At 35.5% G+C, this 72089-nt stretch overlaps 8 protein-coding genes across 11 annotated transcripts; 3 read left to right on the top strand and 5 right to left on the bottom strand.

Moving 5' to 3' along the window:
• The first annotated feature begins 11326 nt into the window (after positions 1–11326).
• Positions 11327–12266, top strand: LOC132599302 (glycine-rich protein 2-like). Its single transcript, XM_060312608.1, has one exon. It carries the CDS (start codon positions 11402–11404, stop codon positions 12038–12040), a length of 639 nt encoding a protein of 212 aa, XP_060168591.1. The 5' UTR covers positions 11327–11401; the 3' UTR covers positions 12041–12266.
• A 1150-nt stretch (positions 12267–13416) lies between these two features.
• LOC132599301 (uncharacterized) lies at positions 13417–17841 on the bottom strand. 3 transcript variants are annotated; one of them, XR_009566803.1, is made up of 4 exons: positions 15682–17841; positions 14555–15165; positions 13698–13876; positions 13417–13608 (listed from the first exon to the last, which is right to left on the bottom strand). XR_009566803.1 is itself a non-coding variant. In XM_060312607.1 (3 exons), the coding sequence occupies exons 1-2, from the start codon at positions 17063–17065 to the stop codon at positions 14600–14602; spliced, it is 1950 nt and encodes a 649-aa protein (XP_060168590.1). In that variant the 5' UTR covers positions 17066–17841; the 3' UTR covers positions 13417–13876; positions 14555–14599. The 3 variants fall into 3 exon arrangements, 1 of the variants encoding a protein (XP_060168590.1); XR_009566804.1 differs by having other exon boundaries at positions 13727–13876; XM_060312607.1 differs by having other exon boundaries at positions 13417–13876.
• Positions 17842–35273: 17432 nt separating this feature from the next.
• Positions 35274–35552, bottom strand: LOC132644739 (chaperone protein dnaJ 11, chloroplastic-like). Its single transcript, XM_060361346.1, has one exon. It carries the CDS (start codon positions 35550–35552, stop codon positions 35274–35276), a length of 279 nt encoding a protein of 92 aa, XP_060217329.1.
• Positions 35553–37662: 2110 nt separating this feature from the next.
• On the top strand, positions 37663–41642 carry LOC132599299 (uncharacterized). Of its 2 annotated transcripts, none has more exons than XM_060312606.1 (3): positions 37663–38020; positions 40628–40729; positions 41150–41642. In XM_060312606.1, exons 1-3 carry the CDS (start codon positions 37786–37788, stop codon positions 41182–41184), a joined length of 372 nt encoding a protein of 123 aa, XP_060168589.1. In that variant the 5' UTR covers positions 37663–37785; the 3' UTR covers positions 41185–41642. The 2 variants fall into 2 exon arrangements, 1 of the variants encoding a protein (XP_060168589.1); XR_009566802.1 differs by having other exon boundaries at positions 37789–38020; positions 40554–40729.
• A 1638-nt stretch (positions 41643–43280) lies between these two features.
• On the bottom strand, positions 43281–44780 carry LOC132599298 (uncharacterized). The gene is made up of 2 exons (XM_060312605.1): positions 44334–44780; positions 43281–44240 (listed from the first exon to the last, which is right to left on the bottom strand). The coding sequence occupies exons 1-2, from the start codon at positions 44613–44615 to the stop codon at positions 43566–43568; spliced, it is 957 nt and encodes a 318-aa protein (XP_060168588.1). The 5' UTR covers positions 44616–44780; the 3' UTR covers positions 43281–43565.
• Positions 44781–49653: 4873 nt separating this feature from the next.
• Positions 49654–56796, top strand: LOC132599297 (translocase of chloroplast 120, chloroplastic-like). The gene is made up of 3 exons (XM_060312604.1): positions 49654–49864; positions 51071–55264; positions 56476–56796. The coding sequence occupies exon 2, from the start codon at positions 51093–51095 to the stop codon at positions 55188–55190; it is 4098 nt and encodes a 1365-aa protein (XP_060168587.1). The 5' UTR covers positions 49654–49864; positions 51071–51092; the 3' UTR covers positions 55191–55264; positions 56476–56796.
• An 8820-nt stretch (positions 56797–65616) lies between these two features.
• Positions 65617–66313, bottom strand: LOC132600277 (dirigent protein 1-like). The gene has a single exon (XM_060313349.1). The coding sequence runs from the start codon at positions 66283–66285 to the stop codon at positions 65719–65721; it is 567 nt and encodes a 188-aa protein (XP_060169332.1). The 5' UTR covers positions 66286–66313; the 3' UTR covers positions 65617–65718.
• Positions 66314–67868: 1555 nt separating this feature from the next.
• LOC132600276 (dirigent protein 23-like) lies at positions 67869–68813 on the bottom strand. Its single transcript, XM_060313348.1, has one exon. It carries the CDS (start codon positions 68562–68564, stop codon positions 68007–68009), a length of 558 nt encoding a protein of 185 aa, XP_060169331.1. The 5' UTR covers positions 68565–68813; the 3' UTR covers positions 67869–68006.
• Positions 68814–72089: the final 3276 nt, after the last annotated feature.

Here is a 72089-nt window from a genome sequence, read left to right as displayed (position 1 = left end):
GTGGTGAGGGGGCAGGTATACGCGTACATGGGTCTGTGGAGTATGATGTGCCATGTCCGCCTATTCTGATCTGATCTGTATGGCCATTTTGATATGACATTATATGATACGGGGCCACGCCCCTTTTTCTGATTCCTCTGTATAGTGGCACCAGCGTCGGGAGGGTGGCCACATTCTGTCTGCCGAGTCCCGTGTCAGGGACCGGATATGATATGATATGACATATGTTTTTGTACGCATTCTGTCTGTTTTGGAAATATGCATTTGACACTCTGGATTCTGTACTCATTTTCTGTAACCAATATGATTTGACTTATGTGATTCCGCTTTACATATTCAGTACATATTTCGTACTGACCCCCTTTCTTCGGGGGCTGCGTTTTCATGCCGCGCAGGTACTGACGACAGGTTCGCTGATCCACACGTTTAGGATCCTATTTCTGCTATTTGGGGCGCTCTCTTCTACAGAGCCCATCTTTTGGTACAGTCTGTCACTGCTATCTGGATATGTACTTTGTTCAGGGTATGACGGGGCCCTGTCCCGTCTTATGATTATGATATGTTCTGTAGAGGTCTGTGGATACATCTGTGTGGGTTCTGTACATATGTTTGGGATATTCTGTTCTGTGATGGCCTTATCGGCCTATGTGTGCCAAGTCTGCTTTTCTGCTAAGTTCTGTAGCGACCACTAATATTATTATTATATTATTATTCTGTTAATATGCTAATTTGGGGTATCGGGTACGTATAGGTGCCCAGCTCGGGCACTGGTCGCGGCCCACGGGGTTGGGTCGTGACAAGAATATCATACAACTATCACTTCTTTCCTCAGAATATACAACAACAACAACAACATTCCCAGTCAAATCCCACAAGGTGGGGTCTGGGAAGGGGAAAGTGTACGCAAACCTTACCCCTATCTCAGAAGATAGGGAGATTGTTTCCGGAAGACTCTCAGCTCAAGAGAAAACACGACGAGAAAAGGACAGATAAGCACAAGCAGTTCAAAGCAAAATGAAAATGAAACTAAAGAAAGCGAAAAAGTCATGATAGAGCAGTCTGAGAAAAGGAAGCAGTAGCTACCATGAATAAATAAGATAATCGAAGTACAAGAAACAACCTATAGTAGCAAGAATCAAAGGACAATAGACTATAGATCAAAATTGCGACTACTTACTAGACTTCTACCCTAATCTGAGTCCTCCATAACATCCTATCTAAAGTCATGTCTTCGGTAAGCTGGAACCGCGCCACGTCCTCTCTAAGCACCTCTCTCTCATACTTCTTCGGCCTACCTCAACCTCTTCTGAAACCATCCATAGCTAACCTCTCACACCTCTGCATTGGGGAATCTGTGTCTCTCCTCCTCACATGCCCAAACCATCTCAGTCTCGCTTCCCGCATCTTGTCCTCCACTGATGCCACTCCCATCTTATCTCGAATATCTTCATTCCTAATCCTATCTCGCATGGTGTGCCCACACATCCATCGCAACATTCTCATTTTCGCAATTTTCATCTTTTGGACGTGAGAGTTCTTGACTGCCCAACACTCTGCCCCGTACAACAAAGTCGGTCTCACAACCACTTTGTAGAACCTGCCTTTAAGTTTTGGTGACACCTTCTTATCATACAGCACTCCTGAAGCGAGCCTCCGTTTCATCCACCCTGCACCAATACGAAGTCAGACATGACCGTTAATATCCCTATTTTCTTGTATAATAGACCCAAGATATCTGAAACTTCCTTTCTTTTGGATGACCTGGGTACCAAGCCTCACTTCCACACCAGCCTCACTGGTCACGTCATTGAACTTACACTCCATGTACTTTGTCTTGGTCCTGCTCAACTTGAATCCTTTAGACTCCAGAGTTTGTCTCCAAACTTCCAGCTTAGCATTCACTTCGCTGCGTGTCTCGTCAATCAAGACTATACCATCCGCCTCAGAATACAATAAATACACAAAACCCTCCTTCCCTCCTAGTTGGCATGCCATGTCATATCAAAATTCTAATTTTTTAATACTAAATTTGATTAACTCATCAAATTCATTTAACTCAACTCAAACACATTTAACCAACCAACTCATATCTTATACTCATTTAAATCGGTTGGAAAACATCAAAGAAGCATAACTTTGATACCCGATTTTCAATTTTTTGCATACTTACCCTTTCAAAAATTGTGCTTTATAGTTAATTGATTGTCTCTGATTAGTGTCGACAATGTCACACTGATGTTGATTGCTGATCGAACTATAATTCCCACTTAGTTTGGGAGGGTGAAACACTACCTTAGGGCAATCAACATGTTCGACACCTTGTTTATGCGTTGGTGAAGTATGAGATTAGGTGTTAATTAGGAGCATGCGTAGGCTTGAGAGTGTTTTTGGTTGGGAAAAGTTACACAAATACAAGCTTTTGAAAAGTAATTTAAAAGCATTACAATTAGGGAAAATACATAAAACCCCTCCAACGTATACTCGGATTAATTATGACGCACCTAACCTTTGTGGGCGACCTATTACCCCCTGGCCTTATTTTTTCTGTATTTTTGTACCATTTTGACTGACGTGGCAAAAAAAAATTGAAGCCTAGTTGCACAGTGGAGAGTGTTGCACACTTTCCGCCACATTGCTGCCACGTCACTGCCACGTTTCCTTTTTTTTCATTTGATTTTTCTTTTATTAATTATATTTACACTAATTAACCATTAAACCATTAATTTTGTCTTTTTCATCACTAAACCCTTCTTCTTCATCACTAAACCCTTCTTCTTCTTCTTCTTCATTTCAAGAAATCCATTAACTCATTTTCTTTCTCCATTAGCACACACACATTTAACCCATTTTCTTCCTCCATTAATACACACACACACACGCACATTTAACCCATTTTATTCCTCCATTAACAACATACATTCAACCCATTTTCTTCCTCCATTAACACACACATTCAATTTAATCATCAATCATAAACAACTTATTTTCAAAAAAACATTCAACCCATTTTCTTCAACCCATTTTCTTCCTCCATTAACACACACACATTCAACTCATTTTCTTCCTCCATTAACGCACACATTCATTTGAAGGCAAATCAAACACCAAAATATCTCTTCCACCGAAATGGCATTATGTTTTAATGGGTCAGAACCATTTTCATATTGGTGTTGTTGCTGCTGCTGTTGCGGTGTTGCTGTTGTGGTGTTGCTGCTGCGGTGTGGCGGCGGTGGTGTGGCGACGGCGGTGGTTGAGGAGAAAGAAGAATAAAGAGAAAAATAAATTGCATTTAACAATTGAAATGTGGAAGAAAGGGAGGGTGGGGGTGGCTGAGAGGATAAAATATAAATTAATTTTTATTAAAATATAAAAAATATTTTTACTGCTTTCACTCGCCATATTTTTTTTTTGTCACGTCAATCGAAAATGGTACAAAAATACAGAAAAAATAAGTCGGGGGGTAATAGGTCGCCCGCAAAGGTTGGGTGCATCATAATTAATCCGAGTATACGTTTGGGGGGGGGGGGGGGTTATGTATTTTCCCATTACAATTACTTTAAAAAAATTACACAAATACAATTTACTTCAATTTATTTACATTGTTTGCAACTTTTTAGATTCTAATGCATATTTTGAAAAGATATACTTTTATTTTTAGAAGTTACTACGACTATGCATATAATTTTTGCTTTCTCTTTCTTTCCAATATGGAGAGTCACATGAGAGAGAATTAATGTAACTTTTCAAATAAAATAAAATTAGATAACACTTTTTTTAATAAACCTTTAAACCCGACATCTATCATTTTGAAAAGATTCTTTTTGCTTTCCTTCTTTTTTTTTTTTTTTTCCTTTTACTTTTTACTTGATGCAATTATTTTTTATGACTAAAAGAAATTATTTAAATTTATTAATATTAATAAAAGTACATGAATATACTGTAATTATTATCCGCGCTTTAGCATAAAAATAGTTCTTACAACTTTTTCTATTGTACATATGTGTGTGTGTTTATGTATGTATTTTATTTTATTAAAACAGTTGATATACCAATGTTAAATGTTGGATATGATATGCTTAATATTATATAAAGTATACAATAGCACAATAATTAATATTATGCCAATGTTATATGGTGTGTATGGTATACTCAATATTATATAATGTATACAATACCACGATATACTTGATATTATATACCTTATATAATATTGCAATATAGTTGATATATTATTTTTGGTGATATAAAAGTTACAGGAATAATTTTCATGTTGAAGTGCGAATAATAGTTACGAATTAATATGTATATTCATGCACTCTCTTAATATATTTACAGTCAAATAATTCCAACAATTTCTGATACCTTAGTACAAATATAAAAGTGAAAATTAGTTATATATATGTATATTAAGTATCCTATGCTATATGTATAAACTATATTTACGATATATTATTCGAAGAGTAAATTATATATTATGTATTATATCAAGAATATACCATTTAATTATGTATTATATCAAGAATATACCGGCTACTGTGCTTATTCATGCATTCAGCGTATGATTTTGAATTTTTCGCTCAACTTAAGTTTAAAAGTGAATTAAGGGTACATAATGCAAAAAATTCATAATCGGATATGAAAGTTACACTTCTTTGATGTTTTCTAACAGGGTTAAATGTGTATACGATATAATTTGATTGGTTTAATGAGTTTGGGTTTAGTTAAGTGGGTTTGACGAGTTAATTAAATTTAGTATCAAAAAATTAGAATCTTATATGACATCGCATGCCAACTAGGAGGAAATGGGGGTTTTGTGTGTTTTGTATATCCGAGGAGAATAGCGATAGTATGGTGATACTGTAATCCTAAAAGAAATAAAGGTGATATTTGTAGGCAATTCTCAATACATGGATGATCTTTTAGGGAATTTACTCATTAATTGCTCCTGATATCAGTAAACCAATGAGCGAAAGTTAATTAATTTTTGTTATTTAACAGAATTCTTATTTTATTGATGCAAATATATGGCCAAATTATTAGTCAAAATACGCTCCAAGTACTGTATCAAACAAATCAATGGGCCCAAATTGAGAACAATGTCACCAACAGAATGCAGAATTATAAAAACAAACAGAAAGTGCTTAACTGAAAATTAGTAGAAGATAAGAATTCTACTGATATTGTTGATCCCGTTATTTGAGTTATTCTCTACCTTCATATTTATATAGATGAATACAATTTCTGTCATCCATTTATTAATTCTTTTTAGGTGCTAACAGTGTTATTTACGGAATTTGACATATGATTTACATGAGAATTTTTGGGGGATCCTAAGCATTGAACGTTAGACATTTTAGAACGCACAACATAGGATGCATGAAGTATTAGCCTCACAAAACAAAACCTCACACACGAATCTCAAGGCGTTTTGTAGGTATTTCGGGTGAGTACTGACTGAGTCCCGTAATAGCTTCTTAAAACACTGAATTCTATTGTAAACTTAGTGTCCTTTTGGCCATGGGAATTATTCACTTTTTTGAGGAAAAAATCACTTATTTGAGAATCAGCGTTTGGTCATAAGAATTCCGGATACAATTTCATATTTGAAAATAGTTAATAATGGGTAGGGTTTAGAAAATATATTTTTTTAATCTTTTTTGAAATATTAGTTTTACTCAAAAAAAAAAATTTATATTATTATGGGTTCAAATGACACATGTCATAATTTAATTTATCATTTTGTCATGTCATCGATGTTGCACACACATTACATATTTGGCTGATTCAATGAAAAATATCTAAATGGCACACTCAAATTCTTTCCTATGTATCTAAATGGAACAAAGCTCAATTAAAATGACTAAATGAAAGACTTAGACCATCACAAAGGACTGCTAGCCAAAATCCAAAAACATATGGTGTGCTTTCATGTAAATGGAAAACCCAATTTTATTCGTTTGACGAGGCTTTTACATTTATAAATTAGTTCATTGATAGAAACGATGAGTTATTATTTTATTTATTACTATAATAAATGAGATTGGAAGAGGTCGTTGGATAAGGATTTAAATTGAATTTCTCACTAGAATCTATGCTCTACATTACAGGTCTCTTTAATTTGAGAGACAACTCTTAGACTGTTATGCTGATGTAACAACAACCTTTTATGCGTGAATCTCACTTTACTCCCTACTCTTTCCGTCCCATAATAAAGTCATGTTTAGACATGATTTTAAATCATGATTTGAAACCTGATTTTAAATTATGTTTGGACAAACAATTTGGATATTTTAAGTTGTATTTTTTCTCATAGACATAAAAACCCCACAAATTGTGAAAATTATCAAAATATTCTCAATTCTTATACAATCCTATCAAATGAGCAAATCATAGTTTATAACAAAATTAGTACACTACTAGATGGCTTTTCTAAAAAATACAACATCAATTAATCAAACTTTACTTCAATAAAATCGAAAATTTAATATGAATAGTAATGTAACTACTATTTAATATAATCTTCCCACATAAATTAAAGGTTGGTAGACATAAATAAAGCTTGGTGAAAGTTAATAAGATTGGTAAATGATTGATGAGGGTAATTGTTAAAAATATTTACCAACTTATGAGATTTTTTTACAAAATATTAACTTATGAGTTAAATTTTGTATTTAAAAAAGTTGAAATCATGGTTTCAAACCCCAAATCATGCTTTTTGGATGATTTGGGTTCAAACCATGGTTTCAAACCAGGTTTCAAACCATGATTGAAAATTGATAACCAAAAGCTGGTTTGAAAATTGATGGCCAAACGCCTACTAAGTATCACCTTAACCAAAAAAAATTATCCCATAATAAGAGTCATCTTAGGAAACCAAACCATAAATTTACTCGTTTTTTCCAATTCTACCCTTAGACAATAAAGTAACATCTAAATGATGATTGGAAAAGTCACACAGTAACTTAGTATTGTTGGATTCCCAATGTCAAAAGGTTTATTTCTCATGCATGCTCTAATCAAAAGGTAAAAGTAATTTATTTTTATTATATAGGGGCGATTTAGTAAACTTCACATTGCATTATTGATTTCTTAATATGCGTGTTTTTGGCTAAGGTGACACTTATTATGGGACGGAGGGAGTAACATTTAAGGATTGAGAAACGATACCCCTCACATATTGAATGGGAACAATAAGCCCTCTATCCAATATTATGCGATGAGAATAAGTAATTAATTCCAAAAAAATAATAAAAAGTCACTAAACTAGCCATTGAAAAACGAGATTTAATCTTTGTTAAATCTTACTTATATTTTTCTCTATATGTCCAAGTTTTTGGATTTCGTCTATATATATATATAGATAGATATATCAACAATTAAAATAGGTCTGCATACACTCTACCCTCCCCAGACCCCACGTTGTGGGATTTCACTGGGTTGTTGTTGTTGTTGTAAAATTAAAATACAAAATTTGGTGGATTGGAAACAAAAGAGAAGATAATTTAATTGCTTATGTAAAATAGTGCTAAATAGTAATTATTAAATTTATCAGTATTGTTTACCCCGAATTTAGATAATCAATTGAATTTGTAAGTGGGTATAGGATATGTGCTTGGATCTCAATATATCGTAGGGAAATGGGGTATATGAACGTTTTGTAGCAAAGCAGTTGATGAAGTGTATTAGTGTTGCTAAATGACATGCAATACTTGTTTGAAGAAGCACAATGGAAATGAAAATAATTGTTATGGACCGAGTCCGATATTTGAGAGAGATTGCATATATGTTTTTCTATTACAAGTGTTCTTGGAAAATGAAGAAGGCAACCCTCTCAAAGGAGGGGGATGAGCTCTATTTATAGTGTTGCCTCTACGGGCCTCATACAATTCAAATCATTAAAAGGTACGGAGAAAGACAACTCTGAGCGGATTAGGTAAGTCGTACTGACACACGCATGGTTGGTGGTTGACCATGGCAGGACGCTATCGACGCGTGGCTCACGCGCAACGGCTCTACCGGACCAATGACCACGGATAATCGGACTAACGGCCTCGACCGGCTTGGTGGTGAAGAAACCGGACCAAATGGTGCCTCTGCTTAGCTCCGGTCCAAGCGTTCCTCCGGTTTGGAATACAAGTCTTCATGTATGCTCTCGTCCTCTTCTTCCTTCGGTTCCTCGTCTCACCGGTTTGACTCATATCCGGTTTTACCGTATACAAGTATATCTTACGACAAGTAACGAGAGAAAGTTCCTATTTATATTTTGGACAAATTCAAAATCACGACTAATATCATTTATGATATTATTTTGATTAAACGTAAGATACTAAATGAATAAAAATAGTTAAATTATCATAGTAAGAATAACTGAATGAGAAAAGGTTTAGAGAAATGTGTGTGTGTATATATATATATATTCATTATGAATTAAATCTAAAGATCAACTCAAATAATATTTAAAAAGATTAATTTGTTTCCTTAATTTCACAGAAATATCATTAATTAGAGTGTATTATATCGAAAAATTAGATGATACTTGACATTTCATTAAAACAATATGATATAATGTACTCAAACAAGCGATATCACAATTCAACATGATTAGTGTCTTTTAATATCGTCTGCGCATCGAGCGGACACTAATATTAGACTGTATTTAGACTGTATAATAATTAAGATCTTGACCCTCTTGTCACAAAGAAAAAAGAAAAAATGAATGCCACGTAGCTTGAAATTTATCAACAGATTTTTCAAGTAGTTGTTATAAATAATTTTCGGCGGAATAGGTGAATTGGACAATAATAAGAGATATATATTTTTGTATTTAAATCTAGAAAGAAAACGAAAAATGATCTTTATGAAAAATAAAAGATTCTCACCGGAAAATATTGGATAGAGGGGTTATCGTTGCCATTCAATATGTGAGGGGGTATCGTTTCCCAACCCTTAAATGTTAGGAGGATAAAGTGGGATTCACTCTTAAGAAAAGGGAAATGTTCAAATGACTATACAATCCCTAGAAACAAACACGGTATTCCCATTCGTTCATTGACAAGGAGGATAAAATCGACGAATTATATGAAATTTGACCTTAAGATCCTGACCATCATTTCGGTAGACACTCAGCATAGAACCAACAATTTAAAGCAGTATAAAAGGCATTTAGTGTCTACCTTCTAAAATAATGCTCTTACGTGAGTGTCCATCTTGAACAACCGTAACGGAAGAGGGTATATTTGAGTTACTTGAATAACGTTAAAGCTAATTTTGAACGAATAATATAAAGAGGAGTATATTACTCTTTTTCTCATCGTAAAGGGAGAAGTACATCTTAATGTTGAGCGCAAGTAATTAAGTTCTTGAGTTAACTAATTAGCAAAAATTCAATTTAATTATTTTTAAATTTATTATATATTATTTTTCAAGTTGAAAAGGGCTTAGCTTACATGAGTTTATTTCCGTGAGAAGAGAATGGATGGTGAAAATAAATTTGAAAAAGAAAAAGCAAAAAAAGGACCAAAATCGATCACAGTAAGTATTACTGTATAACATTAGCAATCAAGTCGGCAAAAATGTAATATTGAGCAATAAGGACTAAACCAAAAAAAGACAAAACACATTATAAATGAGTAGTCATTAATTATTTTTCTTTTCTTTTACTTGTATTATCTCAACATTAGTTGTTTTACACAACATTATAATTTACTTAATAGAGTTAACCTCTTTATTCCAAAAAATTTGAACAACCAAATCATTACTTGAGCCAATGGCCTATCAGAAACAATCTCTCTATTTTCTTAAGGTAGGAGTAAGACTCGCACACACCACCTTTTCGATACTTCACTTGTAAAATTACATTAGATATATTGTTGGTTTGCTGTTATAATAAAACAATTTTGTTATTTGGACCTTTTTTAATAATAGATAAAAGAAATAACAAGTTTTATAACATATTCCTATATAAGTTCTCAAAAAGGCATCTCTTCTTGAGACGAGAATCTATCAGAAACAACTTTTCTATCCTCACAAGGTAGGAGTATGGTCTACGACTCTTTACACTCTCCAAACCTCAGCTGGTGAAATTATATTGGTGCGTTGTTGTTGAAGTTCTTAAAAATTCAATAATGCACTTAAAGACTTCTATAAGGTAAAAAGCAATAAATTCTACTTTTATTAAGTTTGTTAATCAATACTCATCCATCATCATTTTTAGTAATTTACACGTTTTTTAAAATTTTATTTTATAACTTAACTATAATATACCCATAAGGGTTGACTGAGTTGGTTAGGTGAGTGATTTCCCACATGAGAGATCTAAGATTGATTTTCATTACCAGCAGCAGCCTTCTCAGTCAGAGCTCGTCACATCAGTCTTGCCTAGTGTGATTTACGTCTCATGTGTGATTTGCCAGCTATTGCATAGTGAGCAGGTTACCTAGTGCGCACCCAAATGGTAGTTATTGCAGGATTCCTTGAGATTTCAAAAACAAAAAAATCTTAATCGTAGCTCCCGTTTGGCCATAGATTTTGGGAGCATATTTTGAAGATTTGTTTTCAAATCTTTGTTTGGCCATAAAATTTTAACAGATTTTGAAAATAAATCTTCAAATTCTCAAATTCAGACTCAAACCTGTTTTTGGGCCAATATCTATATTTTGCCTTTTCAAAACTTCTAAAAACTACCTCAAACTTTTGTATTTTATTAGAATATTCCTTTTATTTATGACCCAATTAAATCTAACTACCAAGTTCCTCCATTAAAGCCGTATCTATCATGTTTCCATAATTAAAACAGTTTTTTCTATAAAGTGAAGATTGTTCGTGCAATGTGAAAATATTATATTAAAGAATAGTTAGTTATTGTTTTTTTTTCTTACACAGATGGATTTTTGTATTGCAATTTGAATTGTAGTAGTTAGTAAGTGTGTTATTAGCAATCGTAATTAAAATATCATGTTCTGCATAAGTTGGGATTAACAAGTTTGTATATTTTGTATGATTGAGTATTCTTGATAGTTTTTAAAACTTATGGGTATAAGTAATATTTCTTGATTTTCAAAATAAAAAACAAAATATATTTTGAAAAATTATGATCAAAGACATTTTCAAAAGTTGAAATACTTTACCCAAATTTTTTTTTTTTTGAAAATCTATAGCCAAACGCTAGCTTATTATCTAGTAATAAAATTTAATTTTAAAATTATGTACTCACCCTTATCGAGATAGGAATCATAGCCTGGCCCACTATGTCCTGGGCCCAGCAAATTCACCCAGAAAACGTGGCACTCAGCGAGTCAGCTTCACTATATAACAAACCCATTCCTTGGCGAAAAAAATCAGGGTGACAATTCCAAAGGGAACACAAAAGGGTTTTTAGGGTTTCTATTTGTGAGAGAAAAAAATGGCGGAAGAGAGCGGACAGAGGGCTAAGGGAACCGTGAAGTGGTTCAGTGACCAAAAGGGGTTCGGCTTCATCACACCTGATGATGGTGGTGAGGATCTGTTCGTTCACCAGTCAGGTATCAAATCTGAGGGTTTCCGTAGCCTATCTGAAGGTGAAGCCGTTGAGTTTGAGGTTGAATCTGGTAGTGACGGAAGAACCAAGGCTGTTGACGTCACCGGACCTGACGGTGCTGCTGTATCCGGTGGTGGAGGTCGCGGCGGCGGAGGTGGTCGTGGTGGTGGTGGTTACGGCGGCGGCGGCGGTGGTTACGGCGGTGGTCGTGGTGGAAGCCGCGGATATGGTGACGGTGGGTACGGTGGTGGTGGATATGGAGGAGGTAGGAGTTACGGTGGTGGTGGAGGTGGATATGGTGGTGGGGGTGGTTACGGCGGCGGTGGCGGCGGAGGAGATGGCTGCTTCAAGTGTGGTGAGAGTGGTCATTTTGCTAGGGACTGTGGCCAGGGTGGAGGCGGCGGCGGATATGGTGGTAGCGGCGGCGGAGGCGGCGGTTATTCCCGTGGTGGTGGCGGCGGTGGCTGCTACAAGTGTGGAGAAGATGGTCATTTTGCCCGTGAATGCACCAGTGGTGGTCGTTGATTAACCCTTTCTATGCTTTGGTATTTTATAAGTTGTTATGTTTCTCTAGTGTTTTCTCGGATATTGTTGCTTTTACTCTTATCTTTACTTTCTGCACTTTAGTAGTATCGTTTTGAAGCTTTTTTAGTAATGGGGAGTCCTATTTTTGTTGGGTGCTTGCAATGAATACTCTCTGTACATGTATACATACATGTTTTCGAAGCAATATCAATTAATCAGCTGCTAATATCTGTTGCCCTTTAATGTCTGTGTTATATAGTATATCGTTTTATTAACATGTTTCGAAGCAAATCAGTGGCTAAAATCTCTAGCCCTTTAATTTATGTATGACATTTTGCATATTTAGCTCTATTTGTTTCTTACTCATTAAGAATGTTAGATTAATTGAGTTGTGTATTGATGAAGGGGAGCCTTTGCGTGTAATTTTCACCTTTGAGTTATGGCTTTTTGTGTGTAGAGTGGGAGTGTGGGACAATGGGGTATTCGATTTAAGGGAAAAAGTTGGAAATGACCGGTTCTCTGTTCGTGTTATTTGGTTTGGTTACACTTTAATTTAAAGTTGATAGCAATGGGTTTTAGATTCGTACAATTGTTATATGCTTTATTCGCTTAATATTAATGGAGTGGTTGAGTCTCCTCCTCGTGACTAGTGAAGGGGTATTCGATTATGATGCTTTTTCCCCAATTGATTAGGTTGAAACCTTGAAGCTTCCATTGTGAACTGTTTGGATCAGTGGATGTTTGATTGCCAGCCCAATGAGAAGCAATAACTATAATCCAATAACCATTAGGCCGAAACAGTGTGAGCCATAGTAGCATGTTCTTCGCTATTTCGGGGCGGAATGTACGTGTTTTTGCTATGGAACAACCCATACCTCTGCCTTTCTCCATCTGGGTCATCCTAAAATTTACCAAAACCAACAGAGATCCACTAATCTAGTAATGAAACCCACAAATGAATCTAAAATATCAAACAATTTAACACAAAAAAATAATCTATCTTTCCTTGTGGAAAATGTCCTCCAAGCACTATATATGCAGTATATAACCTTCAAAAAACTCAATCTGGGTTCTTATAGAACTGAGTTCCGATTACATTCTTCAATAAACTTCACCAACAATTACCAACCACAATCAAGAAAATAAAAAATTATTCATACAACAGGTAACTCACATTCATCTACGATTGTGAACGCTGTTTTCACTACAAATGAAGCCTGTGATGCAAAGTTAGGCCCTAATTACATGGTTTAGCGGAAATCTATTTTTCAAAAAGTACAGTAACAGTGTGAGCCATAGTAGCATGTTCTTCACTATTTCGGGGCTGAATGTACATGTGTTAACTATAGAACAAGCGAAATATACAGGATGCTAGAGAAGGTTAAACGCGGAATGGTGATATTTTCATCAACTCTTACTGTACATGTTTTCCGTAATTCATAACACATTGCGAGTTACAAAGTGGGAATGAATTTTAGAGCAAGTCTAAAGTAATCTGAGGAAACAGTTCAGTAATCAAGAGGTCACAACTCAACCCATCCTGGCCATTGCTCCAACTCCAAAGTAAACTATATGGGAAGAAAAAGGTACAAAAAAAAAACACAAATCAAATAAAGATTTGACTGTGTAGCAAACTGACTTCAGAACCAAGACCTACCAGTTTTATTCAATTTGTGACTTGATTACCTATCTCTACCAGTCTCTTGGACTGCGCCAAGAATTCTATACTGTATCTGTATCGCCATTTGCCTTTCGATTTGAGAGGTGGTGGCCTTGTTCTGTTCCACATTGATATCAAAACTTTGGTCCAAGATGAAGAGGGCCTCGAATTTCAACCTAAACCATGATAACACTTTGCATAATTGAATCTAACTCGAGGTAAATCCAAAAAGCATACTGCATCATGCAAAATAAGAACCGTAGAATTTAAAAGAGATGATAACACTTTGCCTAATTGAATCTAACTCAAGGTAATCCAAAAAGCATACTGCATCATGCAAAATAAGAACCATAGAATTTGGAAGTGATGCTTCAAACTTTAACCAACCTAGATGATATTAGATACTTCGCGCTCACCGATTTTGAAAATAACAGGAACAGCAACGACAACACTTCCTCAATCCCAAGTAAATTGGGGTCGGCTATATAAATAAATAACGCACTGATCATATCGCTCCATTAAGCATATGGATGCTAAGTGCATGTCTAGGTTACTTCTCTCAACGACATATCTGTATTCTGAGGATTTTTAATGGATTGATGTTTTATGCTGGTTGACACCCTACCACAATCCTCCTCCTCTATCCGTGCTTAGGACATACGACTAAGCAAGCTAACACAGGCAGAGGTTTCCAGCATTAGAAACATATATGATGCACTAATTCTAGGGTGAAGGCTACATAATTACTAATAGCCAATGATGATGGCTTGAACATGCTAGTCAATGAAGCAAATCTGATATACACACATAACTAGGAAAGATATATATATTGAAAGAAGGAACACTTGAAATACCTAAAATTCGGACGTACTGAGGAAGTATTATGCAAGATGATAGGTTCACAGCCGTGAGCCTCTGGACTGATAAAGTTCCATGCTATCTCTGCCTTTGTTCACTAGTTCTTCAACAGTAGGATCTTGCATTAAGTGCCCTTGCTTCGTAGCCCACTCCAACACAATATGTGCATTGTCATCAGCTAATGCCTCACTATCAGGAACATGTGTTGCTATGTAACTCAAAAGAATCAAACAAGGAATCTGAACCATTTGTTCACCAAAGTAAACGTGTGGAACTAGGTGTTTGGTTCCTCCTGCCTGAATTATGGCCTTGCAGTGATTGACTTTGAGGAAATTATCAGAGGAAGCAAATTTGTTGAGTGCAATTGCAGCCTCTCTAGTTACTTCTGGTTCCCTATCTTCTAACAGAGCCACCAATGGACTAATGAATCTCGTCTCCGTTGCTCGAAAGGTCCTGGCCAGATGCCCTATAGATTTGATGCTTGGAATAAGCAATTCCGAATCTCCCTGATTGATAATTCTCAAGAATTGATCAACCACGGCTTTGGCAGCAGGTGCAGTCGGCTTGAAAGCAGAGCGCCTCAAGTCTGAATTTTGCTCAGCAACTCCTGTGAATTTAGAAGTGTCAAATGAGCGGGTTGAGCTAAATCCAAATAGGTTAAAATGGATTTAATCAATAAACATGATTAGGTTATAACTTGTCTAAAATTTGTTTGGGTCAAGATGGATGGGTCAAATTGTGTTGGGTCATAGTCCGATCTGCCTTCTTTTCATTAATTTATCAAGAGTATATTAAATCAGACAATCCTAAAGACATATTTGTCTAAATTATGATGATTACATAAGCTGCACAAATTGGCCTAAGCTTTTGAAGGGGCTAGCTTGGGTTACATGCCTAATAAACGCATCAATTACGCGGGTCATACCTCCCTATAACAGTCATCCTTTATAAAAACATTTCAGTATAACGGCAAGTTCTTTGGAGCCAACTTTTCATGTTACATTATATTATATGTTTTCTATAGCAACGTTTTGCTATAGCAGCCAAAAAATATCCGAACAAACAACGCTATTATAGAGAGGTTTGACTGTATATATTTATGAGCTAAATGTGATGCACTTACCTGTGATCTCCATGAGTGCCATGGCTGAATAATATTGTACTTCTTCAGGGCCTTTCTCTAGCAAAACTGCAAAGCACAAAAGAGCTCGGGATTCTGTAATATTGCTACAAATGCTAATATTTCCTGCACAAAGATGCCCAAGTGCTCTGGCAGCCATTGCTTTCATTTCAGCTTTTGTAGCAGGATCTTCATATTCCCTTCCTTTAATACTAGTCCCAGTTAGTCCAACATGGTGGGGCCTCTGCTGATTCGCCTGTTGTTGTCGCTGCTGCTGCTGCTGCTGATTTGGACTTGTTATATTGGGCTGATTCTGTGCCTGAGTTTTCACGGCCATTGCGCTTGTAACCAAACTGTGCATTTGGTTAGTTGTTTGATTATCCATAGGGTGAGGAATTTTACTCTGACTTTTATTTTCATCATCATTTTCACTGAATTTGCCAGTACTAGAAGAATTTGAATGGGCCATCGAAGCAGCAGCATGTATCGACATGTTTTGATGTTTGGTAACAATAGCATACTTACTATGTTCTTGAATTGTTTCAAAAGCAAGATGACTAACCAATAACCTAATAGTATTCACCTGAGCAAAATGATCTTGACATTTGTGGTGATTTGCAGCCAATTCTGAAATAGCCCAAGCTACCACAATCTGAACTTTCATAGGCCCATCTTTTAAAATCTTAGCAAAAACAGAACAAACACCAGCATTCACAATTTGTTCAACGCTTTCAGGGTCGCGACCAAGAAGGCCAATCGCCCTTGACGCGTTCTCCTGACCCTCCATTCGTCCTTCTTTAGCCAATTTCAACAACGGTACAACCCCGCCTTCTTCTATAATCAACTTTCCATAACGCTCATTGTCCCGAGCCAATGACACAAGCGAAGCCGCTGCATCAGAACGTTCGTCTAACGAACCCGTACATAAAATAGCAATCTGTTCCCATATAAGACACAAAATAGGCTCATTAGCCGCAATGGGAGGAAGCCCAAGGTACTCGTCATCACGATCATCCGCTGGAGTTGAGACACGTAACAACCATTGAACATCACCACATGAATTCTCAAGCTGTTGAGCGGTTTTTTTCAGTGCAGCATTTGGAATGATCGTAAAAACACGACTCAATCCTCGTGCACAACATTTGAATACGAGGGTGAGTGCCTTGTCTAACACTTGTTCCGTGTCATCGATGATTCGACGTGTTGGACGTTCGTACAAGTCGTTGCTGGCACGGGCAGCTTGTCGAAGGAGTGCGGCGAGACGTTCTGTTTTGGCTTTGATCTCAAGACAATCTGCCTTGAAATTGCAAACCTCGTCAGCCGCTTTTGTTACCTGGTCTGCCAATTGTATTGGCCGTGCTAGAATTTGTTTCACTATGTCCGCCATCCTAATAGCGGACTATTAATTTTTCTCCCTTAAACACCGTAAAATACAATGCAATTGGCTTTAAATTTTGTATCAAAATGAGACGAAAACAAGAAATGGGACAAAGAAAGAATAATAAATATGTAACCTTTTGATTGTTTTTTTTTTTTTTTTGCCTAAGGGGGGTTTAGGGAAATGATGAAATTGGCCATAAACGGAGGACGGAGGAGGAGGGTTGCGATAAGGTGACGGCGGGGGTGGGATGATGCAGTATGGGTTTTGCAATGGTCAAACGTAAATGTCTCTTTAGCTTTCCATGAAAATGGAAAACAAATACGCATGGCCGTTACAACCTTATTTATAGGGAATGTACTTGTAGTAGCCGAAGAAATTGAGTCAGCATATGAATTTCATAAAAAGCCATTTTAGCCTCACCAAGTATACTATAAACCATTGGATATCATATCATGTCAATTATCAGTTAAGTGAATGGGAATGTCAAAGGTTGGCTACAATGGCAAGTAACGGGGTAGCCAATTATTGCCACCGCCATAGCTCTACTTCTCCATTTTTTATTTTTTATTTTTGCGCTTAGGATAAATACATCGATAAATTTAGACAATCAAATTATGTCATGTTTCGGTTGATCACCTAAACATACAATAAAATATTTCTACTCGATATTTTTTACTCAAAATTTGAAAAAGTTTTTGTGTCTCTTTTCAAACATCATTACGTAGATAAGTTAACTACTTAAAATACACCATTTCCTATAATTATATGCATTGGTCTCAATAAGCCGTAAGACCACGTGTTTCAATTGAGGTTGATGTGTATAATTAAGGAAAGTGACATATTTATTTTTATTTTCTTTATAATCATACGGGCTCGACTAACCTAAATTCACGTCGCGAAAAACCTACTAGAGGAGAAGAAATTTCTTGCTAGAGTTTTTTTGTTTTATTTCCGGGACTCGAATTCGAGATACCGAATAAAAATGAATGTATCTTATTCTTACAAAATTAGCTTCCATAGCGTATGAAAATGGCGTTTCTTTTAATGCAACTAAGGTTTATATGTATAAACTTATTGATTGTGTTGTTTTTTTTTAATCTAACAACTGTTTCTAACAAACACCGAATCTTATACATAAGTGTAACAATAGTAATTAAACCATTTTACTCCCAAATTGGTATTGCCAGCTTCTTATAATCTTTCTGTCACCTGATTTTAAGTATACCTTGTCAAATAACCAAAAGTTAAAACGTAATTCAAAAGTGATATATCTTGCAAGATAAATTGTACTTGTATCTCGATACTTAATGATAAATTGAGTATTGGATTAATAATTAAACGAATAAACAAAAAATAAAAAAGAAGCCGTCTAGCTAGCACATTTTTCTCCTAAGTATCCAAAATATAAACGTGTGAAACAGCCGTACGTACGTGCACTCCAATCTATATCTATATAAAATATAAAGTTGGGCATAGACAAAGTGATGTGGTACCTCTCTATGGCCTAGAACACCATTTATCGTTTTTCTTCTTTTTTTGACCTTTTCTTTAATTATAAAATGACAAAAAAATATTTCATTTCTTTTTCCACTTTCCATATTTAATGTCTTTACAAGAATTAATTCCTCATTAGTTATTGTGCATTATAGTGGAGAAATGAAAAGCATCACCAGCTTTCAATTGCTAATTAACGTGTCTTCCTTCTCCATCATCAATGTTAACACACTAAATCTGCCATATTTGAAGTGGAATTGAAAGATGGGAAAACCCTAACTATGAACAAAAGGAGAAAGGATATTTTCATTTCAGATGGTGTTCCAAAATCGTGTGTCTAGAATGTTCTCACTGCCTTATATATTTACAGAATTAAAACCAAAATGAAAATGCTAAAATGAAAGTGGCCGGGTTATCTGCATTGACCTCATTGACCCAAAGCTTAGGTGATGTCCACTGCACTGTGTTGGGCCTCCGTCTCTTGGGCTTGTGTTGAGGCCTTTATTCTAACATCCCCCTCAAGTTGGAAGGGGAGTACACTGCTAACTTGGATAATAGATGATGATGAACAGCGGAAGACAAAGACTCTGTGAGAATATCAGCCAACTGTGAATTAGACAAAACAAAATGTAGAGAAATAAGACCATCACACAAACAGTCCCGAACAAAATGACTGTCAATCTCGATATGTTTGGTGCGCTCGTGAAAAACTGTATTCTTGGCAATATGAAGTGCTGCCTGATTATCACAAAGTATGGGAATAGGGGCTGAAATAAACAACCCAAGATCAGCAAGCAGCCTTTTAAGCCAACATAATTCAGCAACTACTTTGCGCAAGGCCCGGTATTCAGCCTCAGCAGAGGACAATGAGATGGTAGGTTGCTTCTTACTTTTACAAGAAATAAGACTGCCACCTAGCGTAATGTAAAATCTAGTAACAGACTTGCGAGAGTTAGCACAAGCAGCCCAATCAGAATCGGAGTAGGCCAAAAGAGAGAAATCAGCTGAACTGGACAGCAATACACCCTGAGCAGGGTCATTCATGAGATACCGAAGGACATGTAGACCAGCCAAGAAATGAGACACTTGGGGATGCTGTAAAAATTGATTCAGATGTTGTACAGAGAAGGCAATGTCCGGACGGGTGTGTTGCAAAAAATTTAACTTTTCAACAAGTCTCCTATAGAGACTGGCATCAGCAAGAGGAGCATCCATATCAACTAAAAGCTTAACAGAGGGATCCAAAGGAGTGGCAATAGGAGAAAAATTATTGCATTTGAACTCAGTAAGCAGATCAGAAGTATACTTGTTCTGACTCATGATGTACCCTTCAGGAATAATAGAAACCTCAAGCCCCAAAAAATAGTGGATTGTCCCCAAATCCTTGATTTTAACTGGTCATCTAGGAACTGTTTTAGATCATTTACTTCATAAATATCATCTCCAGCTAGGAGAATATCATTAACATAAACAGCCAAAACAGAAAGCAGCCCATCAGAGGTATTAGTGAACAAAGAATAGTCATTCTTGCTAGAAAAGTAACCCCTAGATAGAAGAGCCTCGGATAATCGGGAAAACCATTGTCTTGAAGCCTGTTTTAGGCGATATAATGACTTCTTAAGTTTGCACACCGAGGTAGAAGAAGAAGGGGCTGAAACTACAAGGCCCAGAGGAAGTTTTATGTAAACCTCCTCATTGAGAGAGCCATGGAGGACGGCATTGTTGACATCGAGTTGAAAAATAGTCCACCCCCTTTTTACAGCCAATGAAAGTAGACATTTTATTGTGGTGAGATTAATAACAAGAGAAAACATCTCAGTATAGTCAATGCCCTCTTTTTGAGTATCCCCCCTCACCACCAACCTAGCCTTATATCTTTCTACAGTACCCTCTGATCTTTGCATAATTTTATAGACCCATTTACAAGGAATAACCTTTTTATGAGGTGGGAGAGGGACAATATCCCAAGTTTGGTTGGCCTCAAGAGCCTGAAATTCAAGTAACATAGCCTGCTGCCATGCAGGGTTAGAAACTGCCTGCTGGTAATATTGTGGTTCATGCATGTGTATCTCAGCATGTGAAACTTTGGAGTTGACAGAAGGCTGGGCAGGAAGGACAGTTTTACATAGAAAATCAGAAAGGTAGGAAGGTTTGGTCCTAACTCTAGAAGAATGTCTCGTGGGAATGGAAATAAGAGCAGGAGCTAGTATGAGAGCAGCTTGGACAGGCATAGGAGGGGACACATGTATAGGACCTGCATGGGATGAAGTGGAATGAGGGGTTGAGGGAGAAGAAGAATGATTGGTAGAGATAGAAGAAGGGCTGGGAGGAACAGGTGAAGGTAGAATGTCAACAAAAGGGGAAGTTGGAATGGAAGATAATGGTGCAGGTGAAGGTTTTTGATACGGAAAGGTGTGTTCATGGAAAGTAACATCTCTAGAATAAAATATGCATGATGTAGATAAACTGAGCGTTTATAGGCCTTTTTGCCACAAGGGTAGCCAATGAATACAACAGGAATGGACCTGGATTGGAATTTATCCCTTCTAGGCTTAGGAGAAGCTGCATAACAGAGGCAGCCAAAGGATCTTAAGTGAGAATAAGTAAAGGGACTGCCATGTAGTTTCTCATAGGGAGATATATTATGAATAACAGTAGAGTGATGTCTATTTATAAGATAGGTGGCAGTGAGCACACATTCACCCCAGTACTTAAGTGGAAGGTGTGATTGAAAAAGAAGAGCCCTTGAAACCTCCAAAAGATATTTGTGTTTTCTTTCAACTACTCCATTTTGTTGAGGAGTATGAGGAATGGAAGTTTGATGTAGAATTCCATTATCATTAAAAAAAAACTTACACTCAGAACTACCCCCCAATTCTAAAGCATTATCAAACCTAAGTGTTTGAATAGTAGAATGAAAGTGTGATTTAACCATGGACTGAAAAGCTTTTAGAACAGAAAGAACATTGCCCTTACATGACAAAAGGTGAGTCCAAGTAACTCTAGAGTAATCATCTACAATGGTGAGAAAATACCTAAATCCATTGTAAGTTCTGGTATTATATGGTCCCCATATGTCAATGTGTACAAGTTGAAAAGGTGTATTTGTGTGAGTAGAACTATCAGGAAAATCGAGCATATAAAGTCCTGTTTTAGTGATATTTTATCAGGCAAGTCAGAAATGTATATCATCCTATGGAAAGGGACATGCCCAAGTCTTTGATGCCAAACAATATCAGTATTACTCATATCAGCAAACAAAACATTACAAGAGGTACTATGGTTTACAGAGGGTAAGGCAGGGGTGAGGAAACACAATGTGGAGCAGATTTGCTAGTAGATATGGAAACAATACTAGATGAACTAGGTGAAGCAGAACTTATAATAGGAAATGAAAAATTACACACATCAGGATAAGGAGTTGATGTAGGGAGATCATCTTGATGTAGAAAATAGAGACCATGAGCAGCTTTACCAATTGCCAGTGGCCTCTTCAGAGAAGGGCCCTGTAAAAAACAAGCATGAATGGTAAGGATTGCATGACACTGAAGTTGAACAAGTAGTTTATGAATAGAAATTAAGTTGAAATTAAAAGAAGGAACAAGGAGCACATTGTGCAGGACTATGACAGGCCTGAACTGCAAAGACCCAGTTGACACTACCTTTACTTTGTATCCGTTGGGTAATGTGATTAAAGAAGGTTTGGATAGGAGTTGAAGGTTGTGAAGTAAATGTTTGTGGGGTGTCATGTGGTTAGTAGCACCAGAATCTAAGATCCAAGTGGTGTCATTTAATTGAGATGCAGCACACACATAAAGCTCAACATTATTAACAACAGAGCTGCTGAACAAACCTGCAAAGGCAGTAAAAACAGTGTTTTCACCAGTAGAAAAATCAGGGTTGAGGTGTGTTTGGTTGAATAAACTCATGATGTGTTGATACTGGTCCAGGGTGAAACCATGAGTGTTGAGAGTGGGAGATGAACCATTTGAACTATTTGGTGGTGTGTCCGAAGACTGAACACAAAAAACAGACATCTTCTTATTCTTGGTGGACTTGCCATCTTGTGGGTATCCATGTAACCTGTGGCATTTGTCAATAACATGTCCACTCCTTTTACAGTATTTGTAGAAAAGCCCTGACTGAGGAAACCTATTCTGATCAAATTGAACCCTCTGATTGTATGGCTTACTAGTAGAAGCTGACCCAAACGATCTAGATGGTGGAGCATGATAGGGTCTGGAGTTGTATGTTGAACCAGATGTAGAGTTATGAAAAAAAGGTCTAGCAGTAGATGTTGAACCAGATGCATTATTATGATGATAATAAGGTCTAGCATTAAAAGTAGATGCAGAAAAAACAGTTGACTCAGCAGAGAAACTGTGTGTATGATTCTGTTCTCTTTGATGCTCATCATATTGGAGCATGGAGTAGGCCTTGCTCAAGGCAGGGTATGGTGACATCATTAAAATGTTGGTTTTGCAGGAAGAATAGGACTCATTCAAACCACCTAAAAACTGAAATAATTGTTGTTCCTCCAACAGTTTAGGTAAGGCACCACAAGTACATGTTGGACCTACATATGTTGTATGTAATTCATCCCATTAGGTTCTCACTTTAGTGAAGTATGTTGCCATATCAGAAGTTCCTTGATTTGTTACACTGATTTCTCTTTGAATTTGATTGTACTTAGAACCATTGGACTGACCAAACCTTTCATTAAGATTAGTCCATATGTCTTTAGCAGTCAAAAGTCCTATCAAACTAAGAGAAAGGTTCCTCGAGAGTGAGTTTGTTATCCAGGCAATGAGCATATCATTACATCTCTGCCAATGAGCATAGTAAGGTGAATTCTCATCAGGCTTAGGGTTTGTACCAGTTACTACTCCTAATTTGTTCTTAGCACACAAAGCCACCAACATGTTTCTCCTCCAGGCTACAAAGCCATTACCATCAAAAGGAGGAGAGACAAGAGGTGTGTTAGGGTTATCTGATGGATGTATGTAAAATGGATGTGATGAATCCACAGAAAAAGGAACAAACCCATCAGAATTAGATCCAGACATAGTAGATGTAACATTAGCAGCAGTAGTTCCCATCTCACACGAATAGGTAACACAAATTCACAATACCAGATCGTAGACGTCACAAAACCACAACACGTAGCACAAAATCACAATGCCAGATCGTAGATATCACAAAACCACAACAACAAGTTACACAGAAATAAGTAAGGATGATGATAGGGTTATACCGTCCTTCTTCAGTACTCGAAGAAGTAAAAGCCTTGTAAATCAGAAAAAACTCGTCGGAAACTCGCCAGAAAAACTAGTACGAACTCACCGTACACAAATTTCACCGGAAATTGACCCACTTTCATTTTAGCATTTTTATTTTGGTTTTAATTCTGTAAATATATAAGGCAGTGAGAACATTCTAGACACACGATTTGGAACACCATCTGAAATGAAAATATCTTTTCTCCTTTTGTTCATAGTTAGGGTTTTCCCATCTTTCAATTCCACTTCAAATATGGCAGATTTAGTGTGTTAACATGAATGTCACACAAAATATGCTGAACTATCGAACTGAAGTGTAAAATCAATCGATTTTGAAGAGCAATCGACGCAGAAAACCCTAGATATATTCCCGGTAAATTTTCACCGGAATTTATTCCTCAAGGGTAACGCCTGAGTGTAGATAACGATGAGCAGTACCCGAAACCAAGCTCTGATACCATGTTAACACACTAAATCTGCCATATTTGAAGTGGAATTGAAAGATTGGAAACCCCTAACTATGAACAAAAGGAGAAAGGATATTTTCATTTCAGATGGTGGTCCAAAATCGTGTGTCTAGAATGTTCTCACTGCCTTATATATTTACAGAATTAAAACCAAAATGAAAATGCTAAAATGAAAGTGGGGATGTCCACTGCACTGTGTTGGGCCTCCGTCTCTTGGGCTTGTGTTGAGGCCTTTATTCTAACAATCAAAGAGGAGGATTATCTTTTTCTCTAATTCTCTTTTATTTGGTTTATTTTCTCTTCACCATCATTATTTATTTATTGTGCAATTATATCGGCTAATTATAGGGTGAAACATAAATGATAACTTTATTATTGGAATAGAAAAAGACAATGAAAAATTGTAACAGCTTTCAATAACTTATATATATTGTTATCAACAAATCAACTATAAAGGGTATAAAATGTGGGCAGAGGAGCATAAGATCTGTATGTCAATGAACGAAGATTTTTTTTTTTTTTTTGCATTAATAATCGTCTCGAGTCTTCCTGGAGCTGCAATATAGTGCAAATGTAGCTATTACATTGATTTGGCTGGTAAAAGATAAAGCTTGAGAAAAGTTTATCAAGTGGGAACATTGATTCCTCCGTGCCAAAATATCATATTCTTTTTTCCGCATCTGTACTGATAAAAAGTGCAACGATCACTTGAATATTAAAGCCAAAGAATGTATCTCTATTTTACAAGTACAAATAATAGCTATTTGCTTTAAACGTATTGGATATCACTGTCCTTCATCTTTTTAGTTATGTTGACTTATTTTTATGAAAATTACATCTTATAGAATTATTTGTCTTTTCAATTCAAAGGTTGTTTCTTCCTTTGCACCATGCCCTCCTAAGGTTCATACAGGAAGGAAGACAGAGCCGTTCAATAATGTTGGGCCTGGCTGGAGATGAATTGGAGACGTCGAAGTCGGCAGAAGGGCACTAAGGGAAGTCCAATACAAGAAAACAATATTGAGAATGATCCTAGAGTGATTATTACATATGTGACGTTCTTCCAAGTTGAAAAACCTTTTTGTTGCTAAGCAAGTTCTTTTATATAAAATTCTATCTCAATGTACCAACGAATATATTTTTTTTTTTAATTGGATGGTACCTAGAAGTATCAAGATGAAACTTATATAGCTTTAACTTCACCTTTTATTTGTCTTTTCATTTGTTAGTACTCCTCGAATCATTCTTAATTAGCTAGCACTTAAAAAAATTCATGGTAATATATAATTAACTATGCTTAACATAAAAATATATGTTTTAAATAATCCAATCGTATGAGTTTAGTATGGAGTAACTGTATATTGTTTTTTCTTTCTCATATTCTTTTTTCTTAGTAAAGGATATTAGTATCTGAATTCATTACTAAACCAAGATATCTAATATATTACACAAAGAAATAGATGAAATTGAAACAAATCGGTGATATAGAATATATATTTTGACTTATTGCTTAAGTTCGCATTTTGTCTTATTTATCTCGTGTTGAATTTCTTAAGTTGATCTTTTTTCCATTTGGTAATAACCTTAAAAATATAATTAGTATAAATATGATAGTTGGAGACACTAGAATGAAGATAAAATTGATAAAAGAGTAAGATTAATTTTTTAAATCATAAATATTAAAATAATGATTATTGACCATATTTTTATTTTTTTAACAACCGCGTGAAGCGCGGACATGTTTACTAGTTGTAGATACGCTGAACGGTTAAAGTAACAAATTTTGCTGCAAGATTTTTTCCTATCTATTTGCTTTTGGTGTCCTCATTTTTTAATTATTTTATAATAAAAAATGGTAAATCTGCAGGTAAATTAAATGAATAGTACATATTTCACACTATGAATTTGTAATAAGTATAAATATTACGCAAAAATGATTTAATCAAAATCTTAGAGTGAACTACGTACATAACTATATATATGTAACATCTACAGTAAGAGTAGGTGAAATTATATATGTGTAGGTGAAATTATATATGTTAACATACACTCATTTTGTCTCCTTCTTGAGTAATAGCCTACTTTAATTTTATTAAAATTCTTCATCGACAGAAGCCTATCTTATATCCTTTTTTTTTTTTTTTTTTAAATTATCCTCTTCATCGCATGTTTAGGGACCATATCGGAGTGTATATGCCCTTCAATAAACACAATATTATGATATCCACTATAATATTCTTATCTCTGCTCCCACAAGTAGTGCGAAATATACGCAAAAAAAGTTCGTAGAATTATTCAGCTATTGAAAGTGATATTTCTTACAGTAAGTAATTAAAGATTTGGAGAGTATTCTTCTAAAAAGAAAAGAGAAAAACGTAAAGCAAATTTATGTACGTACTGGACAGCTACAACACAGAACCATATGATCTCGTGTGATGTTTCAACTCTTTGCGTGGAATTATCATCGACATGAGTTTAAAAAGTTACAGGCATGGTCCATGATATATATTTTGTACGTACCATTGGGGGAAAAAAAACATGCAAAAGTATGACGACCCTTCAAATTATTCATCAGATTATCATCATGTTCCATAAATAAATTTGCAACAGAACAAGAAAAAAACTAGTTTGTAACATCAACCATACGTACTATTTTTTGTTTGGGATCATCATTAGTTATGATTACTGTACTTATAATATCAGAGCACTCGTTATAATTAATGCAGTAATGGAATGGAACTAGGTGTTTTTAGGTGTATGAATATTCAGGACATATCACATTAGGAGCTTCACGGTCGTGACATTTATGTGCAAATCGATAAAGAAACATCGATTATATGGATTCGGAATTTTGTTCCGTTGTCATTGTCAATAACCTCCTACTCGTTGTTTCCTTTGTTTGGTGAAGGATTTTATATATATCCTATTATAGTGACAGAAATCGGATTTTCATTAACGAAATTCAAAAAATAAAAGTAGTAAATGCACGAAGAAATTAAAAGATTCAACATGTTATATATATATATATATATATATATATACACGTAAAAAACAATTTGAGCTTATATACACGATATATTTTTCCGGCGAAGGGTATTCAGATGAACTCCCTTATGCCCCTACCTCCATCATGCATATCGATGTTGCAATATTTGTTGATACAATCAATGTATTTTATCTAATTAGAGCAAGTTAATTACTGCATTTTTCAATTACCAAATGATGAACATTATTGTATTTGGTTACCTACTATATTGTAAGTCATTTAATTAGCTAATTGTGTTAAAAAATGTACATACCAATAAGTGCTGGCTGAGCATCTTTCGCCGAAAAATTATATTGTGTTGATAGGTAAAAGGAATATATATATATACTAGATGTTGAATATAATAACCTCCTTGATTTCTGTCTATTTACATCTTTTATATATGTATATATTATAAACGGAAGAGGCTCAAACATGCCATCGAACTATCGGAAATGACTCATTTATGCCATTCGTCAATAGTATGACTCATTTATGCCATCGAACTATCCGAAATGGCTCATCCATGCCATTTTTCATCAACGCAGGTTTTACAATACCAGATATGACACTTGGCCTCCAATTAGAGGTCCATATCGTTTAATTAAACCAGCACAGATTTGTGGGTCGGGTTTTAGTTTAATTTAGGATTTAATTTGTGTTGGTTTAATTGTTAGGATTTAAATCCCAAATCCGACCTTTGTAAGCAGGTTCCCAGGAAAGATTGGAGGGTCACAACTGGACCACTTAAATACCAACCTCCTTAGACAGAACCTACTTACGCCGTGATGTAAGCGAAGAATAAATAGCACACACAGATTTATAGTGGTTCACCCTCAATGTGAGAGCTACGTCCACGTTGCTGCTGCAGATCTTATTAAAGAAGAAATATTACAAGTGTTTACAACACTCAACCTCACAACCCCAATCCCAATTACACTCAAGAATTTTACCACAGAAAATTCTCTCAAAGACCTTCTCTTACTTAGGCCTTTCACTAAGAGTATTTCTCTTAGATTTTTCTCTCTCTTTGGGATGTGTTGTCTTCTTCAATTTGGTGTGTTTTCAAATGAACCATAAGCTACCTATTTATAGGAATGAATTTCCTATGATGAGGTAAGCGCTTACATCACGACTATTATGAGGTAAGCGCTTACATCACGACTATTATGAGGTAAGCGCTTACATCACGACTATGTGAACAAAAGAATTGACTTGTTTGGCCAATTCCACACCTAACAAATTTCCCACTTGAAGACTAATTTTAATTTGTCTTCACACTTTGATCGATGCAGCAGCTCTTTCCTACTTTCATACTTCGTGCAGGCCAACTGAAGTTGAGCATAGCTTCAGTTTGTCTATCGTCACTGCCTTTGTCAGCATGTCTGCTGGATTCTGACTCCCTGCGATCTTCTCAAGCACCAGCGCTCCATCTTCCAAAGCTGATCTAATGAAATGGTACCGGAGTTGTATGTGCTTCGTTCGAGCATGTTAAACCGGCTTCTTTGCCAAATGAATGGCGCTTTGGCTATCACAATATAGCACACTTCCCTCGTGGTCCTGATCCAATTCCCGCAGAAAAGATTGTAGCCACATCATTTCCTTTGTGGCCTCCGTCACAGCAACGTACTCAGCCTCACAACTAGAGAGAGCTACTATTTTTTGCAACTTGGAAACCCAAGAGATTGCAGTACCTCCGAAGGTGTAAACATACTCGGATGTGCTCTTTCTGCTATCAATATCACCACCGTTGTCAGCATCAACATACCCTTGCAATCCTGTTTTTGATTTTCGGAACTACAGAGCTGAACTCGAGCTGCCTTTCAGATATCTGAATATCCACTTCACAGCCTCCAGTGTTGCTTTCCCGGATTGCTCATAAATCGGCTGACAACTCCCACTGCATGTGAAATGTCAGGCCTTGTACATATCATTGCATACATAAGACTACCGATTGCAGATGCATAAGGTATCTTGTCCATCTGCTTCTTCTCATCCTCGGTTGTCGGCGACTGATCCTTTGACAACCGAAAGTGTCCAGCCAAGGGAGTGCTGACTGGCTTAGCATCATGCATGTTAAACCTTTTGATAACTTTCCTCACATATTCTTCTTGCGAGAGTTTGATGCCCTCCTTGCTTCGGTCGATTCTCATCCCAAGGATTTGCTTTGTAGCTCCCAAATCCTTCATTGCAAACTCTTCCGATAACCCTTTTTTCAACCGATCAATCTCCTGTAGGTTTGCTCCTACGATTAGCATGTCGTCGACATAGAGTAGCAGTATCATGTACGAGTCTTCAAATTTTTTGAAGTAACAGCAGTGATCTGCCTCGCATCTTGAAAAATCAGCTTTCTTCATAAAGCTGTCAAACTTTAAATACCACTGTCTTGGAGCCTGTTTTAGTCCGTACAGACTCTTTTGAAGTTTGCACACCAGATTCTCCTTTTCTTTGATTTTGAATCCATCCGGCTGTCGCATGTAGATTTCCTCGTCTAGATCACCGTGAAGAAATGCAGTTTTCACGTCCATCTGTTGCAGATGTAGATTTTCCTTTGCTACCAGCCCAAGAACAGTTCTGATAGTCACCATCTTGACTACGGGAGAGAAGATCTCCGTATAGTCAATGCCTTCTTTCTGTTGAAATCGCTTTGCAACCAGCCTTGCTTTATAACGCTTGCTTCCATTGGGTTCTTCCTTTATCCGATAAACCCATTTGTTTTGCAATGCCTTTTTATCCTTTGGCAACTCGGATAATTCCCATGTATGATTTGCCGATAGTGAATCCATTTCATCCTTCATTGCCAGCTCTCACTTAGTCGATTCATCGACTTGCATTGCTTCTTCATAACATTCCGGCTCCCCTCTATCAGTGAGTAGAATGTAGTTGAGGGATGGAGAGTACCTGTGAAGCGGCTTCCTGATCCTGGATGATCTACGCAGCTCTGTGATTGGCGTCTGTTCATTTGTTTCAGAATCATCACTTTCATCAGCACCTTCTCGAATTGTTTGTTCCTCTGCCTCGGTTGTACCTGGCTGCGGCTCAGGTGCCGGAAAGTCCCTCAAATCGACTATTTCCGATTCCTTGTCGGACATTCTGAATTCTTTTGCAGCTTGTCTTTGTACAGTACCTCTTCGTTAAAGACAACATTCCTGCTTCGGATGATCTTCCGATTTTGTTCATCCCAAAATCGGTACCCAAGCTCGGTGTCACCATAGCCAATGAAGTAACACTTCTTTGATTTTGGATCAAGCTTGCTTCTAGCCGTATCATCATTATGAACATATGATAAGCAACCGAAAACTTTCAGAAATGAAAGATTTACCTTCTTGCCACTCCAAACTTCTTCTGGAATTCTGAAATCCAAGGGAACTGACGGTCCTCGGTTAATTAAGAAGGCCGCGGTATTGACTGCATCTGCCCAGAATGTCTTGGGCAGTCCAGAGTGTATTCTCATACTCCGAGCACGCTCGTTCAACGTTCGGTTCATTCTTTCGGCTACTCCATTCTGTTGCGGCGTTCCAGGAATAGTCTTCATCATCTTGATCCCATTATCGGCACAGTACCGTTTGAAATCACCATCAGTGTATTCTCCGCCGTTGTCGGACCTCAAACACTTCAACTTGAGGTTTGTTTCATTCTCGACCATGGCTTTCCATCTTTTGAATACACTAAACACATCGGATTTATTTTTCATAAAATAAACCCATACCTTCCTGGTTGAATCATCAATGAAGGTCACGTAGTAGTGTGATCCTCCAAGGGAGGGTACAGTGGTAGGTCCCCACACGTCTGTGTGCACCAATTCCAGCTTTTCGACCTTCAACTCTCTGCCTGCACTTGAGAAGCTTACTCGCTTTTGTTTTCCGAGAATGCAGCTCTCACACGTATGAAGGTCCACCGTCTTCAGCTCCGGAATTAAGCCATTTGTCACCAACAGCTTCATCCCCTTCTGGCTGATATGCCCAAGCCGACAATGCCACAAATCTGTCTGCTTTGTGTTGTCAACCACAGCAACAATATCACGACAGCTATCCGTCATGTAGAGAGTGTCAATCTTCTTTCCTCGACCAACTACCATAGCACCTTTCGCCACCTTCCAAGACCCATTACCAAAGTTGAGATCATATCCCTCATCATCAAGCTGACCTACTGAAATCAGGTTTCGCATCAGCTTTGGAACATGTCTAACTTTTGTAATCTTCCACGAGGATCCATTTGACATCTTCAAATTAATGTCTCCCGTGCCAACAACGTCTAGCGGCTCTCCATCGGCTAAATAAACTTTGCCGAGATTCCCAGCCACGTAGTTTGTCATTATATCATGATGTGGGGTGGTATGAAAGGACGCTCCTGAGTCAAACACCCAAGAGTCTATCGGGCTGTCAACCGATAGCAACAACGCATCGCCAATGTCTTCCGTAGCAGCGTTGATTCCAGCCCCCTTGTTGTCCTCCTTCTTTGGCGCCCTGCAGTTCTTCTTGAAGTGACCTGGTTTTCCACAGTTCCAACACTCATGTGTTCGTCCTGGTCTGGATTGACCCCTGCCATTCCTTGACTTCGATCTGCCCCTATTTCGGTTGTAGTTTCTGTCATAATTTCTGCTTCTGTTTTCAACATTAAAAGCAGAACTCGTCGATGCCTCTCCCGAATATGTCCTGCGCACCTCCTCAGCAAGGATACGATCCCTAACATCGTTGAACTTTAGTTTGTCACTGCCGACAGAATTACTAACCGCTGCTCTCATTGGCTCCGAGCTATTTGGTAGGGATGCCAACAAAATTAGAGCTTGCACTTCATCATCGAAGTCAATTTTTACCGATGACAATTGATTTACAATGGTATTGAATTCATTTATGTGTGCAGCAACATGAGCATTTTCCATCATCTTTAGATGAAATAGTTTCTTCATGAGAAATACCTTATTACTTGCCGAAGGTTTCTCATACATGTCAGACAATACCTTCATCATATCTGCGGTGGTCTTCTCCTTTGCCACGTTGTGAGCAACGTTCTTCGACAGCGTCAGTCGAATGACTCCCAGAACTTGTCTGTCGAGGAGATCCCAATCTGCTTGCTTCATCTCCTCTGGTTTCGGACTCAGAGGTTCATGAAGCTTTCTGCCATATAAATAATCTTCAATTTGCATTCTCCAGAACGCAAAATCTGTACCATCGAATTTACCGATGCCGTGCGTCGTACCATCTTCGCCTCCCATCGTTTCTAAATCACAACACAACCTATTGCTCTGATACCAGTTATTAGGATTTAAATCCCAAATCCGACCTTTGTAAGCAGGTTCCCAGGAAAGATTGGAGGGTCACAGCTGGACCACTTAAATACCAACCTCCTTAGACAGAACCTACTTACGCCGTGATGTAAGCGAAGAATAAATAGCACACACAGATTTATAGTGGTTCACCCTCAATGTGAGAGCTACGTCCACGTTGCTGCTGCAGATCTTATTAAAGAAGAAATATTACAAGTGTTTACAACACTCAACCTCACAACCCCAATCCCAATTACACTCAAGAATTTTACCACAGAAAATTCTCTCAAAGACCTTCTCTTACTTAGGCCTTTCACTAAGAGTATTTCTCTTAGATTTTTCTCTCTCTTTGGGATGTGTTGTCTTCTTCAATTTTGTGTGTTTTCAAATGAACCATAAGCTACCTATTTATAGGAATGAATTTCCTATGATGAGGTAAGCGCTTACATCACGACTATTATGAGGTAAGCGCTTACATCACGACTATGTGAACAAAAGAATTGACTTGTTTGGCCAATTCCACACCTAACATTAATTAGACGACGTGGACCTCTAATTGGTGACCAAGTGTCATATCTGGTATTGTAAAACTGACTTTATTGAAAAATGGCATGGATGAGCCATTCCTGATTCTTTAATGGCATAAATGAGCCAAACTATTGACGAGTGGCATAAATGAGTTATTTTCGATAGTTTGATGGCATATTTGAGCCTTTTCCCTATTATATATTAAGTTTCCTTTATTAAAGATTAATTATATCTGTCTCTGCTACAAAATGTACATAAGTTAACTCTTTAGTTTAATATACAATAATCCACTTGGCAAGCTCAAATTATTTTCAAGATGATTGAGAATTGAGAAGTTGAAGAACATACTTGTGGTCTCACAATCGAGTTCGCTTTTACGTTAAGCATCATTGGAAAGTGCAAAGAAGATACACATTTTTGGACACTTGTAGGACAAAGTTGTAACCTATATTGGATTTTGGGAGTCTTCGTTGAGATTAATTTTTTTTTTCCTTATTCAGTTCGCCCATGGAAAAACCACCTATTTCATAATTATTATCAAAACGGTATATACTTCTAATTTTGGATAGTCATCAAGTAACTTATAACTTCTTCCAAGTTCCACCTTATGTTTTATGCAACTCGCTGCTTGTTTTCTTTTGAGAAATGGCCATATCTAACTTTTAAGCCACGCAAATACTTGAATGGGAAAAGATAGTTTCAACTATCTTTTGATGCATTCAATAGACTTCACTATAGTACATTTGATTTTGATGGGCTTCTCACTAATATTTCTTACATGTCAACCTAGCTATAATTATGAGATATTAGATGTGCTAGCGCACTTGAAAGTAGATAAGTTGATTTGTCTTCCGTGACATATTCACTATATTCAGCTGCCTATGGTCTTAAAAACGAAGAATTCTTTTTGTACCTCAAATTTATTTTATTATTTTATTTTTTTAATTATTTGGGAAAACAATGTGTGTATTAATATCTTGGGAAAAGTATTTTCTTTCATCTGTTGAAAGGATTATTCTAACAAGAAAAAAAATGTATTTTGTTTTTGATAAACAAAATGATCGTTTCTTCGAAGACTGTAAAAACGTACGAATTGTTTCTTGAGAAATGAAATGAGCCAAACTGATGGGCCATCTGAACGTTTTTCGGGGCAATTTGCAGGATTGTCCTTCGCTGGGGTGGTCTTTAATTTTTATCCCTCAAATTGGTGGTCTTTAATTTTTGTCCTCTGCCTTTGCAAATTCTGCCTTACCTTAAGGCAGAATTTGCAAAGGCAGAGGACAAAAATTAAAGACCACCAATTTGAAGGACAAAACTTAAAGACCACCAATTTAAAGGATAAAAATTTAAAACCACCCCAAATGAAGGACAATCCGCAAAAAAAAAGCGTTTTTTGGAGGTTCATTTGTAATACATTTGGGCCTTAACCTTGGGCTCATTTCCATTTTCATTCTTTCTTCTGTTTAATATTGTTCAAAAAAGTATGTGAGACTATAATTTTATTTTTATTTTTATTTAAAAATAAATTAGAGATAAAGTTGGTGAAAAGAGTAAAGTGAGTCTCATAACTGTTTATGTGATTAAAACGCATTAAGAGTTCTATTTAAGAAAAATAGATAACTTGAAAGGAAAGTAGGACAAGTATTTCAGCACAAGGAGAGGACAAAAGAAAAAAGAAAAAAAACCGTACACTATTTTCTCCTTTTTCTGGGAAATCAATTTGTATTTTTTTTTTCCTTTTTCCTTTGGGTGAGTTCAACATGACTGAACACATACCATCGATTACTTTTCACTAGAGATGAAATGATGATGCCAGTGGAGTAACAAAGTCTACACGTTAAGAATATAGATCATGGATACACGTTAAGAATACAGATCATGGATATAACTTAAACTTAAAAAGTTAATCACAATTAAAAATTGTACAAAATTTGAAACACTTAACACATCTCAGTACGCGTGGAATTGGACATCTGACGAACAAACTAATTAGGAGTCCAAGAGTTGTAATGCAATCTGGCTCCAATACTGTGCTAAAAAAATAGATCAAGGGCCTAATTTAACTTCAAAATATAAGATAAGAATTATTTAGAACATATAAGGAGATAATAACACATTCGGACACTTAACACCACACTCCCCAGTCCTAATATTACTACCAGCATTGATCAGTCTCCCACTTTGATGATGCCACTGACACTCTGGGCTGCCGGAAATACTGACGATCATAATAAGCCCTCTTGTTGGGATCCGACAAGGTGACATAAGCTGAATGAATCTTCATAAACTCAGTAGCTGATGTTTCCTTTTTAGGAAAGGCCACAGCATCTGGATGACATGTTCTTGCCATCTTCCTATAAGCTTCCTTGATCTCTACTGTAGTTGCACTCATAGGAATTCCTAACATCTCATACAAAGACAGCGTTATACTCATGATTTGTGAACTTGATTTATATACTGAGGTGGAGGAACATTTAGGGGGAGAGAATTTTAAAAAAAAAAAAGAAATTGGACCAATTTTTGTGCAACTTGTTATCAGTGTACCAAGTCCTACCTAGCAAAGCAGCAGTGTTTTAAACTGAAATTTCTGAAGTGGCATTTGTGGTTTGTGGTGTGGATCGAGTTCGATTTCACTTTTTGGTGTTTGAAGTTGATAGAAGGTTGCAAGCGGGCCAATGCTGACTAAGAAAAGTGTACAATTTGGATAAGGTTTAATTTGAAAAAGTTAGGAACATGTCATTTAGATGTCTGTTGCTGAGTTAGGAACATGTCATTTGATGTCTGTTGCTGACTCATCCCTCCACGACAATTGGAACATATCTGCAATATTTGGATTTAGATGTGTGCGGCAGATATGGGCTTCAATGATGGAGTTCTCAGGTTCAAAATTCTCTGCTTGTGACACAAGAGGGTTTGTCTTTTGGGTCGAGCTCGTTACACATGGTATATCTAGTGCGGGTTATCTTTCTTGTGTGGTTTGCGGGCTATAGCACAGGAGCGGGATTTATCTATGTGCACTCGAAGAATAGCGGGTGCATGTTCCCTTATAATTAAAAAAAAATGGCAGTTAATAACTTCTCCTAAATTGAGGTTTTAAATTTGCACAAAATAATCTTTACATAAGAGAAGCGCACACACTAATAGTAGTCAAACTTCAGGGGCGCAATCGGTGTCAACAAATCTGAAACATATAAACTTTAAATGGACTTGAAAGACTAAAATTTACTAAAAGGGAAATCTGTATTGTGGCTAGGGGTGTCCAAATGAGATCGAAAAATCGACCCGAACCGGTAAATTGAGTCAAACCGACTTAATAAACCGAAAACCATCTTGATTTGATTTGACTTGGTTTTAAATTTTAAAAAACCGATAATATTTGGTTTGGTTTGGTGTTAAACCAAAAAAACCCGAATCAAAACCGAACCAAACCGATAGATACATACATATATATATATATATATATATATATATATATATATATATATATATATCTTCTTCAAAATTTTGGCTCATTCCAAGTCCAATACAAATTCAAATAATTAGAAAGAAAAGTGTAGCCCATTTAAGTTTAAGGTAAAATATAAAGAAATTTGCTAAATTACTACTAATAAGCTAGCATTTTATCCGTAACAAATTAAAGGGAAGAAAATGGCAATTGGAATTTAAAAAGTTTGGGTAGATGACTTTGTCTTTCTGTTTATCATTTTCCGTTTTAACTTATGTGATTTCTTCTCAATGCTTCATAAACACGATGAGTCTAGTTAACAAAAATTCCGGAGGGGTTGCGTAATATCAAAAGGTTATATGTAGGGAGGTAACTAGAATCATGAAAGGTAGATGTTATGTTTATGTAATTCCTGTACCCATAATCTTAGGCCTATACCTAAATAAAGTTAATGAATTAATTAAGATTCTTAGATTTGTATGGATCACGGTCAAAGATGTATTTAGTTACCATTTAATTCAAAGGTTCTTTGTATTAATACATTCTTAAATCCGAAAAAACCCGCAAAACATCGAACCAAACCGATAAAACCGACAAAACCGAGACCGATAGAATTTATACTATAATGGTTTGGTTTGATTTGAATATTAGAAAAAATCGACTTAATTGGTTTGATTTGGTTTTAACCAAAAACCGAGTCAAACCGGATCATGAACACCCCTAATTGCGGTTGTCAACTTATCGGTAGAAGCATCAAGGAGATGAGTAAACTTAAATAGATCAGAGCATATGTTCTAATTCTTATGTTAGTCTTTCATTTTGGGGGATGTACCAAAAATTTTAACGTTATTATTATTATTATCATTTCATATGGTTTTCACAAAGTTCAAAATTGAATTTTTAATCCGTATGTGATCTTTTCTTTATCAAAATACTTATTTTGATTTTCCTTCCATTGCCTGTAATACATATATAAATCAAATTAACACTTCAAATTTTGTCACAATCAAGGTTCGTTGTACAATACCGGAGATACCTTTTGTTTCTTTTTAGTAAGTGCAATAACGATAACACGCAATTTCAAACAACTTAAGGTCCGCTACATGAATCTTAAGCTCATTTCCAACATGTAGTAGGAATTTCCCTCCTGGTTGACATGCGAATACATCCAACAATACAAATTCAAAGCTAAAGCCCAACAAAAGAGAGCGCAAGACGCACAATGCACAGCCCAAAAGAGGACTGCGGGTATGGGCTGGATAAGCATCAAAAAGTAGGCCCTGTCCCTCTAAGGAAACAGAACTTTTATCTGTTAAGTCGTAGAGAGTTCAGACTGGGGCAATTGAATTGCAAGGGCACAATGTACTCACAACCAGTACTTGGACCAGTACAGGCTCGAACTTTTGTGAATGAGACTGGACCCAAGTTTTGCTTCACCGTGATCACTGCCTTAATAGGTAACTGTGTAATCTATCACTTCTCTCTTCCTTGTGGACCTCAATATTATTTTGTTTGTTGGATCGCCGAATGTCTAGCATAAGCAGTTGGTGGAGTAGAGAAATTTATACCCTGATTAATCAGCATAGAAAGCAGCAAATTGTTCAATGACTGCGACTACAAGTTCTAACATTCTCTGTAAATTCACTTTCGAGGACGTGTTTTGACTGAATAAAATGAGATTAACATGGTATAGAACCAAACTCATCATCCTTGTTGTTGCGTTTCTCAATGGTGCGCCCCATAATCGACACTCTAGTTGAAACTTGAGCATGTGGGGAAGTGTTAAGTCCCACATTGTTTGAGGGGATGAGTTGCGGTCCCTCTATATGGCCTTGGACAAACCTCCCCTCGTCAGCTAGGTTTTGGGCTGAGTTAGGCCAAAGGGCCATATCTTCGTAGTTATTAATTGGTCAGCCCCATTTTCTGGCCTCATTTGATGTGACACGATCATTAAAGACTTAAATTTTTATTGTATACTGAAAGTGAATGCATGAGTCATGAGACCAACAATTCTATATTTTTGTGAAAGTTAGCCCTCTAAGGTCCAACATACCAATCGATGAAATGTTGTGAAAACGCAAATTTTAATATGGATGTAACCCCCAAGGGTGGCTGAGTTGGTTGAGCAGGAGATCTCTCAAATGGGGGGTCCTAGGTTTCAAACCCCCTGCATGCTTTCTCGGTCGAGCTCATCGCACGGGGCTTGCCTAGTGCGGTTTACCCCTATTGTGTGGTTTGCGGATTACATGGAGCAAGGTTTACCCTGTGCGCACCTAAAATGTAGCAGCTGCGAGTTTCCTTATCATAAAAAAAAAAAAAAAAAAAAAAAAAAAAAAAAAAAAGAGGAAAAAGATGGCTGTATGGTCATATAAGATGGTTATAACTAGAAATGATTTAATCCGACAGGGAATACAAGTATCATGCTTAGATGATAAAATTAGAGGTTCCCTAAGATGATCTGGCCATATTTTCGATGTAGACCTTTAAATGCACTGATTCGTGTAGAATATGATCAAAAGAAAGGTTTTATATATGCAATCATCTAGTTTCTATACAATATAAGTGTAGGCAAATTGTTTAGTATTTTAATGATAAATACCTAAATAGTTGAATGGGGTATAGAAGATTCACACAGCCGAGCTCAATTGATATAGGATTGAGGCTTAGTTGATTGATTGATAGATAGATAATGGACGCGAGTACATAATTAAAACTACTCTGGGTTGTACTAAACTTGGTCATGCCTTTTTGGTAATATAGTGAGACAAGATCAAATCTTGCAAAGAAAACTTTGTTATCTGAAGAAGTTGTTATGTCTTAGATAAGTCAATACTAAAAAATGATGCATAAAATGGAGCACAGGAAGCATGAAGTACGTGTTTGTGCGGTGGTGTACTGTTCGCCTTGCATATTCTTTTATGTTTATTGGTTTATGAGTTTCATTATACAATAGTGAAGGCGCGTAAATTGACACAAAGGTGTTGCTTTCAACCTACTGATTCTTATGCTGCCTAAGAAGGAGGACATGACCATAGATAGGAGGCTATGGAGGACTTAGATTAGGGTAGAAGACTAGTAGGTAGTCCCACGTATCCCGTCGTACTAGTAGTCGCAGTTTTGATTTTCATTTTCTTGTCCATTGATTCGTGCAACTACATGTTGTTCCTTGTACCACAATTATCGTATTTATCTGTTGTAGCTACTGCTTCTTTTTTCTCAGACTGCTTTATCATGGATTTTTCACTTTCGTTAGTTTCATTTTCGTATTGCTTTGAACTGTTTGTGCTTATCTGACCTTTCTCGTCATGTTTTCTCTTAAGCCGAGGGTCTTTCGGAAATAGCCTCTCTATCTTCCGAGATGGAGGTAAGGTCTGCGTACATTTTACCCTCCCCAGACCCCATACTGTGGGATTTCACTGGGTATGTTGTTGTTGGGGGCACTGTCATGATGTCTGTTAAAACAGGTCAAAGTATGGGGTTGAACTATGACAATTTTTTAAACTAGTTGAATTAAAGAAAATCACATCTGTAGCATCATTTCTAATTGCAAAATCTGCAGCTTGATTCCATCTTCAAAGTTAAGAGTCTTTCGACTTCTATTGACAAATGACTCTAGTCACCAGCTAACTGGAATGTGGCCTTTCAAAAGTGGAAAAGGAAAAGAAGTCCATGTGTTATCAAGTAAGATATTGAGATGCACACGCAGAATATTTTGTTGATATGAACAGTTCATGTGCTGTTAATCCAGAGCATGTGTGGTGAACTTATTTCTTATGTAGGTGGATCCCTCACAGACAGTTTGTCCCATTTTCCAAACCTATCAAATAATATTCATGGTGCATCTCTTCTAGGTTGAAGTTTGTTTTGCTCTAGTCTCTCCCTTCTATTTATCATTCTCGCCCTTAATTCTTATAATTGCTCAGATTCTATAATTCAAATCGAATAAAAATTGGGAAACTGAAATACAGTTATGTTACTGCTGTTTAACAGATATCGTGGATGTAACTATTGACTGCGCAGAGAAAACTATCAAAGTAATCCTCATATCTCTTAATTGATTGAAGTCAGAAAAATCAATGTGGGGTGCAAAATATCTGCTGAGGAAGAATTTGATGAAGGACCAAGCAATTGTGAGAAATATGATTTAGAGTTCAAATATTTGGGAGGTAAGAGCAACCATAATGAAGAAAACATATATGCAAGGCTATAACTTTATACTTTGATGTCCTTATAAAGAAAAGCTTTTACACTGATGTGTTACACTGCTCTGAAATCTTCTGTTAACTATTACCTATCAATCGGAACCTTTTCCTGTTGCAGTGTATTTAAAACCACACGCACTATGGATTATCATTGTATTATACTTTAGATATTCTGAGAACGTACTCAAAATTACATGTTGAATTCTCATCTTTTAGGAAGCTTTTTAAATAATTTTTCCTCACATAGCTGTCGACCATCTGTTGGCAGTTGATGGAAAATAGGCCTTTGGATATGGGTTTTTGACTATATCTACATGTTTCTTTAGTACTCTTCACGATCCTTTTAACATGTTTACTTACCATGACTTGCTGTTGGTTTTAAAGGTTTTGGAGCACCTACGAAGAACAGTTCTGGTTAGCTGGTGTTCATAACAGCAAGGGAGCCCTATCCCAGGTTGTCCAAAACCTCTCACTTAGCTTTTGTCTGTTTGTATGCATTTGCAAAATACCTGGTGAACAAATGCTGAGAGAGTATAAGATAATCTTTCATTTTATTGTATTGCCAAAGTGATATATTTAAAGTCTTACAGAGTCCATATGATCAATGAACTTCCCCATGTGTTCGGTCTCTTAAATAAAGAATTTTCTAAACTTAGATCTACTTTGTAAATGTGAGATATCTAATGAGGAGTTTGTAACAGCTAGACCCAGTGTTCCCTTCTTTCCCTCTCTCCATCTCTCTTTAATTGCTTTGATGTTAAGATACATATAGAATGATTTAAGTGTATTCTTCAAGAATGTGTGTAATTGATTCTACTGAGTTCGCGACCTCATTTTAAATACCATGCATTGAGTTGATAAGTTACATAAGGCAAAATTAATCTGTAAAGGGATACTTTCATTTACTTTTAGCCGCTGTTATTTCTGTTTTAGATTTTCTCCTGTTAGCAGTGGCACTTCGTTTGATTTTGCAGTAGTTGAAAAAGGTAGACGTTAAAGTTTCCTCATCTAGGAACAGAAAATAGTCTTGCAACCATGGGTTATCATTAAAAACTGTGACTTATACGTTACATATGGGTATGTTGTCTAGTATTGTTGTAATTCCCTTGTTTCTTATTTGTATATTACTATTGACGGAAGCATAAATTTGTAATGGCATAGTTGTTGTCGGTAAAAGGTATCACCTTGAAGTTGTCAAAACTTTTGATAAATTCCATCCGGTTTCATGAAGATTGCTGCCCAAAAGTAGTTTTCTGGTTGACAAAATCATGGACTATGTATAATATATCGCTTTCAAGATGTTGATATGTTCATTTACCCAGCGTGGTAAAAGCGACTGCCTAGTTGTAAACTGTGGTTAGGTGGGGTGACACCTAAAGAGGAAATGAACATACCAAAGATCTCATGTGTTCCATTTATTTATATATATATATATTGCTAATCTTCTGTGGAAATGACGGTATAGCTAAAAGAATATTTGTAATGAAAGCAGCTAAGTGTCTCTTCAGATATACTCATGTTTCATGCATTACTCAATTGGGTTAGTGGATAGCAATGGCCGTCAGTCACTCTTGTCACCTCACCTTCATCATTTATGTCAATGATAGCCATTTTTGCTTTTAAATAATCTTCTTCTGGCCCTATATATGTGGATGGGATTTTGACGCACGGCATAAGCTGCTGCGTGTTACATTTTTTGTTTTGTTTTGTTTTGTTTTGTTTATTTAGTTGGAAAATGACAAGAAACTACTATTGTTGGACTGGTTCAATCTCATTGCCATTGTTCTAAAATTCAGGCGGAGAGCCTAACACTTATTGAGAGTTATCTGAATTTTTATTATCAAGGTGAAGTTATGAACTAACCTAAACCGGGAATTCATTGAGAGTTATCTGAATTTTTATTATCAAGGTGAAGTTATAAACTAACCTAAACCGGGAATTCTTAAAAGGCTACGATTCAGTAACGACATCACAGGAAATGTTTTCCTTTTGGAGAAACTTGCATATATTACGCAGTTCTTTCCATACTTTGAGGGATTTTTGGGATATTGCTTTTCTTATGTTTTGTATTTAACTTATATACATTGACACTAATCCAAGTTGTAGAGTTGTCGGCACCACACTTCTTGCTGTTGCAGTACTATAATAGGCACTTGTAAGTGTTTGGATCGTGAAGAATATTTACATTGTGAGCGTATTTTTGCTTCTTGTATCGGATGATCAGTCTTATATTTCAGTTTACTAATGTTACTTAGAGCCTGTTTGGATGAACTTATGCCTATAAGCTGCAAACAGCTTATAAGCTAAAAAAAATAAGTTGGGTAGTCTAACTTATTTTTTTTGGCTTATAAGCTGTTTTCAGCTTATAAGCTGCTTTAGATAAGCTAAGTTAAATGGGCCTAATTATTTTTTTGTGCTTATTTTAAGCACAAAATGACTTTAAGCTGGCCAGTCAAACACTCAAAAAAACTGAAAACAGCTTATAAGCAACTTATAAACCAATCCAAACGGGCTCTTATTCTAAAGTAATCTGATAATGAAAACTGCCAGTGTATTTAAAATAGAAAGGTACATGGATTTCCAAACAATGTGGAATTGGGTACAACTTACCTGTAATTTAGTTTACACACAATTGAATTACGTACATGTAGAATCTCAAATTCCAAATCAAATAATTTTTACGAAGTAACAAGTGGTAACTAAACAATACACAAACGAACCTGATGAGATGAGTACACTGAACAATTACACACAACTGGTAATTCTCAAATTCTTGAAGCAAATGTGTAAGACCTTCGCTTCATAGCTTGCCTTCAATCCTTGCATTTGTTAGCCCAATACAAGCATCCACAAAATCTTCATCAATGAAATCAGTTGAATATATTTGTAACCGATCACCATAACCTCGACAAATACTCTCCTTTATAAACAACCTTGCATATGGACGAATCCGATTCGTCACCGGTTTCACACACACCACCGGATTATCCGCCTGAGGCGTCACCGTATTCTCCACCCTGTAAAAATATTTCCGGGATGTCACCGGTTGCTGCTCACTCAAATGTTTCATATTGCTCTCAAATTTTGTTTCAGGCAAATCAGTGTCAACCCAATTGTCCTTCAAATACTTAGCACTCCACAATGAACTACCATGTTTTGGCTGAGGAGATTTTCTTGGTTTCCACACGCATATTACTCTCTTTGGCAATAACTCTGCCACTGTCTTGTTGAAAACAGAGTCATCTTGGTGGATAAGAAATTCCCCCAACTTATCCTCCAAGTACTTGTCGAATTCCGGTGGGTCATCGTGTCCGAACTCTGTTCGGATCTCGAGAATGATGATCTCCGATTGAGTCTCCGACAAGAATTTCTTGACATCGTTGATGACAACATCAACGTTGTAAGAAGTTAGGATGCCATGACAGACACGGCCATCCTTTTGAACTCTGATATCAAGAACACGGGCGCCCATCGCCTGTCAAAAACAGAATAAGTAAATAAACATATACTCGAGATGATCACACAATTTAACATAATTTAACATGATATTAGAGCAGACAAATATTACCAGCTGTTTGTAAATAGAGAGAGATTGGGTTCGGGCGAAAGGGCGAGAAATAAATGGGATCCCTATCTTGTTAGTCGCTGAATCATGTGTACCAGGCCAAATTATCTTATTCACGTGGAGTTTATCCGGGTTGAGTGTTGACATCCAATTTTTCCTGTCATCTACGCAATAATCACAACCAGGGAAATCGGTGCTATCTTTTTCCTTGAGATCACAAAGAAGTTTCTTCTGAGTACGGATTGCTTTTCTTCGTTGAAGCTGTTTAGAAAAACAAGAACCCATTTTCACAATACCTCAAGAAGAAGAAGAAACAGCAGTAATTTTGCAGTTCTCCTCTTCTTCTGGATTTTTTTCTCTCTCTCTGATGTTTGTAGTTGGAGAGGATGAAGTTTTTCTGCGTTTAATATATAAGCATTATCATAACGCCTTTTTCAATGCGGAGTAGAAACTCTGTTCAATTATTATGACAAAATAAAGAAACTTCCGTTTCAATATTTTTAATAGTCGTGTATTGTCTTGACATATTTTAGATCTGGGTTCAGGGGCGGAGCTAGCAGGGTAGTCGGGGATGGGCCGAATCCAGTAACTTTGGTCTAAATTCTGTATTTGTGTTGAAAAATTTATTGAATATGTATAAATTGTTAATTAGAATCCTGTAACTTAAATGAATTAGAATCCTGAACCTACAAGTTTCAAATCCTGACTCCGCCTCTGTCTGGTTTGGTCCATTTTTATTAGATACTGAGGGGCCGGCTTCGGTGGAATTATTGGTAGAGACTTAGAAAGTCACAATTGTTAATTATATTTTGTCTAACATGTAGCTTTTGTCCTCCAATTTTATATTGTTGGGTTGAATTTAATTTATTTCATTTTCCGTCTCTTTTTTTTTGGTAAATATTCATAGGTTCCGCATGCATTAGTGGATTATGATTTTTTTTTTTTTTTTTTAAGTTCTTCTTCATTACATGTGGCCCCCAGACTAACCATGATGTGCCAAATGGGCAAACGTGAATGAATGAAATTACGGAATCTGAGAATTATCCAAGAAGTTTCAACAACCAATAAGACAACAATTATGATATATTATTCACAGCCTTGAGTGCAATTCTAGAAATATTGAAGTCATGTATTAAAACGTGTAGCAGGTGGAATAGATCTGCCACTTAAAAAAGGTGAGGATTCATGTTATAACAAGTTGATTATCATTTATCTTAAATAACTGGATTGTACAAATATTTTTATATCACCGACGCTTAGAACTTAAACTAAAAAAAAAATGTATATTGTTTAAAGATCGTTGACCCAAAGCTTCTTAATATCTCTTCAGATCAACGAGATTCATGAAGTTAATAGGATATGGCTAATAATTTGATCATGGAAAAAACATGGACTTGAAATTAACGTGTACATGTTTCATTACATAACAATTAGTAGAGGAAGCTGGGGAGACAACATTCTCATTTTACTTCTTTTAGTTATAGTAACTCTTTTCCCAGAAGACTGGTAAAATATAATTCAAAAGATTAGTAAATTAAAAAACAAGAAATTTTTCCAAGGCCATCTTTCGTATTCAAATCTTAACTGGTCACATGAAATCATACCGGACTACCTATATTTAACAATAACAATAGCAAACTCTTGGTATCTTTAACACCTCCTTGCTGCAGCTACAGGGTCCTCTCCTCAATCACTTCATAGATCATTGTGATTATTTTGTTGATTCAAATATTCTTATGGCTAAATCTAATTGATTTTTTGACATATCAGTTTCAATATTTTTTTTGTGTTCATAAACCTGGATATGTTTGTAAGGACATATATTGTGTATGTGTAAGCCTATGAACTCTCTCTTTCAAAATGGAAATCTGGGCTTCCCGGCCCATCTTTATGGTCTGGTCACATTCATCATTTTTTTTGCGCGGACCGTCCTTCATTGGGGTGGTCTTTAAGTTTTGTCCTTCAAATTGGTGGTCTTTAAGTTTTGGCTTTCGCCTAATACCCCGAGGTTATGGGTTCGAACCCCAGCTCAGTAAAAAAAAAATCTCAAGGCAGATGTTTAGATTCGCAAGGGAAAATTTTGCAAATTCTGTCTTAAGGCCAAAATTCTGTCTTGCGAATCCAAACTCTACCTTGCTAATTTTTTTAAAAAAATTTGACTGAGCGGGGGTTCAAACCCGAAACCAAGGGATTTTTAGCAAAGGACAAAAGATAAAGACCACTAATTTGAGGGATAATTATTAAAGACCACCCCTAGCGGAGGACAATCCTGCAAATTGCCCCACATTCATCTCCTAGGCCCATGAGAAACGATGAAGAAAGAGTTCTATTGTGAACGAAGATGTAAGAGGACTTGAAATTCAACTTCCCTGTTGAGCAAATTTATGTCAAATTAATCAAGAATGATCAAGGCTTAAAATATTAAACTAGACTGCTGTTATAAGTTGTGCTAAAATGAGGGGTAACAAATGGATGTTTTTGACAAAATTTGAGCAAGTTAAATTAATTGAATTAATAAATAAACGAGTTGCTAAACTACCCAAATGTTGATTGGGTGATGAAAACTTGCAAAAGTGTATTGTTTCTTGCTCTTGAGTCTTGGCTGGACTCGCTGCTAAAATGTGGATGCAAACAAGGAGGCTGTTTCTTATTAATAGTCGTGTTACTTTCTAATCCCACTTATTCATTCAATCAATCAACTATGGCTTAATCTATATTATATGAATCCTCCGCCCACAAAAGATTTAAGTTACATATTATGTATACTAATATAATAATAAAAAATACCATCATTTAGGTAACCTAACTATGACAAATTACTAATCTATATATTATGTTAATCTAATAATATATATATTATGTTAATCTACTTTAATGGTGTAAAAAGTCTACACATTTTAAGTCAATGTAGAGAACATAAACTTTGACATTATAGTTGGGTTCCTATGCCTCAAGTACTGCAGCATAAGTATACTGCTTGACAACATTGATGGTCCAACACAATAAGGTATTTAGCTACCTACCATTTTATCCAACTTTACATGTTCAGGAATCTCACAAACACCCAGGCATATTCCAAAAGTAATCAAACACAGGTTATTTAAGTGGATATCAAATATTAGGTGAGACACATAAATCATTAAGCGATAGTGTAATATGTGCCAACAAATCCTAGTAAGATGAATCATATATAAATGTTGAAGTATAAAGAAACCTTAAACTTTTTGCTAATTGTAAAAGTATATAAGAACAAATGGAAGTAGTGAAGTATAAATGTTGCTGCATCATGAATAACACTTTTAGCATTAGTACAGTCAACCCGTTTTTATTAGAGAAGTCACATTAAGAAGAAAAAATAAGAGACACATAAAATATACGTAATAATAATAAAGATATGATAGAGTTGAAATTGAAAAACCCGGTTCAAGGCACGCTATGAATGGCGTTGTCTTTAGAGTATATTTCCGTCACTACTCCGGTGTCAATAGCAAAATGACGTTTTACTCCCAAGATACAATGAACAACTCAAGGATTCTTCAATGTGCACTCAAATAGAAGTTCCCAGAGGACCCTTTTAATCTCTCGACTGCTTACTAAAAAGAAAGAGGCAGAACACATACTTTTATGTTGCAATTTTTTTTTTCTAAGTGCTAGAAATCTATTGCAGACGTATTATTTATAAGGTGTAGAAAATAACTAATACATCTTTTCAAAAAGAGGAAATATGATCTCTTGGCTTCTTACAATTTGAATAGAAGAAAATGTCTTTTCCGGATCTCTTATGTGAAAAAAACGAAGGTTTCTTGTAAAAGGGTCATAAAACAAAACAAAAAAAAAACTGTAAAGGGTCAAAAATTCATTTCTTCATTTCAAAAAAGGAATATACCCCTTAAAATTGGAGGAAATAAGATCTCTTGGCCTAATTTGAATAGAGGAAAATGATTTTTTTAGATCTCTTATGTATTTTTTTCAAATCTCGTATGTGTAAAAAATAAAGATCTCTTGTAAAAAGGTCATAAAACTAAAAAGAGTTTACGACACCTTTTCACGATAAATAGTGATATCCTTTAAAGAATGGATAACACTTTTTCACAATATATTGTGTCATTTTAAATGGTGCTTTAAAATTTTGAATTACTTCTAAATAAATTCCAACACAATCCTACTCTACCAACCACTCTTCATTTTCTTCTCCTCTTTTTCCCATTTCCATTTTTTCTTCTTTTTTGTCAAACTTCTCCATTCTATTATGATTATCTAAACAATCCTTAGGTCTTTCACAAAATTCGCTTCCCTTGCCAAATTTATAAAACTTCTTTTCATCTCCCTCCTGTTCTATTCTTCCCTTAAATATTTCTCCCATCCAAATCTTCATTATTCTAAAATAACCATAAAAAATTGTGATGGAATGAATTTATTGCAAGTCAAATTAGCTGAATTTTTAATTTCAAATTCGAGTCGAACAGGGGGCACTTCAATAAAATCAAATTAACTTGTTAGATATCAATTCAATTTGATTACAACATTGAAAAATAGAAATTATTTTTTCTCTTCGCTTTGTTTATTTCATCTTTCTAAGGGTCACTTTTTCTTGACATATATCAAAACTAATACTAAAACTTAATGAGTACAACACCAACAACATACTCAATATATTCCACAAGTGTGGTTTGGAGAAGGTAGGGTAAGAGGCAGATCCAAGATTTTAAGACGGCGGGATACCATTATCTTAACATACACGACAACAAAAATTTTAATGACGACTGAGGGATAATACCGTGTCGGACTGGTCACTAATAGCGTAGCAGTGACGAAAATACAAGTATATATGCGAAAAAAATTGTGTTGGAGTCGAGATTTGATCTGAGGTGATGACTAGTGACAGTGAGCACTCAGGGACACTCCTACCAACTGAACTACTTTTGCAATTATGTTTGAGGAATCCTTTTAAAATATATCATAGTTTTTCAAGGTGTGTGTATATATATATATATATATGGTTTTTTTCGAAGTTAGGGGGGTCACGTGTCCCCCCCACCCAACATGTTAGGTCTGTCCCTGCCTACCGTGGAAAGTAAAGAGGCTCTTTTCGATAATAAAACCTAGTGAATGTCGTCATAATGTAAATATAAAAAATCTAATGAATATTTCAACATATAAAATTAAATCATCACGAAACGCGGTGAATTAATTAGCAGAGGTTTCAAATTTTAATTTTTTTAAAAAGATGTTCAAAGTAGTTTCAAGATGAATCAAAATATGAGTGATGATAGAGAACACGTGATAAATAAAGAATTTTCACTGTGCTGTTTTAGCACGACAAAACCGAGGCTGCATCTAACCACCGTTGGATCTGAAACCCGTCGATAAACCCCTCTTATCCTCTCAAAACTTCACCTACTCTTCTCTTTTTCTCTTTTTCCCTTTTTTGCCTCTCCACAAATTGAGGCACTCAAGAAAAAATCCTCTCTTTTTCGCTACCTTAACCATACCTTTTTTCATTTCACTATCTTCTTCATCATCGACGTAGACTGGTACTTTTTCACTCTCGCTTTTACTGTTTTTGTTACTACATGTAATAAGTTTTTACTGTGTTTTTTAGTTCTTCAAATAAGTTTCTAATGGGTAATATGAGCTTTATTGTGATCTGATTTTACTGTGGTTATTTTACTTTCTGGGTTTTAGTCATTTTGTATTTGCTCGGTAATCTTTTGGTGCTAGGGTTTATTTGGGCTTGACTGTTGCTGCTGATATTTAATTCTAGTCCTGTAGTTTAAGATATTATAAGATCTCATTGGTTTCTGTCTTTTGTTAGTACCTTTTATAGGTTTTTAGTTCTTAAAAATTGTTCTAATGGGTAATATGAGCTGTATTGTGATCTGATTTTACTGTGGTTAATTCAGTTCCTTTTATATGTGCTTTACGGGTTTGGGTAGAAAATGTAATTTTTTGGGTGCTAGGGTTCATTTTGGCTTGACTCATGCTGCTGATATTTAATTCCAGTCGTGTACTTTAAGCTATTGTGGGATCTCCTTTTATTAGGGTTAATTGGGGTTCTGGGTTTTAATTCGTTTGATTAGAATTAAACAGAATACGAGTGTGGTAGTCTAAGCTATTGTAAGATCTCATTTTGCTATGGTTAATTGGGTTTCTGGATTCTAATTCGTTTGATTAGAATTAAACAGAATAAGAGCGTGGTAGTCTAAGCTATTGTAAGATCTCATTTTGCTATGGTTAATTGGGTTTCTGGGTTCTAATTCGTTTGATTAGAATTAACAAGAATACTAATGTGTACTCTATGCTATTTAAAGATTTCATTTTGCTATGGTTAATTGGGTTGATGGGTTTTAATTTGTTTGGTTGCTTTATGGGTCCGAATAGATAATATTGTCCTTTGGGTGCTTGGGTTTTTCGCCTTGATTTTGTTTAATGCTGATTTGTAATTCTTGAAAAAAGTTCTATGGGGCATTCTAAGCTGTATTAAGATTTTACTGTAGTTAACTGGGTTTTTGGGGTTTAATCAGTTTGTATTGCTTTATGGGTACCCAAAAGACCACAACATCGTTTTTTGTTACATTATTAAAAAAAGGGTCTTTTGGGCTCTAGGGCTCTTTTCTTTATTTTTGTTTACTGCTGATAGTTACATGATTGGGTTGCCTTCTACTGTTGTTTTTTGTCTGATAAGGATTCTTTCATGTTTGATTTTTCTCTTTGTTGTTGATTTTGTTATGTGAATCTAGGTTTTGTTGTGGTTTATTTGTGATGGAAAACGGCGAGGAAGTACTTGGCGAAGCCCGGACAGGGGAGAGGAATGGTGTGGTAGATGAGATTGTTGAAGTGCAGCCGGAGGATAAAGCAGCTGTGGGGTTACATGTATCCAAGGAATCGGAAGGGGATGATGTATTTGAGGAGGCAATAGAGCCAGAGACTCCTGGTGTTGATGTTGAAGATGGAGTTCTTAATTGTTCTCTTGAGGACAATGGGAACTCTGAGTCAAGGGATGATGCTGAGAACTTTGAGGAAGCAGTTGAAGCTTTGCATGAGATACAACATGCTGATGATGAGTCTAATCAGAAGGCAGATAATAACTCGACTCAGGAGCCGTCAGTTGAGAAGCAAAATTATCAGGAAATCGCAGCAACGGATGAAACAGAAGTGGTTGAGCAGAATATCATAGTAGAGAAGGGTAAAGATGACATTGCTGAGGTTGCAGATCTGGGTGCTGCTATAGAAACTGAAACTTCAGCAAATCAGGATGAAAGGAAAGATAAGTCAAGTGAACCAGCTGAATTTGAGGAGGGAGTTTCCAATCATGTGAACTTGGGAGAAACTCAAAGTCATGATGATGCGAAAGAAACAAATTCTGATCTACAGGATCAAGAGGTTCATGGAAAATTGGACACTCAGGATGTTAATGAGGCGAAAGGGGATAATAATGTTCTGCAGAACGAGGTTCCTTATTACAAAGATGCTTTGCTGCATGAGGAAAAGAATGCTGATGTGATTGAAACATCTGCTGTTCAGCGAGCTGGGCATCAGGACACCGATGAAGTCCAAAACAATGTCACAGTTAGTTCTGGCTCTGTGCTGAAAGATGATAAATATACTGATGTTAAGGATGAAGAGCAGAAAAATATTTCCCCTAATGATGCTTCCGCAAATGGTCACCTCGGAGAAAGCTTGAACCCAAGTGATGAACTCAAAGGAGAAGCAGGGCCTAGTCCAGAACGAACGAATGGTTATAATATGAATGAAGAGCAGATAGATGTAGAAAAAACAATGCCTAGTCCAGAACCAGTTAATGGTAGTAATAAGGATGAGGAGCAGATAGATGGAGTAAAAGCAGTGGATTGTCCAGAACCAGTTAACGGAAGTAATAAGGATGAAGAGCAGCTGAAAGATGGAGTAAAAGCAGTGTGTAGTCCAGAACCAATTAAAGGAAGTAATAAGGATGAAGAGCAGCAGATAGATGAAGTAAAAGCAGTGCATAGTACAGTACCAGTTAACGGTAGTAATAAGGATGAAGAGCAACAGTTAGATGGAGAAAAAGCAGTGTGTAGTCCAGAACCAGTTAACAGTAGTAATAGGGATGAACAGCAGATAGATGGTCCAGGCGACGACGCTGTTTCTACTCTACAAGGAGGAACCTCCCCCTTAAAGACAGAAGTGACAGAAAAAGAATCAACTGGTCCAGAACCAATAGCCCCGGAGTACATGGTGGAACAGAAAGACATTCTGAGCGGTGATGCTACTGATCATCAAGGACTGAAATCAAACGAGTTGCCTACTGTGGGACCAGGAAATTTGTATGACAGGACCAATGAGCAGAAAAATGTTTCTGTTTCTGGCACTTCAGCTTCTGAGAACCATACTGAAACTACTGCAGATGATGAAATATCTAAATCTTCAGAAGCGTTACCGTCTGACAATCATGAGAAAGTTGTAATGAAGGAATCGGTGAAATCAGTTGTCGTAGAGGACCTAAAACAAAGTGTGCCTAGGGTTACACAGCCAGAAGCCAAATCTGCAACGGAATACCCGTCATCTTCTAGTGCATCTGCAACTCGGGTGTCGGCACCTGCTCGACCTGCCGGCCTCGGTCGTGCTGCCCCGCTGTTGGAACCTGCTCCCCGAGTGGTTCAGCAGCCTCGTGTAAATGGAACAGCATCTCCTGCACAAAACCAGATTGTTGAAGAATCCACAAATGGAGAGGCTGATGAATATGATGAGACACGTGAGAAGCTCCAGATGATAAGAGTCAAGTTTCTGCGTCTAGCTCACAGGAATGGGCAGACTCCACATAATGTGGTTGTTGCCCAAGTCTTGTATAGATTGGGATTGGCTGAACAGCTGCGGGGAAGAAGTGGAGGTCGTGTTGGTGCTTTTAGTTTTGATCGTGCAAGTGCTATGGCTGAGCAACTTGAGGCAGCTGGACAAGAACCCCTGGACTTCTCTTGCACAATAATGGTTCTTGGAAAAACAGGTGTCGGTAAAAGTGCAACCATAAATTCGATATTTGACGAAGTTAAGTTTGGCACTGATGCTTTCCAGATAGGGACAAAAAAGGTTCAGGATGTTGTTGGGACTGTGCAGGGAATCAAGGTTCGGGTAATTGACACTCCTGGGCTCCTGCCTTCCTGGTCAGACCAGCGCCAGAATGAGAAGATCCTTCATTCTGTCAAACGATTTATTAAGAAGACGCCCCCAGATATTGTTCTGTATCTTGACAGGTTGGATATGCAGAGCAGAGATAATGGTGATATGCCATTATTGAGGACAATTACTGATATTTTTGGACCATCAATATGGTTTAATGCCATAGTAGTTCTGACGCATGCTGCATCAGCTCCACCTGAAGGCCCTAATGGTACTGTAACAAGCTATGACATGTTTGTAACTCAGCGGTCTCATGTTGTCCAGCAAGCAATACGTCAGGCTGCTGGAGATATGCGCCTTATGAATCCTGTTTCGCTAGTTGAAAATCATTCAGCATGCAGGACTAACAGGGCTGGACAGAGGGTGTTGCCTAATGGACAGGTTTGGAGGCCTCACTTGTTACTTCTATCATTTGCATCAAAAATTTTGGCTGAAGCAAACACGTTGCTTAAATTACAAGATAGTAGCCCACCAGGACAGCCTTATGCCGCTAGAACAAGATCCCCTCCTTTACCTTTCCTGCTGTCATCCCTTCTACAGTCAAGGCCACAGGTTAAACTACCAGCAGAGCAATTTGATGATGATGATGATGCTTTATATGATGATCTGGATGAGTCTTCAGAGTCGGAAGATGAATCAGAATATGATCAACTGCCACCTTTCAAACGCTTGACCAAAGCTCAGCTGGCAAAGTTGTCCAAAGAGCAAAAGAAGGCATATAATGATGAGTTAGAATACAGGGAAAAGCTTTTTATGAAAAAGCAGTTGAAGGAGGAGAGGAAGAGGCGGAAGATGATGAAGAAAATGCAAGCTGCAGCTGAAAATTTACCACCAACTGATCCCAGCGAGAATGCAGATGAGGAGACTGGTGGTGCAGCATCAGTGCCAGTACCCATGCCAGACTTGGCATTACCTGCTTCATTTGATTCTGATAATCCAACTCATAGATATCGATATCTCGATTCTTCAAATCAGTGGCTTGTGAGGCCTGTCCTAGAACCTAATGGTTGGGACCATGATGTTGGTTATGAGGGCATCAATGTAGAAAGATTATTTGTTGTCAAAGATAAGATCCCTATATCTTTGTCCAGTCAGGTTTCAAAGGATAAAAAGGACACCAATCTTCAAATGGAACTTGCAAGTTCAGTGAAGCATGGGAATGGAAAAGCAACTTCTTTAGGTTTTGATATGCAGTCAGTTGGTAAAGACCTAGCTTATACTCTTCGCAGTGAGACCAGATTCTGCAATTATAGGAAGAATAAGGCGACAGCTGGTCTTTCAGTAACTCTCTTAGGTGATGTTATGACAGGTGGGGTGAAAGTCGAGGACAAATTGACTTTTAATCGACGGGGATCGTTGGTCGTGTCTGGGGGAGCCATGTTTGGCCGTGGTGATGTTGCTTATGGTGGTAGTTTGGAAGCGACGCTGCGAGACAAAGATTATCCTCTTGGTCGTTTCCTCTCAACCTTGGGGCTCTCGGTTATGGACTGGCATGGAGATCTTGCTATCGGATGCAACTCACAAACCCAGATACCCATTGGACGATACACAAACTTGATTGGCCGTGTCAACATTAACAATAAGGGATCTGGACAAGTCAGTATTCGTTTGAACAGCTCAGAACAGCTTCAGATCGCTTTGATAAGCTTAATTCCACTTGTCAGAAAGCTGATTAGCTACTCTCAACCAGCTCAATTTGGATGATGATGAAACTACAGCAATTCAGTAACTTACCAATCACTTCTATAGTGGGCATTAGCTGATCGGCATCACAGAACGTGAGTAATTTTTTTTACCTAGTTTCTTTCTCAGCAATAAAATGCATGGGCTTTAGTTGTTGCGTCTCACAAGCATTTTCCGGATTTGTTTCGAATTTTATGGTGACAAATATGTTTTTGTTGGTATTGCAATTATTTTCTTCCAAGAATGGTACTGCCTTCTTGTGTCAGTAGCTTTTGGGTTATCTCCATCTGTTTGCATATTTTCTCCACTGGGCTCTGCTGTACTCTTGATTTTTCTTTTTGACCATTGATAAACTGCATTTGTAGTCCTTGTACCTGCATCGTATATGTATTTTTTATTTTGTTGCACACAGAATGTTTTTAGTATTTGGTTAAAAAACCTTAGGTGCATCAAGATAATGATGCTGGAAAAAGTTTTATGCGACAAAGAAAGCTGCAAGGGGGACAAGATGGAAAAACCTTTACCCTATTCTGTTCCCACAAGATTCATGATGTGATCTGTTTTGATGTTTGATAAATTCCACTGTTCAAGTATTTACTCAATGTCTTACTCTATGTTAAGGAATAGTGAAGTTGATATTTAGAATTCCGTCAGTTACCTAAAAATTTGTCCGGCTGTGGTTAAGACCAGTACCTTTTAGAGTTGATAGTAAAACTTCCCGTCTTGTCTCTTGTAATGTAGACATTTCATTTTGCTTAAGATATACTCGTATCAAATGGCTGTGCAATGGGCATAAGTTCTTTGTGGGCCCTGCAAAGTATGCAAAAAACTTGCTCTAAATTGATCAAGCCCAAGTGCGTATAGTATGCTGCAGGTTGTAATACTATTAGTTCCTCCACACACCAACCAATTCAGGGCTGCATCTAATAATGCTGAAGAATTAGACAACTGAGCATTCATCTAGTTGAAGTGGGAGCTGGATGGATTTATTTTGAAGTGTATTATTGAACGAAAAATGTTCCTATGCTTTGAAGTAGTATTTGCAAAATGTTCCTATGCTTTGAAGAATTAGACAACTGAGCATTCATCTAGGAGGCACTTTGCAGTTATAGTTTTCATTTGACCTTTGTTTAAAGATGCAATTAACTAGGTTTCTTGTTCTAGCATTAGGAGGAAATGCTAGTTCAGATTGAATTTCTGTGTAATTCAGCTATAACTGTATATTTTGATTTTAAGTTGTTGGCAAAGTGGCATATTGGTTCCATGGTGACAACTTCCTTTTTTGATATGACTAATTAACGTGCAGATGAACTTTTATTTTCTTGTGAAGAAAGGAAGGACTTGCATTATTTGGCTTCACGAGGGAAAATGTTTTCCAGATTATCCAAAGGCATTTCATTGTAACCTAAGAAGAGTTTAGCTTACGCTCGTCTTGAAATTCCAGTTTTGTTTATTATAATGATGCTGAGATTGGCTGTGCTTGTAAACTTGATCAGGTTATCCTCCTAGACTGGAACTTTTAAGTATTGTTTAGTTAGGTTTTAAAGTAATGATGATGAAAAATGGGTTAACGGAATAGCAAGTAGAGTTGGCTTTTTTATAAAATAAGGCTATTATGACGCTGCAAGGGCCGTTATGCGTTCTTCTTTTCTCCAGATATATCAACCGTACTAATCAATTTGTCCGGTGGTGCCATCCTCGTTGAATTTTTCGTAGTCTTGATATTTGTTTTACTAAATTCTGAGGCTGGTGTTTGTTTAGCCCAGTTGGATGGATGCTTGTGCTAGTAAATTGTCAATAAAACGTAAGGCCAAGTGGTAGAGTCAAAGTAGAATTATGATCATCTGCAGTAAGCCCGTCAACCGGTTCAAACCGGTAACCGGACCGGTACAAAATATACGGTTAACCGGTTCCGGTTAACTGTATATTTTGTACCGGTCCGGTTCCCATTTTTACCGGTGGATTTTTTTTTTTCTTTTTACATTGTAGCCGTTGCGGCTTTGGGCCCAAATTGGACCGCTGGGCAACGGTCCATTTGCAAAAATGGCCGTTGCCAAACGGTCCCCAACACCCCCCCCCCCCCCCTCCCTCCAAAACCCCTCAAATTTTTTTTTTTAACACTTTAACTCATCCCCCATTCCTATATAAATCTCTCTCCATTTTCATTTTAATCCACACCAATTCACTCTTCTCTTTCTCTGAAATCTCAATTATAGTTACTTTTCAACAATTAGCCACTTTAAATTTCTCTCAAATAAATATTATAAAGTCTTATTATAGTTTCAATTATTAATTTTGCAATTATAATATTGTTGGTGGAGTTAGTGATTTTGCAACAATCCGAAGTAGCTTTGGTGGATTTGCAATTATAGCCGCCTTCACTTTGTAGGAAATTAGTCCGGCAATTTGGTACCTTCGTTCCAACTCTATCTTTATTTTTCGCAATTTAATTTACGCAATTTAATTATAGCAATTTAATTTGTTGCAATTCATTTTCTTGTGATTTATTTGAATGTGATTTAAATTAATTCTATTTAATAATGGCGAAGAGATTTAGATGTGGTGTCGGTAGTAGTGGTATTGTTAGGCGTGAGCTTAATGAGGAAACATTTGTGGAAGAAACACCTAATTTAGGTATTGATATTGGTGGAAATAATCCACTTTTAGGTCATGAGGTAATGCAACAACATTATATAGACACTTTTAATGAAATTGATGATGATGATGAAACATAACCCCCGAAAATCCCATAGGAGGTATATGTCCTGCACAATGACATACACAAGACAAACCGCCTAGAACTCGTAAGTAAACCACTAAAAGCCAAACAACTAAATGTACCCTATGTGGACAAATATTTACTTTTAAGCAAAAAACTAGTAAGAATTGTGGAATGGGTACACTAAATGGTCATATGAGAAAGAAACATATGGATGTTTGGGGAGAGCAAACGGGTTCAAATGTGGGGAGTATTCAAATGACGATAGACCCACGAACCGGTAAAATTTTTAAGTATGACAAGAAAAAAGAGTGTGTAGAAATAGTTAAAATGGTAGCTTATGATTGTTTACCATTTTCCTTTCCTTCAGGTTTGAGGTTTGTTATTTACATTCAATGTTGTTATAATCCGTTATTTGAGGGTATTCCTAGAAGTACTTGTAGAGCGGATGTTATAGATTTGTATAAAAAATATAAATTTTATTTGCGCCATGTATTTAATTCTTTAAATTGTAATGTTTCTCTTACTGCTGATTTGAGTCTTAGTCTTAACAAGTTAGATTTTTTTTGCTATTACATGTCATTGGGTTGATGACAACTGGGTTATGCAAAAAAGAATTATAACTTTTTTATATGATGAAGGAAAAGGTCGTCACGATGGAAAAATTTTAGCGGATTCAATGTCCACTATTAAGAGATTTTTTAACATTTATAGAAAAACACTTTGTATTACTTTAGATAATGCTTCTAATAATACAAAGGCGATTGGTCTTTTAAAAAGAGAACTAAACCCTCCGCTAAGAAATATTTTTCATATAAGATGTAGTTGTCACATTTTAAACTGAAGTGTTAAAGATGGTCTTACGCGTTTTGACGATTCTATTCAAAAAGTTAGAGACGCGGTTGCGTTGCTTTTTTGTAATACTGATAGGGAAATAATTAGAGATTTTAAGAATGCTTGTGTGGAAAATAACCTTAGACCTAAGAAAATACAAGTAGAAATTGAGATTAGGTGGAACTACACTTACATTATGCTACAACAAGCATATGAGTATAGGATTTCCATACAACAAGTTCACAACAAATATAATATTAATAGTGATGATTAGTTAAATTTTACGGATTGGGAAGATGTTAAGGAATGTGTTGAACTCTTAGAATTTTTTTTATAATGCAACTCTTGCTTTTTCTAGACAATTCTATTCCACGGTAACCGGAATTTTAGCCTACTTAGCAGAAATAGCTAGAGTTTTACAAGAATATAAATATAAACCCGGTTATCAAGCGGCTATTTTTTATATGACAACAAAATTTAAGAAGTATTTTTTTCCTATCCCAACTTTATTTATATTGGGTTCTCTTTTAAATCCTTGTTTAAAAGTGTCTTATACTAAAGCATTGGTTGGTCAAATTTATACATTTTGAGAAATTGAAGAGGGAGTTCAACCATCTTTAGCTGAAGCCGAAACCGCTATTGATGATGAGTTTAGAAAAGTTTTTACTCATTATCCTAGTTTGGAAGAACATGCTACACTCGTAGCAAAAAGGCTTGTCGGGTTTAAAAGTTTTACATTCACATCCAACTCCTTCTTGTAATGCAAACTTTGATGAATATCACTTTTATTTGATGAAGCCAAATGTGGATATCAAGGAACTGGATGAGCTGAACGTCTTAGCATGGTGGAAGAAATACAAGGCAAGTCATCTGATACTCTCAAGAATGGCTCGAGATATCCTTACGGTTCAAGTATCAACTGTGGCTTCGGAGAGTGCATTTAGCCAGGGAAGATAACAAATTGGAGACCATAGACACTCATTATCCGGCTTTAGCTTGCAAGTACTAGTGTGCATTCGCAATTGGATTAGATCGGAGCGACGCAACCAGAACTTAGAAGCGGAGGAAGGCGAAGAGGAAGAGATTGAAGATTTGATAGCAAGTGGACCGGACCAAATGGAAGACTTTGAAGATATCTTCATGGCCGAATATGATATAGGGGAAATTAACCAAATGATTGAGAATTGGTGATTTTATTATTCTACTATTTTTTTGCAACTCATGTATTATTTGCAAGTTAAAAAAATTACAACTTGCAAATAAATGTTATCCAAAAATGAATAAAATATATGACTCATTAAGCTTTTTTCTATTTACTTGTGTTCATATTTTTACTTATATTAAGTTAGGAATATACCTATACTAAGAATATACTTATAATATACATGATACATCTACTTAAATTAAAAACTAGAAAGTTATATACTTGAAAAATAACTAAAATATACTAAGAGTCTAAGAATATACTTATAATATATATTATACATATAACTTAAACATATATTTCTACTATATAGAAAAGCATGGATTTGGTGTCAGGGATCGTCGTCCGTCCTTCTATATATCTGAGGGGCATTTTCGTCATTTAGCACATTAAAAGATTACATTTTATGGTGGGCCCATAATATGTTCTTTTTCGTTTCATTCCCCTAAGTTGTTGATGTCACTGTAATGACAGTGCATATCTCTTCTTTTTTTAACTTCTCAAACCAAAGTACTAACTATATATTCCCAAAAATTAATAAAAACTCATGAAAAAAAATATATTAAAGAAACAAACTCATTTGCGCTTTGCTCGAGTACACAACATTCAAGGTAGACAGCTCAGAAATAGATTACAAATTAAATTATTCAAAAAATCATATTAACCCAATTTTTTAAAAATCTTTATCACACATTATTCAGAAGTAGCTAATAAATTTGTATTGATTATTAAATTGTTGTTGTTCTGGATGATATTTCCACCAATGTTAATAATATTTATCAGATATTTTTTTGATTCTTAATGACATGATTTAATAGCACACAAATATATAACTTATTTTAGAACATAAATTTTAAAATCATTTAATTAACTCCGCTTAAAAAAATTGGCTTCCATTTGGCCATAGATTTTGAATTTGAAATTTGAAATTGAAAAATTTGAGTTTTTGAAGTTGTGTTTTTTATACTTTAAGTTGTGTAAACATGCATTTTACTTGGAAAATTTTGAAGTTTTGTGAGCGGAGACCAGTTTTTGGGACTTAAAATTCTTTTGAAGACAAGATTTTCAAAATTTAATCCAAAATTTATGACCAAACAGATATTTAAAGATATATTTTTAAAATCTGATCCAAAATTTATAGCCAAATACTAGCTTAAATTTATGAACACCTAGCAGGATCGTCAACATGCTTGCTTGGAAATTTTGAGGGGCATCACAGTCATTTCACAAAAATTCATGCATTGCACACTTGTGCTTATAAGCCTCAAAGCTTGGACATAAATTCTTTAGGGAAAAGGACATAATTGGCCGGTGGGGTGAAACTAATTCCACCCGCTGGTCACAATTCTTCTAAATCCAAATTATACCCACTAAACTAATCCCATCCATTAGCCAAAACTTAAATAAGACAATTTTCAAATAAAAATCCAAACACAAAAATGTTTGAGGCGATTTTTATATATAATATGTGTCATTTGTGTATAAAATATGTATCAGTACCTATCTGTAATGTATAGAAACTGTATAAAATATGAATCACTAAGGTATGTATCATTTTTGTATATAATATGTATCATTTGTGTATATAATGTGTATCAACATAGTACAACTGCCCTGTATAAAATAGAAAATTGTATCATTTTTGTATATAATACGTATCATTTTTTGTATATAAAGTGTATATATAATCCAGCATGTCTATATAAACTGTATCAGTCTTGTATAGAAAGTGTACCACACATATAAAAAATGTATAATAGAAATCGTATCATCGTGGTATATAATATGTATCACTGTTGTATATGTAAAAAATATATCATATCATTATTGCATAATAAATGTATAATTTATGTAAAATAAATGTATGATTAATTTCAGCATATATATATAAAATGTATAATTCTTGTATATAAAATATATATATAATTCCAACATATGTATATATGCTGTAGCAGCCTTTTAGTGGCGAATTTTTGTGGAGACTTAGTCGTCACAAAAAGTCTTTTTTTTTTTAAGCGTCTGGGCTGTTGGGCCGGCCAGCCTTGGCATTATTTTGGACCGACCGGCCATTTTTTGGCATTATTTTGGGCCGAACGGACACCTAGTGGAATTAAACTCAAACAGTGGTTAAATGTGAAATTAGTTTGGCTGAATGGACACTTAGTGTCCTTTTCCCAATTATTTATGACAAAAAACCCAAGCGTCTTTGTGATTTATTGTTAAATGAATAGACTTAGCTATATATAAAGGTGATAAATGAAGTGGGCCAAGCCCACATGTACAATTAGTTACGTGTAAGCTAATGGAAGGATGCCTATTTTACTTTTTTTGTTTTTCCAATTTGGTTTCGATACCTTTTCTTGAAAATTGATTAGGTGGCAATACTTGGATAGTGTACTTCTCATATTTCTTTTTTTTCCCCTTTTAAACCAATGTTGTTACATATGTATGTCTATATGTACGTATAGGATGCATCTCTATCTACTCATATAGTTTTAACTACAATAGCAAATCCTTACAATATCAAGTGAATTGAAGGTTTTTTCATAGCAAACTAAGGTGAAAGAAGAGTATTTCTTGGCATATAAGTTAATAATTAAATTCCTTATGATAATTTTTTTTTTAAATATCAAGTGTGTCTCAATTGATGTGACATCTCACGTGGCCCCACGTTGCCCCACTACAAGTGCTCCTCTTAAATGATTTGTGTCATTGTTGATTATACTCATTTTTGTTTCATTTTTTAATGAGGTCATATTCAATTTTGTCTTATTGAAACGAAATGTACACAGAAAAGTTAGAATTAACTATTATTTGCATAGGTAATTACCATACAAAAGAGTTATTGTAATAGAATAATAAACAAGATACTAATAAATATTTAAAAGGTATTCACCTATCTACATCATTTAAAAAATATAAAATGAGATTTATAATAGTAAAATAAGGCAGATTACGCAAAATAAATAAATGAAATTTGATAGTGAAAAACTTCTTTACACTAACAATGTATATATTGTTTGTTCCATTCTTCCATGAATAATTTTCATCTATTAATAAAATGTCTTAAAAAATTTCTTTGTCATTTTTATTATTTTATTATGAAAATTAACATATGATACATCTATATAAATAAAAATAATTATCTTATCTCCTTAAAATACATTATTTTATTTACTTTTACCTATACACTATATTTGGCAAATAAGATTATACATTTTTATTGAAAAAAGCTTTATTATACATATAATTTATGTAGAATAATACTCAAATATTTATTATTATAACCAATTAATTTCACTTTAAATGGTTGTATAATTTTAATTAACTCATTTAATTACTACAATTTATATTACATTCACTGTTGTTAGCGTCTTTTAGCTCTCTTTTGAGGTAGCACATTGTCTCATCGTGAGTGCAAATCTCTTTGGAATATCTCTTTGCTTACTGCACTAAATTAAAATGATATGCACACACACACACACACACACACACACACACACACACACACACACACACATATATATATATATATATATGCATAAAAACATTGCAAACTTATGTATGTTTATTAGCAATATAAAATATATATATTATCACTACTCAATGCATAAATTTTTACAATTGCACACAACTACATATACATAGATACACTATAATCCAAAGTGTTGGGCCCGTATGCAGCACGGGCATATGCCATCTAGTATATACATATGTTTAAGTTTATATAAGTTATATATATATATATATATATATATATACACACACTTATAATATACATGATACATCTACTTTAATTAAAAACTAGAAAGTTATATACTTGAAAAATAACTAGAATATACTTATAATATATATATATATATATATATATATATATATATATATATATATATATATATATATATATATGTGTGTGTGTGTGTGTGTGTGTGTGTGTGTGTGTGTGTGTATTTAAGTTATATGTATAATATATATTATAAGTATATTCTTAGTATATTTTAGTTATTTTTCAAGTATATAACTTTCTAGTTTTTAATTAAAGTAGATGTATCATGTATATTATAAGTGTGTGTATATATATATATATATGTAATATATATATATGTATATATATATATATATATATATACATATATACTAAGAATATACTTATAATATATATTATACATATAACTTAAATACACACACACACACACACACACACACACACACACATATATATATATATATATATATATATATATTAAGTTATATGCTTAAGTTATACTACATATACATAAAATATAGTAAGAATATACTTATATATATCAATATACTTAGGTTATATAACTTACACATATATATATATATATATATATATATGTTTAAGTTTATTATGAGATATATATATATACATATCTTACATATGTTTAAGTTATATATAACTTATATAAACTTAAATATATATATATATATATATATATATATATATATATATATATATATATATATGTAGTTGTGTATTATATTTTATGTATATGTAGTATAACTTAAGCATATAACTTAATATATATATATACACACACACACGTATATACTGTATTGCTGACTTGCTGTTAGCCTGTTAGTCAGTAAATATATAAACTTTACTTATAAACTTATTTAACATATGTAAATATACGTACAATATACTAATAAATACTAAAATATACATATACTAGACAAAAAAAAAAGGTTTTGGACATTTTGAATCGGACCGGTTCCGGTTTGGGGTTTCAAACCGGTAAACCGAAACCGGTGTCAGATTCCGCTTTTTAGACCGAAACCGGCCGGTTTCATAACCGGTTGCCGGTTCGGACCGGTTGGCGGGCTTAATCTGCCGTCGCTTTACCAAACACGGTGGCCCGCAATTTCCTAGTGCCCGTCAAATGGTCTGCCTTTTTCTTTTCTTGGATTGGAAGTAGTGCTGAAATTGATTCATTACTGTGATATATTCATCTTTTTCCTATTGTTTTCACACGTGACTCCTTGTTATCTCAATGGACAACTTTGTTGAATAGTGTACAGATTAACTTTTGTCGTTATGTTTTAATCTTCCATACCAAGCTCCTTCTCTGCGTCGACTACTTCTCTGATGGGATCTCTTGATTTGGTGAGCATATAGATGGAAAAACATATAAAATTCTATGAAAATCGATGGCTTTTTAATATTAGGGGAAGGTAACTTTTATGGAGAAGCACTAAATCAATATGAATGCAGCAATAAAGGGTTTATTTGTAGCATGTCAAATTTTGGTGTGTTAACTTGTCTCGAATTGCACCAACCCCCCCCCCCCCCCCCCCCACCCCCAAAAAAAAAAAAAAAAAAAACACAATTAGAACAATGTTAAGTAACTTTTATGCTGTAGACATTAAGTATTGAGATTTTTTTTTTTTATATGCATATAAATCCCTGGATTTGTTGATGATAGTAGTTAGACGCTATACGAAAGCCAAATAAATAACAAGTTCTTGTCTCGGTTACTTATCAACTAACAACTTTAAATATAATACGGTAATAACAATTTTATTTATACACATTTCATAAGCAAGTTGCCATTAATATATATTTAGTTGGAAAGACTGATCGTTAATCATTTTTAGGGCAATTCAGTAAGTTGACTTTTAAATCAAAATAACAATTCGATCACATCAAAGTCGTTATCCTCACAGCATTTCTAACAACTTTGAGATCTAAAACACAGAGAAACGTATAGAATCAACAAATTTCATTCCTCTAAGCTTATTAGATCAAAATGCTTAATAGCATGAAGTTAATAATGAAGTACTATAAGATTATACTCAACAATAACAAGTATATCATTAGAGAAATAAGTCTTAGCAGTAGCTATACCCTGAGCAAGCCTAAAAATTCCAGATCCACCAATAATTGACAACTCTCTATATTCCTGTGATTCAGCGACCCGGCCCAATACACTTAGAGTACTACCATTATAAGGCCCATCATTGAACACAAAATTGAAGTCGAAAAACAGGGCCAATTCAGTCATTGATGGGGCCCCATGGATTCCTTGGGCCCGGCCCACTTGTTTGGAATTGGGGTCCGGCCCAACAGTCAATGGATTGTCGAACATTCTCACCATACCAAAGAATGTGGGTGATTGAGATGTAATGTTGGCTTGTGCAATTATAGGAGCTGTTTGGTTATCTCCTCCAAAAATTTCATGAAAATAGAAATGGAATTTTGTGGTTTTTGGCTTTGCATTGGGGAGATTTTTGAACCATTTTTCTACTGCTTTTGGGCTTTTATCTATTGCTGCTGTAACCATTTTTAATAGTATTAACAAGCTTATTAATCGAATGGCTATTTGCTTCTCCATTTCTTTCTTCTTTCTGTATGAAATAGGAATTGTTAGGAATTGATTGGGAAGCAAGAAAGAAATATATAGAGTAGTTGAACGTGGTTATATTTTATTTTATTTGTATTGTATAAGCAAGTTGTCAGCCTTATCTTGATTAATGGCCGTAGACTTTATTATATTTAAAGAGGGGGTCCAATTAATAAGTACATTATATGCAAATGACATTTAATTGTACGCAAAAGACGTGGTGTAACAAACAATTCAAGTTTTCATACCAGCTACAATATAATCGAAAACTTATAAAATTAAGTATATGTACCTACTGCTTTTGACTAATCTATAGTATATGAGTGTTAACTTCCAATGTGTATGTATATAATATATTAATGTTAATATAATTAGTATCTATAATAAATTGCGTAGTCATGTGATGTGAAGTTTGATAAGTTCAACACCCTTTATTAAAAAATTATATTGAGTTATAAGTTAAAAATTACTTTTTATGCATATATGTCAAATATTGATAATATTCCTGGCGAAGTTTTTAGCTTCGCCACTGTCTATAATCATAAAGAATAGGAAGAAGTTTCAGAAAAGATATCAAGTCAACGGCTTCCTAGAGTAATTATGTAGACCTACTGGTCCATAAAGTATGATTTTTTTCTTGCTGGAATACAATTGGTTAGGTAATTAGCGACTTTTCCGGTCTTTGAAATATTAGTTGTTAGAGCATAAGAGAGTCAAAAGAAATCCAACCCCCAATCTTACGCTGGAAATAGAAAATAATGGTAACCGTGTCTATAGAAATCCGAAACTAACCATTTTAAAGCTTCATTTGTTCTTAGTAAAATAAAATAATCTAAATATAAATACACATTTAAATATTAAGATATTTTAATAAAGACAAAGTTTGAGGCTACAGTTGTACACTGTTGGTGAACACAATGTTGAGACCAGTACTCCCTTGATCAGCTGAGACATAAATTACTTGGGCTCGGCCCAGTATTGGTGAGTTGGGCTCTGGTCCTACAGTTAGCGGGTCGTCCGTTATTGCTACATATCCGAATTTAGTCGGAATGTAGCTGCAGTGTTAGTCTGGGCTATTGGCATGGCAGTTGGACTTTTCCTGCTAACTACTATATCGTGAAAATAGAAATGAAGCTTAATCAAACTATAATCTTCTTTTTAAGTGTAGGGATCTATTGGCTCAGTTGGTTTGACTACCTGAACTTCACCTTATTGGTGAGGTTCGAATCCCCACATTGTAATCCCCTCCCATTTCCCTTCCCCCACCCCCTATGTAATATTTAAAAAAAATAAAAATTCGGAGGATATTTTTAACCTTTTTTTCAAAGTAGAGATGTATTTTTGACCTTTTTTCCTAAATTATTCTATCCCGAATTATTGTAGTCTTTACAAGAAATTGTCTTTGTCTTCTTCTTAGCTGACCAGCCCCAACTAAGACGCTGAAGCTGTGCATTATTCAAAATAAGATATTAATGGTTCTATCATTATCATCTCTGGAGACAAAATCGACATTAATTTAGTAGGTGCACTTGCTATTCCTACGTTGAATTGAAGAAATAAGAGAAATACAAAGGTGAGTATCAAAAACTTTGGTTTATAAAACAGAGTAGCTAATATAAGATAATTCAACAAAATATGCTTGGAAAATAATTTTTTAGACTAATTGTAATACACTCTACACACAGACAGTGTTAAAAAAAACATTAAATAAATCAAACATATGTGACAAGGGTAACATTGTAGCCAACAATGGCATCACCACTAGCATTGGCCGAATAAGTCTGAGCAATAGCGTACCCACGAGCCAACCGGAAAAGACCGGTCCCACCCACGATAGCCATTTCACGAACCGGATTCATTGCCGGGTTCAAGCTTAATAGGCTAAATGAACTCCCTTGGTAGATACCATCTGTGAACCCATAGCTCACCACCATGATAAGGCCCATATCAGTTTGACCAGCTGACCCGTATAGTCCACGGGCTCGACCAATTAGCTTTGAAGTTGGTTCTGGTCCAATAGTAAGTGCATCATCAATCATCAACAGAGCCCCAAATAAGGTATTTGAATTGTTGGTCCCATCAGCTTGTGCGATCCGAACTGCACTTGGATTGGATCCACTAAGCTTGTCATGGAAGTAGAATTGAAGAGTTGTTACTACTTCCTTGCCTGTGTCGACCCTCTTGGCCCAAGATTCTTGGTCTTGTCCTTCAGCCACCCATGTTAGTATTGTCACGAACAATAATATGACAAGCAGAGCAACTCTTCCCATGACGTATTTCACACGTCACGTTATAGTCAGGAAGAAAAAGTAAGAGGAAAGCAAAAGGAAAAAAGAGGAGAGCAAGATTCAGAACTGAGATATTGGCTTATTGCAACATAAAAATCATATGCTGAGGGATAGTGTTTTTTATAAGCAGAGTTGCGGAGACTGGTTGGTCGTAAATGACTCTTTGACATGTAGACAAATCAAGCAAACTGCACTGCCAACAACTCTGGCCCCAGGTAAAAGTTAAAGATTTTGTGGAATTCTGACAGAGAAAAGAAAACCGACAGACATGGAAAGAGTTGTTGAAAAATGATACCCCCGGAACGATAACCCTTTTATTTAATATTTTTCGGTAAGAACCTTTTATTTTTAAATAAAGATTTTGTTTCTTTTTATTTTTAGAATTAAAATATAAAAATATATAATTTTTATTATTGTCTCATTCACCAATTCCATTAAAAATAGTGCATAGCAGCTACTTGAAAAAATTAGTTAATAAATTTCAAGCTATGTGAGTTTTTTTTTTTTGGACAAGAGGGACAGATGTTGTATCCTTGCAATTATTCATTTTGATATTTGTTGTGCCTCGGAAGAAATTGTTAATCTGGTGCATCCTTGCAATTAGGGGTGTATATGAATCGGGTTGGTTCGTGTTTTTTAAATATCAAACTAAATTAATTGTGTCGGGTTTTTAGATCTACAAACCAAACCAAATCAACAAAAGTTGGGTTTTTCAATTTCGGATTTCTCAATTTTCTCGGGTTTCCCCCCAGAAAACTCTTCATACAAAATATGTAACTTTTACTTCAAATATTTTTTTAATCCTAATGAGGTACAACTATATAATTAAGGTGTTTCTTAGGAAAATAAAATAAAATGTGAGATGAATGATGACATTGTAATAAAATATTCAACAAAAAAGATAATGCGCATAAAATAAATATCGCTAATTAATAGTAAGCCATAATGAAAATGATCATAATTTAAAAATACCAAGTCATGCTAAAATTAATACGGCTAAAAAATATTAATTACATGACAATGAAAGAAATTATTAAGTTTTGTATTTTCACTATCTAAATCAATGCAACACTAAAGAATAGATATCAAACGTTATTATCATTCCTCGTGTTAGAATTGAATTTCTTTTGTTAGCATTAGTATTGATTTGCAATTTATTTGAGTTACTAATATTTATGTGCTATAAAACTTATTAGATCATTCAAAATTCTTAGTCCAGGCTTGACATAATATGTCTAAAGATAAAACCTATGAAAAAACTTAAGAAATATTTATAAATTACACAATAAATATATTTGTAAGTATAATTTTTTTTTTAAAAAATTGTATATATGTAATGGCGGGTTAGTTTGGTTCGGTTTGACTTTTTTTAAGTTAAAACCAAACCAAACCAATTATGGTCAAGTTTTTTTTCTCAATACCAAACTACCAGTCGAATTTTTTTCTCGATTTGATTCGATTTGTTGGTTTTATTTGTACACCCTTACTTGCAACTTTCTAGTTTCTCCATCATGCTTGAAAAATAAAATAAAATAAGCTGAGGTTTCAACTTGTAGTGTGAATTCATATAGAAGAACCCTCCTTTTTTTTCTTACTTATTTAGACTGTATAATAATTAAGATCTTGACCCTCTTGTCCGTCCCTCCACCCCAACACCCCCCCCCCCCCCCCCAAAAAAAAAAAAAAAAAAAAAAAACGAACCCACATAGCTTGAAATTTATTAACTTATTTTTTCAAGTAGTTGTTATGCATTATTTTCAACGGAATAGGTGAATGAGACAATAATAAGAGTTATATATTTTTATGTTTTAATTCTAGTAAGAAAAAAAAATATTTAAAAACAAATGATTCTCACCGAAAAATATTGAATAAGGGGGTTATCGTTCTCATTCAATATGTGAGGGATGTCCTTTCCCAACCCTTAAATGTTAAGGGGATAAAGTGGGATTAACTCAAATATTTCATAAGACTTATATATAATATAAAGCTAGACAGAGATAAGGCGATGTAACACCTCTTTATAGCCTAAAAACACAATTATCTTTTTTTTGGGTATGTTTTCTATTTTTTGCTACATTAAAAGAAAAACAACTCTCACTCATTTAACTCTCTTAATAATTGTGTTAAACGGCTATGTTAACTAGATTACTCTTTCAGTTACAAACTCTTTGTATTTGTATTCCAAGCATTGATAGAAAAGAACAAAAAAAAGAACGGCTGAAGGGACATGAATGGGCAGGCTAAATCCAACTACTATAAATTTTATATGTTGATTTTCCTACCTGTAGTGTAGGTAACCAAATTCACCAGCGTGCAACGATTTTGTATGTAATAGTTTGCTAATTATATCTACCATTTTCTTATTTGCTAATTATATTAAATTTTTTGTTGATCTACTCTTTTCCCAAGGTCTAAAGTTTTCTTTCTTTAATTCTTTGTTACCACATAAGGGCAAAGAAACCCAATGGAAAAAGGTAATGCATACCATTTTTCTTTGTAAAAAAGAAGGGGGTCGATTTAGGCTCCTTCCCTTTCACTGCGTAGCCGCACTAGCAGGTACTATGAGCCCTCTGTCTCACTCATCTAACCACCTCGCGTAGTTCACCGGTTCCACCGAAAACTCTCCTAAGTTGAAGCGGAGTATAGTGCGCTTTAGGCGCTGAGCGAGAAAGGTCTCTTCTTTCCTTTCAGTTTATTCACTGATCTGAAACTTAGCACTTGTTTTCTTATTGATTCCCAGGGCGGTGGCATTCTTGAATGAAGTAGTCTATCCGAACTGAATTAGCACTTCTCAGATCAGGCTAGGCCTCTCCAATTGAGCTGGCCGCCGTAGTTCTGCTAAATATATCTGCCATTTTCTTATTTGCATATTGTTATAATAAGTTATATTAAAGTTTTTGTTGATCTACTCTTTCCCAGGGCTTAAAGTTGTTTTTCATTAATTCTTTATTACGACACAAAGGCAAAGAAACCTAATGGAAAAAGGTAATTCGTATCATTCACGTCAAAATGTAGGCTCTCAAGATTTGTGATTCATTTTCATGATGATTCCAATTATTATAGATTTTTGCAACATAATATGTAAGGATTTTAACAAACTTTACACTAGCATGCAGGGAGTATTTAAAGAGAGGTTGCACCACAAAGTAATAGGCTATTGGAAGTGCTAAGAATTTTCAGGAATGAAGGTAAAAAGTATGATGAATTCGAAGAACGAGGGTCAAAACACTTGATATGGCACCTCTCAATAGCCAAAAAATGTATTTATCATTTTTCTCCTTTGTTTTAGCCTTTCCTCTAATTTTTCTATTAAAAAATGATTGTGCCTATAAATTAAATGCAATCAAACCCACGTAGTAGCAGTAACTAAAGACCGATCTTTAAGACTTAACCTTTGCAATAAATTCATCAAGCCACGTAGCAGCTGCCTTAATAAGTCATGTAGCAACAACCTTAATGATAATTACCTTAATGTGCATTACACTTGCATATTTAGAATACACATTA

The sequence above is a fragment of the Lycium barbarum genome, chromosome 6, assembly GCF_019175385.1.
Source record: "Lycium barbarum isolate Lr01 chromosome 6, ASM1917538v2, whole genome shotgun sequence".
Classification (NCBI taxonomy): Eukaryota; Viridiplantae; Streptophyta; class Magnoliopsida; order Solanales; family Solanaceae; genus Lycium; species Lycium barbarum.
The sequence above is the reverse complement of the archived record's forward strand: the minus strand, read 5'-3'. Positions and strand labels throughout refer to the sequence as shown.

Excerpts from the sequence above, each read along its gene's own strand:
- LOC132599302 (XM_060312608.1), top strand. The coding sequence starts at position 11,402 with ATGGCGGAAGAGAGCGGACAGAGGGCTAAGGGAACCGTGAAGTGGTTC.
- LOC132599301 (XM_060312607.1), bottom strand. The coding sequence starts at position 17,065 with ATGGCGGACATAGTGAAACAAATTCTAGCACGGCCAATACAATTGGCA. Across the intron at positions 15,166-15,681 it reads GGCACTCATGGAGATCACAG|GAGTTGCTGAGCAAAATTCA; the intron begins GTAAGTGCATCA and ends CTAAATTCACAG.
- LOC132644739 (XM_060361346.1), bottom strand. The coding sequence starts at position 35,552 with ATGAGTATAACGCTGTCTTTGTATGAGATGTTAGGAATTCCTATGAGT.
- LOC132599299 (XM_060312606.1), top strand. The coding sequence starts at position 37,786 with ATGCACAGCCCAAAAGAGGACTGCGGGTATGGGCTGGATAAGCATCAA. Across the intron at positions 38,021-40,627 it reads CGTGATCACTGCCTTAATAG|TCAGAAAAATCAATGTGGGG; the intron begins GTAACTGTGTAA and ends AATTGATTGAAG. Across the intron at positions 40,730-41,149 it reads AGAGTTCAAATATTTGGGAG|GTTTTGGAGCACCTACGAAG; the intron begins GTAAGAGCAACC and ends TTGGTTTTAAAG.
- LOC132599298 (XM_060312605.1), bottom strand. The coding sequence starts at position 44,615 with ATGGGTTCTTGTTTTTCTAAACAGCTTCAACGAAGAAAAGCAATCCGT. Across the intron at positions 44,241-44,333 it reads TCTCTATTTACAAACAGCTG|GCGATGGGCGCCCGTGTTCT; the intron begins GTAATATTTGTC and ends TGTTTTTGACAG.
- LOC132599297 (XM_060312604.1), top strand. The coding sequence starts at position 51,093 with ATGGAAAACGGCGAGGAAGTACTTGGCGAAGCCCGGACAGGGGAGAGG.
- LOC132600277 (XM_060313349.1), bottom strand. The coding sequence starts at position 66,285 with ATGGAGAAGCAAATAGCCATTCGATTAATAAGCTTGTTAATACTATTA.
- LOC132600276 (XM_060313348.1), bottom strand. The coding sequence starts at position 68,564 with ATGGGAAGAGTTGCTCTGCTTGTCATATTATTGTTCGTGACAATACTA.